Source organism: Chiloscyllium punctatum, chromosome 3, assembly GCF_047496795.1.
Source record: "Chiloscyllium punctatum isolate Juve2018m chromosome 3, sChiPun1.3, whole genome shotgun sequence".
NCBI lineage: Eukaryota > Metazoa > Chordata > Chondrichthyes > Orectolobiformes > Hemiscylliidae > Chiloscyllium > Chiloscyllium punctatum.
The window spans coordinates 63739757-63811845 of record NC_092741.1 but is presented as its reverse complement, the minus strand read 5'-3'; the positions used below and the strand labels follow the sequence as shown (position 1 = coordinate 63811845).

The following is a 72089-nucleotide window of genomic DNA, read 5'->3' as shown; positions in this document are numbered from 1 at the left end:
TATTACACTGTCATCTGCTGACCTCATTGTGGGCCTACTTCAGAAATCAAAGGATCGACACTAAACAAGATGTCAAAAATAAAAGCACGAGACTGAAATTGTTCCCTCTTGTCCACTTAGGATTCGGGCCTCTTTTAAGAAGGTTTGTGTACAATAGGTTAGGGATCTGGTATTTGCTGAAAACTTCAGATTCCATTTTTTAAAGAACTCTGCGATCCAACTTTAGGCTGATTAACCAGCGTGCATTCGGGCTCAAAATAATTCGATTATAAATGCAATAAAGAGATGGAAAGGCAGAGAGAGAGAGAGGAAATCCTTGGCAAAAACGACTGTACAACTCGAAGTAAATTAACAAATAGTTGGGGTCGAGTTAATGACAGAGACGTCAATTTGCGCGTTTCTCCTCGTTGAGCTCCTCGTTAAAATCAATGTCTAAGGGACAGGGACATTCCAATAAACGAGCTTCTTGGCTTCGGGATCGACAGTGAACGGTTCATCACCTTAAAAGCCACAAGTGCCTTCAGAAGGGACTGGCCTGAATGTACGAGCTGCCCCCCCTGGTATCTCTTACAGAGGTAAAACATTTCGTTCGAAACGACGGTCGGAAAACGGATAAATAAATACCTAAGACGATTATTGTACTTGTACAGGGAATATATATATATAAAATGAGTATGTGATCAAATGTAAGCCGATGGGCTGAGAACAAGGGGAACAGAACTTCAGTCTCTGTGTTCTGGGCCAGAGAAGCGGGTGGGGGAAAAGGGACGTACGGGGGCCAGCGGGGATAAAGTGTTTAGTGTTGTTATTGGGTCAAATTTATTTCGATTTCTCACTTCAAACTGGATGGGTTTTTTTTCCCCTCCAAATTTATAAGATTTTACATGCAGCGTGCGGCTGGTACGTGGAACAAATGTGAACGTGTTCAAAGTGCATCGAATATCTTTGATCTTGAAACGAATCGGTTGGAATTGCCCTTTTGGATGAACATTTTGGCCGCATTTCTATTGTTCAGTACAAGGAGAAGTCCTGGACAAGAGTCACTGGACCCGGAACGTTATCTCTGCCTTCTGTCTACAGATGCTGCCAGACCTGCTGAGTTTCTCCAGCAATTTCCGGGGCGTTTTTTTAAAAAAAAGTTGAGACCAATTTCACGGCTGCTTTAAAAGGCAGTAAATAGTGGAGATGGGGAAGTGAGTGGGGGGACCTGATCTCAGTGGTTTGAAAGTGCCGAGGTGCTGGGGCGGTCCAGTGCACAAAGTGAGCCTGATGATGAGCTGCTGATTGAGCTGGCCCCTGGAATTGTAATTAGAGATTTTCTCTGATCGATTTCAATGCCACTTCGGTGTGTGTGCTTTTTTTTCTTTCTAAACGCCTCATTCTTACCGCCACAAAGCTAAAGTTAAAATTAACAGTCGCTCATTCGTTCCGCCCTCCCCCGCATAAAAGCGAAATATTTTCAGGTTGACTGAAAGTTTAACTTTGTGAAACAATTTCTTTTGCAGAAAATTCACCGTGACGTGGCACGCGCTGCAAGAAAGAAATCCTCTCCCCATTTAACAAATTACTTGTTTTTTTCCTTCGGAGGGGAAAATGCTCCAATCCTCCCTTTTTTGTTGGGTTTCTTCATTTGTGTGAAATTAGTAGCGTCTGTAAAGTCGGCTGAAAAGGATGGGATTAGTTTGTCCTTTGTGCAGCGCGGACGGTCTTTGTAAAAACTTCACCCAGTCCATTGAACAGCACTCGGCGCCGAGAGGATTAAAAACCCACCTAGCGCCATTTATTCAAACTAAGAATAACCGCACCAGCCGCAGTAAACAAAAAAAAAGTACCCGGTGGACTTGCTTACAGCAGCGTAAAACGTTAGAAGGGCCAGAGATCCACATTTTAGGTTCACAATCCAAATTTATTTTAGGAATCGGCAGCGGTGTTTTATTTCTAACATGAGTTGTGAACTGCACTTTTATTACATGAAGAATAACGGTGAGATCAGTCCAGTGCATCGGAAGTAAAGCCAGTGTTGAAAGTTAAGTGTGGTTTAAACAATTGGAAACTGAAAACTGTTTGCCCCCTTCAGTTATTTTGTAAATTTAAGGGGATTGACAGTGAGTGGCAGTTGATGCACCAAACGCGCTGGTTTGGTCAGTTTGACGAGTTGCTGGCTTTCTGGGTTAACACATTGAAAGTTATAGACATGTATTTAACCGGGCAGGTCGGGTCACGGAGCAGTAAGAAATGTTTGAGGCTGATATGAAGCTGAAGGGTTTCCACCATCACTCCTCACACCCCATCACCCCATAAAAGTGGCGATTTATGGCGGGACTATCGTCCCCAACAATGCGGTTATTTATAGCCCACCCCCGCCACCCCCCTTCTCTCGGCCATGTCAATGTTTTCCAGTTGGCCTGAGCTCCCGGGTTCCCTCGCCCAGTTCCCTGTTCTCCTCCAGCAAGCTTTCAATCATCGGACAAGTCCACTCGCTGTTCATCACACATCCAGGGATGTCAAGGGAGATTTTAAAGGAGAAAACAAATCCAATCTGTGTAAATCACCAAAAAGAAAACACACAGCGAAACCTTTCAAGTCTGGAACCGTGCGCCAGTCGCCTTTATAATCTTCAACGGCGGGCAGGGTTAGATTGAACTTCCACATTTTTACGGTCAGGTCCTAAATTAGAATAAACAGCGGAATGTGAGCGCAAGCTGGATACAGTTAAAACTTCATTGCTTAGAGAAGCGAAGAGAGAGTAAACCCCGTGCGTTTGCAGTAGAGCGTTCGCCTGATGAATTTAGTCTGTGTTTCTCCCTTAGCTGTCAAATTTCTTCTCATACTCAGCCCTGCCCAGATAACTCTCTCTCTCAGAGGGGGCCTCAGTGTGAGAAGATACGTGACCCCTGGATGTATATTTGTCGATAAATCGCCAAGTGTTTTCTGTTGTTTTTGTTTTAAACAGGGGTCAGTGACTCCCTTCCCCATTCCCAGACACACCAGGCTCAGCTCAGCTCAGCCACTTGCCCGGAAGAGGCCGGGAGAGGGCTGCGTTTCACACCCTCCGGACGCGAAAGGTAATGTTTTGTGCCTGGGGTCTTTTCTCTTGGACCTTGCTGAGGTGACAGCCACTTCGGGTAATGGATGGCTGTCCCGAGACTGAACCCACTGGCCATTCGTACATCAGCCCCTCCCGAGCCCCAGCAAACACCTCCCCATATCCCACACTCCCAAAAAGAGACAACAACAACAACAAAACATTGCATGTCCCCTTTTTACTCACTCTGAGGTAAACGCGTCTGAATGTTGCAATCGGAATGAATTCTACTTGATCAAGTAACTTTTCTCCAAATACATATCTAACTCTGTGTCTGTGTGTGTGTGTGTGCAGTACGTGTCAGATACCCCTTAATTATACCTACTTTAACTCATTTTGAACTGCCTGGAGTGTTGGGAAATTAATTTTGTATTACGTTGATAACAGCCCAGTCGAACGGGGATTGGAAATGTCGGGCTGAATTCTCGAGTTTTCGAACTCTCAAGAATTGAGTCAAAGTCATACAAGTCAAATATTTCATCTGTTGTTAGTGCGGGCACTTTGAACTGATTAAGCAGGCGATTGTATTGGTCCGGTCTCCGATTCTGCTGTTGGGAGTGGACCGTTTTTGGTGCTTTTTCAGTCAGTTTAATGTTTAAAGAAATCAGCACGTTATGTTAGAATAGTGACTGTTAGTCGCTTCTCAAACCGCTGTCAGAGTCATTCAACAATTCATAAATATTTAGCTGTTATTCATTTGCCAAAATCGCTCTGACTTGGTCTTTATCACAAGTTACTTTCGGACTCTGAACATTAATTAGTTTGTTTCCACGATTGAATTAATTTTGGCAAAGGGCCGGTGTTCTATTTATGTGAACAAATGCCGCAACTTAACTGCATACCGTTCAAAAGTCACAGCAGGTACAGAACTCCATTCATTTTGGATAAACCATAGCCCCAAGTTTAGGAAACCAGTCCGCTAACCTATTATAAGGACGTAGAAATAAATAAATCACATCGTTGGAATTTGGACATAAAGATTCTAGGAAATATCCCTACACTTCCCATCATATGAAAGTTATGCTTAGCCCTGATCTGATCAGTCGCAGTAGGATCTGAAAACAACTTTAAATAACGTGATTTCAGGATGAAGTGATTCGGTGTCGAGGGAACCCAGTCCGCGGAAACATTTCCCACTACCTGGATTGGATGCATTATTAAATGGGTAGAAACCTGCAGAAATTCTCCAAATTCCACTGTCGAGTCTCTTTGCTTGGTGTGGTCAGGCAACGCTCAAACTGCTCACCCTCTGTAAGTGGAGCGCAAACTCCCCGTCAAAATCCACCGTTCTCTCCAGCCGTTACTCGGGAACTGTTAAGGTGATTGTGTACAGCTGCTAGTGCACCTCTTGTGTTTTGCCTGTTCTTTTTTTGACATTTCAGATTTCTAGCATTAGTAATGTTCCTTCTGTCACCTCTGCAAAAGAATAAAAGGCAATCAGTTTATGTTACGTTGCACTTGATGCTAAATTGATCTGATTTGTATCGCACATGGAGTGATAATTCACAAAATGCTGCTGGACATGAAGTGACTATCTAGTACACATAACTTGGAGGTGCCGGTGTTGGACTGGGGTGGACAAATTTAAAAATCACGCAATACCAGGTTAGAGTCCAGCAGGTTTATAGCTTCCGAGGCGCCGCAGGCAACCACCTGATGAAGGAGCAGCGCTCCGAAAGCTAGTGCTTCCAAATGAACTTGTCGGAGTATAACCTGGTGTTGTGTGATTTTTAACTTTGTACACCCCAGTCCAACACCGGCATCTCCAAATAATCTGTTGTGTATTCTAGTGCACAAACAGCCCTCCTTACGTGTGCCACTGCTACAGAGGTGTTAAGCACAGTGTGAAGGAACTGCTCGAGATGTTGGCGGCAAGACGTTGATGTGGTATTGATTCCACCTCCAAAAAGAGGGGTGTAGGTTCACAAGCAGCATTCAGCAAAATGGGTCAAGATCCCTCAATGGCCTTCAAGGCCCTGTTCATAGAACCGTAAAGAGGCCCTTTGGCACCAACAGAAAGCTACTCTAAATCTACACTAGTCTCACGTTCCAGCACTTGGCCCATGGCCTTGAATGTTATGGCATTTCAAATGCTCGTCCAAGTAGTTTCTTTAAAAAAAGGGATTATGAGGTTTACCGGTTGTTTATACGTTTTGATGTTGGAGAAAAAGAAATGTGTAATTTTACTTTTTTTCCCTCTCAGGCAAAAGAAACAACAGATAGTGAATCGGTAAGCTGTCTCAACGTCTGTCCCTGTTGTCTGTCCAAAAGGTAAACGCAATATCCAGGTTCACACCCTGGTGCTGATGGAGCTGCTGTATTTAGGAGGTGATCTTAAACTGAGGCTTCGTCTCATATAAGTCACATTTGGAAGCGCCTGAGAAAGACAATATCTCGTGCGACACTTCTCCCTCAACTCACTTCGCCAGAAATCAGACTCATTGGTGATTCTCTTCATCTGCTACCTGTCAGGTTTTGCTGTGTGTAGATTGCGAACCATAGTTACCTATATTACAGCAGCCACTTCAAGAGGGAAACAGCTCCCGTTTAGCTCCAAATTTAATTAATTAATTGCGAATGAGCTTTGGGGTACCTTATGATAGCGAACGTTGCTATATAAATCCAAGTTCCCGTTTTCTTTCTACTTGTAAGAGTTCTGTTTGAAATTAATTTGTAACATGTTAGCATATTGGTTCCAATCTGAAAATAAATCATTAGGATGCCACTGCACTAATTCAAACACTATGCAAGGACGGTGTGAAGAAATGTCACTGCTGAGATAAGATATATTGGGGAAAATGTTGAGGATGCTTTACATTGCAACTGCTTGTACTGAACTTGACCTAAGAGTACTTGGCACTGACACTGGATAACAGCGGAAAAGTGTTCAGTCCCCTACCACTGAGGTTCTTCATATCATGAAAATGTTTAAGCAACAGAAAATAAAAATAAATGCACCAAGTGGCAAAAATATTGTTGTCCATTTTATTTCATTATCTGATAACCACTAGTTTATGTAGGTACGGTCTGAGGAGGACAGCAAATCATTTAATTCTCAGAAATCTGACCCCAAGTGATTTTAAATCATTTGTGTGTACTGTACCTTAATTGTGTGCTGCTTGCACATCATATGAAGCAGTAGCTAGCTGGTGAGCAGAAGTTAGATTGCAGGCAACAGGCAGCTACTGCCAAGGAACTGAATAAATAAACTTCAATGCTCAGGAAAGTTATTTAAATAAAATCAATTGGAACAGAGATCATTCCTCCACCACCTGGTTCACAAGCATGCTGATTTAAAAAAAAATGCATTCCTAGTCTAATTGAACACCCCACACCTACAATGTCCTCTGGGGAAAGAAAAGCACAATACTTTCTTTACCAATCCAGCTAAAATTCCAGTCATAGGATCAGTACAGAAGAGGCCTTTCATCTCATTGGGTCCGTCCCACCAAAAAGTGCACTATTAGCTACATAAGTCCCTCTTTGCCCCTCAATGGGCCCATAGCCCAGTTGGTTCCCATGGTGTAAGCAGAGCACAATCTGCTAATGGAATGAAGGGTCCCACTAACTCTGCCAGCTGTCTTCTCAGCTTTTTAAAGGACAGGCTAAGACCCCAATCAGTAGGATAATGTGGGTCATCAACCATTTTAACTGCTTATCTGCCACATTTCTGCTAGTCCAGCAAAATTAATATCATCATGGATTCAGACTTTATTGACATTGAGCGAATGTGTGTTGACAAACTAAAGAATATTCAATGCATGACCCATAGTTAAGCTGAACTGACCCAAGTAATAACAGTTCTGAGGAAGGGTCATTGGACCCAAAATATTAACTCTGATTTCTCTTTACACGTTGCCAGTCCTGCTGAGCTTTTCCAGCAAGTTCTGTGTTTGTTGTTGTTACTATTAGATCAGTTCAAAATCTGTGGTGGGCAAACATTCAAAATCTTAATAAAGATGAAACTGTGAAATATCTACACATGGAGAAAAAAAACTAAACACTATCAACATTTCACAAAGGAAGATAGCACTAGCAGAGTTTCTTGGGAGGTAGCCAGTTGAAAAACGAAATGTGGAAAATATATGAATTGACATTCAGAAAGCTTTTGTCAAAGTATTAATTTGCTGATCATCCACCTTTACTCCTGGCATCCAAATTAGTTAATGTTTGCAGATGGTCTGTCTCTGTTTCCTGCTCCAATTGTATAGGAACTGGAATAGACTGCGCCTGGAGTACTATGTGCAGTTTTGATCTTCTTGTCTCAGGAAAAGGATTATTGCTATAGGCAGTGCAATAAAAGTCCAGTTTTGACAAATGGTCACTGAATTCAAAACATTAACTCTGTTTTTCTCTCAATATATGCTGCCAAATCTGATGAGTTTCTTCACCACTTCCTGTTTTGGTTTGTTGCAGGAGACTTTTTCACAGGATGGTGGGACTGTCCAGTGAAGACAGATTACACAAACTGGGCCTGTATTCTCGAGCGTTTTGACAAATGATTGATCTCATTGAAACTGTAATAGAAAATTAACAAAATTAACATTTACTGTGAAATCTGAAAGAGAATGCTTTGCTAAATTTAATACATTTCTGAACTTTGCAAACACTTTGCTGAATTCTGCAGTCGAGGAGACAGCTTGTCTTTGCTGAACTTTGTAAACATTCAACCTGGCCTTGTGAACAATTGAATTCAGCAAAAAAGCTAAGGAAAACATAAAGACAGTTATGTCCACGGCAAGGGAATGAGAAAATAAGAGCTCAAGTGTTTCCCAGCCCTTGTCCTTGAGCGTGTGAGAAGAATGGTATAAAAAGAATATGTGAATTTTGTTCATGGCCCTTACACAAGACGTTTTTGCCAAGTGTATCGGTCCTGCATGCAGAAGTTTAAAATTAAAGTTTTTTCTTTGCTCTTGCTAGCAGTTGAGTCGAGTAAATTTAATTTCCATGGCAGAAACTTACAAAATACCTAAAAGGTATTTTAGGTAGGGTAGATGCAGTTAAGATGTTTCCCTTAGTTGGGAATTCTAGAACCAGGGGACACAAATTAAAAATAAAGGTGATACTACTTTGGTCTGAGATGAAGAAAATGTTTTTTACTGAGAGAGCTGTGAACTTCTGTGACTCTCTATCACAGAGAGCTGTGGAAGCTCATTCTTTGAGAATGGTTAAAGTAGAGATTTCTGATTGCCAATAGCATGGGGGGGAGGAGGACTTCATATTCTTACAAATTACTGTCTCACCTCCAAACTCCTTTTCCTCTCCAAAATTCTTCATTATGTTCTCACTGCTGAAATGCTTTTGCATTTTCCTCATTTTAATCTATGTTTGTATCTCTCCAATCAGGTTTCTGCCCCGTCACCATAAGGCTGTTGTCAAAGTCACAAGTTGCATTCAACTAAATGTGACTCAGGTAAACATCCCTTCCTTATCCTTCTTAAATCATCTGGAACATTTGACACAGGTCAACATTTCCTCCTCCTCCAATGCCTCTCCAGCTGGGTGGGCCGCTCTCACTTGATTCCATTTTTATTTATCTCATCTCAACCAGACAATCACATCTAATGTTTTCTCTCCATGCATGACACCATTATCTCTGGTCTTCCTCAAGGATCTAACCATGGACACATTTCATGCTGCTCCTTGGCAGCATCATTCAAAGTTACAGCATTTGTTATCCTGTCTATGCGGATGTCACCACTGCTCTCTCAGGTCCTCCATTGTTGGTACATTACCAGTCTCCTTTTCCAACAGCCAATTGAATGGAAATCTCAAATTAAACCTTGAGAAGACAGAAGCCGTTGTTTTTGTTCCCAGCTCCAACCTCCAATCCCTAGCTACTGACTCCATCATTTTTCTTAATCTGAGATTAACCTCATCTGTTTTCAATCTTGGCATCTCAGTTAATCCTGAGAAGAGTTTCTGGCCATTTTCTTGTCATTCTTAAGACTACATACTTCCATCTCAGAAATGTCATTTGACTTTACCCGCCTGAGTTCATCTGATGCTGAAAACCTCACCCATGTCTTTGATACTCTCTTGCCTATTCCAATATGCTCCTGATTATCTTCCACATTCAACTTTCTGCAAGCTTATGGTCATCTGCAACACAGCCACTTGGGTCTTAAATCACAGCTTCTCACCAGCCTGCTCTTGCTCATCTACACTGGCATCTGCTGAAGTAACATATTGATTTTAAAATTCTTATCCTTGGATTTTGAAATCTCTCCATAGCTCTGCCGCTACCTATCTCTGTAATCTACCCCACCACATAACCCTCTGAGATACCTGTGGTCCTCTAATTCTGGTTTCCTGTGCATTCCATGTTATAATTCCTCCACTGTTGGTGGGTGGGCCTTCAGTTTCCTCAGTCCCAGGCTCTGGAATTTCTGCCTTTAGCTGTCAACCTTGCTTCCCTCCTTTAGTTCACCTCTGAAAACCTACCCATTTGACCAAGCTTTTGCTCATTTTTCCTAACCTTTTCTTAAGTGGCTGGTTGTTTGACCTTAGTTTATAATGCTCATGTGAAGCATTTTAGGATATTTCACTGTGTTAATAAACTATATAAGTACATGTGGTCATTGTTGTACTACAAAGGTGAACTTTGGAGAAACTGAATATGGGGTGGCATGGTGGCTTAGTGGTGAGCACTGCTGTCTTACAGTATCAGGGACCCAGGTTTGATTCCACCCGTGGGAGTTTGCCCGTTCTCTCTGCGTCTGAATGCATTTCCTTCCACAGTCCAAAGATGTCCACGTGAAGGGGATTGGCTATGCTACATTCCCCATAGCGTTCAGGCATGCGTAGGCTAGGTGAGTTAGCCATAGGAAATGCAGGGAAAGGGTAATGGGATTGGTCTGGGTGGCATACTCTTTGGAGGGTAAGTGTGGACTTGATGGACTGAATGGTGGCTTAGTGGTGCTGGAAGAGCACAGCAGTTCAGGCAGCATCCAACGAGCCTGCTTCCATGCTGCAGGGGTTCTCATGCTTCATTTTGCAATTTCTAAGTAAGTCTATATAATATATTTCATTTTATTAATTTATTAATTATTTATTGAGCCCCATATCGCTATGTCGGGTTTAAAAGTTGAGTTCCAGAAGATAAAAAATATTCATGCATCACAACATTCTAAAAGGTGAAGTGGATTAATAACTATTCAAAACTCATTCTAAAATAATAAGATTAAAATCTGAAAAAATTCAAAGTGTAAAACTCCATTTGTAACTTAAAGAACTCCTTCTTCTGCACTGTTTCTTTTTCAGGAAAGTTGCTTCTGAAAAGTATTCATTCCCACAATATTTTCCCTTGGGGGCTGTCATCCTTAGGAATTTTCCAGTAATGCTCAGCAGTGAAGCAAAGCTAGTTTACAAAGAGCAAGTCTTGGCAGGCTTTGTGTATGACTGTTGTTGCTATGAATTATATAAATATTTTAAAGCAGTAAGTCCAATGCTTGATGGAAATTTCAACCCTCTAGCTTGTTGAATCTCTTCAACTGTTGGAATGGGTCTCAGGAAACCTCTTAAACCCAATCATCAGTCTTCTCAGAGATAAGCTGACTTTCAGATAGCATGCTGTGTTAGACATAGTTTCACTGAAAATGGCACTGCATAACTAGCTTTAGTAATGTTTTTATTGGTAAGTTTCTTAATTGTTCATCTGTGTGTGTGATTTGCCATTAATTTATAAATACAAAATGTAAGTTAATAAAATTCAAGTGTGACAAAATAATATTTGAGTTAATGATGCCAAAGCATGACAAATAAGTATCATAGAATTGCTACAGTGTGGAAACAGGCCCGCTGCCCAACAAGTCCACACCAACACTTCAAAGAGTAACCCACCCAGACCCTTACATTTACCCCTGACTAATGCACCTTACCTGCACATCCCTGAACTCTTTGGCACAGCTCATTCACCTAACCTGCACATCTTTGGATAGTGGAAGCAAACCAAACTACCCGGATGAAACTCACGCAGGCATGGGGAGAATCTGCAAACTCCACACAGACAGTTGCCCGAGGCTGAAATCAAACCCAGGTCCCTGGCACTGTAAGGCAGCGGTGCTAACCACTGAGCCACCATGCTGCTCCTACTAACCACTGAGCAAAATAATCAAATTAGAAACTCATATCAGGAGGATCAAAATTGATATACAGTTTTAAACTTCATACAGTAGACTGCCTGCAATGTATTTATATTAATTTGTTCTTATGATTTTATAAATTGGCAGAGTATGCTAAGGAACTCCAAAGCCATATGATCTACTTGTATTTCTCAGGCCTTTAGGTTAAGTCAGGGTCTGTGGTGGAAAATTTCACCCTCAGAGCAAGTGGTGTATTCATCACCTTATCATTGAAGGATAAGATTCTAGCATAGCATCTGTATCCTTCACAGGGAAGGATGAATAGTTTGTTATCAGCACAATCAGATATTTGCCTACATGAACAACTAACTTACCTGTTGTTACATAGGTTAAGTGTATGAGATGCTGCGACTCATAATAATGAGTCTCTCAGGCAGATTGCCAATTTGTGCAGTGGACACTGTTTCACTGAAATCTTTCATATGAAGATTGTAATTATTTCAAACTGGGGAAGAACCATCTTATTTCAGGTAGACACTTCAGGAATGATCAGAATGAGACAAAAACAGAAATTGTTGGAAGAACTCAGCAGGTCTAGCAACACCTGTGGTGAGAAAACAGAGGTAATGTTTGGGTGCAGTGGCCCTTCTTCAGAACATGAACTTTAACTCTAATTTCTCTCTGTAGGTGGTGCCAGATCTGCTGAGCTTTTCCAGCAGTTTCTGCTTTTGTTTCTGATTTCCAGCATATGCTTTTTTTTTGCTTTTTTGATCAGCATGACAGCCCTGAACCAACTTAAATATAGGGTTGGTCAGAGAAGAGTTTCTCAGAGCTTTTCCCTCTATGTTTAGCTGGGCATTTATCAGTTTTACTGCCTCTTTCAGGAGATTGCCTGGCTTTTGGTCATGTTAAACTGCTTATTTGATGTACAAGGTATCACGATTGTATGGGACAGGCTGCACCAAGCAGGATATCTTTTCTTGGCCATCTTTGTTTGCATATTTATAACCCACCATCATCTATTGTTGTAAAACAGATTACAAATCAAACGCTCAATTTAAGTAACAGTTCAAAATGTAGTGCCTTTTATAAACACAACATCCCAAGCACACTTACAAGAAAAATCAGAGAACACCTAGTAAAAAGAAAGAGTTTAAAAAATCGGAAAAGTTATAAAAATTGTGCTGAGAAACAAAGTTTAAAACAGGTATTTTTCACATTACACAGTCATGGTGACTCCAGCTATCATCAACGGGAACTAAGGAGCATTTGCACTCACTTTGATCTTGCATTTTAAACTTTATCTTTCTTTTTTATGTTGAGAAATGAGATGCTTAGCTACTTTTTTGCACTCAGCAATAAAAGCTTCCAAGATCAGGTAAATAACTGTTCGATTTAGAACAGTTTTGTTTCAGGAACAAAACAAGGATTGGCAGGACTGAGGTATGAAGAGTGTCTGGGTCAGTTAAGATTATGTTCACTGGAGTTTGGAAGAAAGAGGGGAGATCTCACAGAAACCTACAATATTCTAACAGGACTGAGACAGGGCAAATGCAAAAAGAGAAACAGAAGTTGCTGGAAAAGCTCAGCAGATCTGGCAGCATCGGTGAAGAGAAATCAGAGTTAATGTTTCGGGTCTGGTAACTCTTCCTCAGAACTGACTGATGGTAAGGGGAGCTTAGAACTGGAGGATTCCTAATTTAATGATGCAGGGCAGGCCATTGGGAACTGAGATGAGGGGAAATTTCTTCTCTGTCTGTGAATTTTCTGCCACAGACAGTGCTCAAAGTGAAAACATTGAATGCTTTCAAGAAGGAGTTAGACATACTACTTAGGGTGAAAGGGATCAAAGGGTGTGTGCAAAATTGGGAACAGGGCATTGAGTTGGAGGAACAGCCATGATTGTATTGTCTTGTGGAACAGGATCGAAGGGCCGAAAGGCCTATTACTAGTCCTATTTCCTATGTTTCTGTGATTGCATTAAGAGGACACTTCCACTTCCCACATCATCGATCCTTGATATCACTGATATTTACTTAATGCCTATTGTCAATAATTTTCTTGCTGTGGACATAACAAACTAAGTTTAGACAGCTCACATATGAAACTCATTGTTGATAGGGAAAACTTGGCCGAGGTTTGAATATGAATCCTACAGTTGATAGGACAGTTTTCTGACCCACTGCATCAGTTTGTTTTTTCTAATCAACACTTTGCAACGTGCTTGAAGCCTATGATATATTGAACGGTGCATGCCATACTAATGAGATTGAGTGAGTGGCAATCATTTTTTAAGGAATTGCTGCTTATGGTAAACTAACAGATGTAAATATGTTCTACTTCACTCACTCAACGCCTCCACTAATTTCTGGCTACATTTCAGATGAAAATACAATGTCCCCATAAATGTAAGGACTTAAGCATTGGAACTTAACAGAATTGCAGTTGGAGCAACTGCCTGTCGAACTTTGTGGGATTACTATGATATCACCTATATATTAAGCATTAGCTTTCTTCTCCATATAGAAATACGCACACAATATTTCTCACTGAAATGCAATTCTTCTAACACTTGCTGAAGAAGGTGGGTACATGCATCCATAGATATTTGAGTGATTCCTCTTCTGTTTTAAAAAGTTAAAGATGTTCCCTTTCCTTCCATTTCTTTGAAAGTTTTCATTTTTCTCACCCTCCAATGACAAATCAGTTTCTGAGTATGCATCAGTTCAGCTTTCTAACACTGTGCAGTGTGCAAAAAATAGCCAGGTCTGATTTTAGAAGATGTTTCACTCCCCACAGCAGCACAGCCATGATTATAAAGTCAGTAAATAGTCATCCATGGGTTTGAAACATGGGGTTGAGAGAGATGAGCACACAGTGCTATCCATAACTAGATATATTAACAAAGGTTAACTGAGTATAATAAAAGCTGTCAGTGGAGGAAACTGATGAAAGAACTCAAACAGGAAGAAAAGATATTAAAAACTGGTCATTCACAGTCATATCATTATTTCTTTAGATAAACCTTTGTTTTAGCTTAAATTCTTTATTACCCCTACTGTAATTGTTAAGTGAAATAATTGCTATTAATATTCTCAAGGTTCTCAATTCTGTTGAATCAGAAGCAACTATAGGTTGCTAGTTGTATTCATTGCCCTAAGCAATTATGTAGTATTGTGTTTTCAAGATTTGCTTTTGTTCAAACAAACTTCCCTTTCCTTTAAGACTCAGTCTGAATATTGATTTGAGAGTAAAGATTTGTTACGTTTAAGTTGCTTACACAGTTGGTGTACCTAATCGGTCATGCTTTTCGAAATGTCAAAGAAGCAAAATGTCAATTGTAGACTACTTTGTTGTCAGTGCACTGACACCAACAGTCCTTTAATCTTTATTAAAGTTAAAGTTAATCTTATTTTGGCTACTGTGTCTTATACGAAGCCATGTCTGACTCACAATCATGATGATTTAAAAACATTAAATCATTAGGGTGAGATCAAAACAATATTCAATTTGGATGAATTTATTTTGCCAAGTTAGAAATATTTGGAAATAATATGACAGTTTTAAAATAAGGAATAAATGAATTGAATTGAATTGAATTGAATTGAATTAAATTGAATTTATTGTCCCATGTACCAAGGCACAGTGAAAAGCTTTGGCTTGCGAGCAATACAGACAGATCACAGAGTTAAGTAGCATAGATAAGTAAATAATAGGTAAACAGTGGCAAAAACAAAAACACAGGTATAGGCAAATGTTAAGAGTTTGTGAGTCCATTCAGTATTCTAACAACAGTAGGATAGAAACTGTTTCGAAACCGGCTGGTGCATGTGTTCAGGCTTCTGTACCTTCTCCCCAGTGGTAGAGGTTGTAGAAAAACATTGCCAGGGTGGGATGGATCTTTGAGAATGCTGGCGGCCTTTCCTTGACAGTGGGCCTGGTAGATGGATTCTATAGATGGGAGGTTGGCCTTTGGGATTGTCCAGGCTGAGTTCACCACTCTCTGTAACCGTCTCTGATCTAGAATGGTACAGTTGCCATACCAGGTAGTGATATATCCAGACAGAATGCTCTTGATGGCGCACCTATAAAAGTTGGCAAGGGTATTCGCCATCATGCCAAATTTCCTCAGCTGCCTGAGGAAGAAGAGACATTGTTGGGCCTTTGTAACCAGTGCATCCACATGAAGAGTCCAAGAAAGCTTGTTGTGGATAACCACTCTCAGGAGCTTGACACTGTCCACTAGTTTCATCCCTGTGCTGTTAATGTGTAGGGGGGCATGAGTAACATCCCACCAAAAGTCAATAATGAGCTCCTTGGTTTTGCTGGCATCGAGAGCTAGGTTGTTGTCAGTGCACCATTTTTCTGGTCTTCCACCTCTCATCTGAGATTCGACTGACTATGGTGGTGTCATCAGCGAACTTGTAAATAGCATTAGTTTGGTATTTGGCGACGCGGTCATGGGTATACGGTAAGTACAGTAGGGGGCTGAGTACGCACCCCTGGGGGGCTCCAGTGTTGAGTGGTAGTGAGGATGAAATATTGTCCCCAATCTTCACTGATTGTGGCCTGTGGGTCAGGAAACTAAGGATCCAGTTGCAGAAAGTGGGGCTTAGAAATAACAGGAATCAGTTGACGGAAGTAACCACTCAATTCATGACATTCTGAAAATCAAAGTTTCACCAGTTACACAGATTTCATTCACAAAAATACAAGGACACCAAAATATTCAATTCTCACCCACTGACTACGAAGAGAATTTCAGTTTATATTATGTGTTGCATGTATCATGTTGTTTTCTTTAGCCTTACTCTACGCTAGGCCAGAGAATAATCAATGCAAGCATTTTTGGCTATGAAATATCAGTAATAACAGTCTTGTCTCTGGCACAGATGTGGGTTTAAGCCTAATTGATACATGAGGGAGTGCTCCACTGTCAGAGTGTTGCCTTTTCAATACGATACTAAACCAATCTCTGGGACAACACATCCATCCTAGGACTAGCCAAACAGAGAATTCCTAGAAGCGTGGCATTCCAACTGGAACTCTATCAATAAACACATCAAGTTAGACCCCATCTACCACCCTCTGAGAAAAAGAACAGGAAGTGACTTCACCACAGGAAATAACATCACCACAGGAAATGACATCACAAACCCAAAAAAACCCAAACATGTAAATAGAAAGCAGGAACTTTCAGCAGTGCTTTGCCTAAGGCCCACTGAAGATGTTACCTAGTAGGGTGACAAAACATTTGGGAATGTACCTTCCAACTCAGTGAGCAAACCTGCATCCAAAACCTCAACCTGAGCTACAAATCTTCTCAACACTTGCTCTCTCTTCTCTCAGGTAAATGGAAAAAATTTCATGGCCCTATTTGAAGATCAGGGCATTACTCTCAGTGATCCTGATTAATATTTTTTGCTCAATCAACACAACTAAAACAAAACATGTGGATATTTATTGTATTTCTGTTTTGGAACTGGCTACATTTTTTACCTTGTTTCTTCAGTGACAGCATATCAAAAAAAGAGTCACTGACTTTGCAGTGTATCAGACTGTCCCAAGGAGTTCCTTGTTTCTTTAAGGCATGGAAAAGGACCTCAGTGTAGTACCAGATTGGAGACAATAAGGAAGGAATTAATGCTGAATTAATGCAATGTAACTAAGTACAGCCAAAAGACTAAAGCACATAGGCAGCTCTGAGGCCTTAGAATCATAGGGTCATAAAGACGTACAGCACGGAAACAGATCCTTCGGTCCAACCCGTCCATGCTGACCAGATATCTCAACTCAATCAAGACCAACCTGCCAGCATCCGGCCCATATCCCTCCAAACCCTTCCTATTCATACACCCATCCAAATGCCTTTTAAATGTTGCAATTGTACCAGTCTCCACCACTTCCTCTGGCAGCTCATTCCATACACGTATCGCCCTCTGCGTGAAAAAGTTGCCCCTTAGATCTCTTTTATATCTTTCCCCTCTCACCCTAAACCTATTCCCTCTTGTTCTGGACTCCCCCAGGGAAAATACCTTGTCTATTTACCCTATCCATGCCCCTCATGACTTTATAAACCGCCATAAGATCACCCCTCAGCCTCTGATGCTCCAGGGAAAACAGCCCCAACCTGTTCAGCCTCTCCCTAAAGCTCAAATCCTCCAACCCTGGCAACATACTTGTAGATTTTTCCTGAACCTTTTGAAGTTTCACAACATCTGTTCTCTCATGCTTTTTCATCTCAAAGGCCAAGGCCTACTAAGAGTCGCTTCCCTAGATGCAGGTTCACCTTCCTCGGATTGAACTGCTGCAGGCCTCTGAGAAGCCTCTAGCTCTCTATAGGTGCCCGGTTGACACCACCCGAAAAGGAGGCTCCTGGAATGAGGTCAAAGTCCCTCATCCTATCGTCTTACCACTGATGTTGATATTTATGGCTAATCCTGCTGCCCCTCAGCATTTGGCTGGTCTGGAGTCTTTAAGGTGGCTGCCATCTTTTCCCAGAGATAGGCAAATGCTCACATGCCAAGTCATCGCAGCAGTCAAAATATTGATGAATTCCTCCATCCTTTGTTGCAAACTACCAAGTGCCTGATGTCCTTATGCTTGCCTCTGTAGATTCAGACAGTTAATCCCTTATGGCTGAGGCTGAGCAGGTACCTGGGTCTATAACACTCCTCTGTTTATTCCTCCAGGGGCACTCTGACCAGGCTGTTTTGAAGTCTAATCTGGAGAGAGTACCCACTGGAGAGGAAAGCCTCTGAGTTGGTGGAATTTGTCTATGCATTTTTTGAGGGTTCCCAAAGTTCATCCTTAGAGATAGCACTGTCATTGAAGAGTTTAAGTTGTGTCTTTTTACTGATTGAGATTCCTCAAGTGCTGCTGTTGCTTGCCTAAGAGAGAGGATGGATAAAAGTTATGCGGAATAAAAAAGATTTTATGCTGATGGCAATCAGAGAGGACCATGGAGCTAACTGGGTTAGTTGCACATTGCTATCTCCCAGTCAGTTCACAAGCAGTCTTGGTCTGCACAGGTCAATTTCACTACCGACGGATCTATTGTCCGCCACCAACCATCCCACTCATCTTCGATATTGTGGCCTGGTCATTGGGTCAGTTAATCTTGCAATGAGACAAAGGGAAGGATTGAATATGATGACAGTGGATACAAGAGTGATTCATTATCATGCATTTTGGAGACATAGTAAGGGTGAGTAGGAAGCACAGAGGGCAAGAGGGTTAGTAGTTGATCAGAATGAGTTGGTTATGAGCCCTTTAGTGGTCACAATGTCGTGATGCTTTGAGACCGAAAAACAAAGTGACCACAAGAAATGCTACAATAAATCCTGCTTTGATCTCATAGGAATAGAAGAGAGAGGAAGACAGTCAGAGATGTAAAGTGATCAAAGCATATCACTGAACCATAGGGTGATGTAGCATTGAAGGAGGTAGTTTGGTCTGTTGTGGCTCTGCCAACACTTAGAAAGTAGTTATGAATTTGTTCCATGTCTCAACATTAGCATCCATAAGAATATATCCAATTCCCTTTGCAAGTTAGTATTGAATTTACTTCTCTTTTATGCTGCACATTTCCAAATTACTATAATTTGCTACATAAAAGAAAATCCTAGTTTCACTCTGGCTCTTTTGTAAGCACCATAAATCTGTGATTTCTGAATATTCAAAATATCTCAAGTTAGCTAACCTCTCAAAAAGAAACAGGCTGGCTGTGGTTTAATAAATCTGTAGTCATCCATTTTGGTAAGAGTAATAGTAAAAAACTTTACTACTTGAATGGTGAAAAGTTGCAGCATGCTGCAATGCAGAAGGACCTGGGTGTATGAATCACAGAAGGTTGGTCTGCAGGTACAACAGGTAATTAGGAAGGCAAATAGAATTTTGTCCTTCATTGCTAAAGGGATTGAGTTTTAAAGCAGGGAGGTTATGTTGCAGCTAAAGTACTATCTAAAGTACTTGTGCAGTTTTGGTCTCCTTACTTGAGAAAGGATGTATTGGCACAAGAGGGAGTGCAGAGAAGGCTCACTCGGTAGATTCCAGATTTGAGGAGGTTGGTCATGAGGAGAGACTGAATAGACTGGGATTATATTGATTGGAATTTAGAAGAATGAGGTGGCTCTTACAGAAATATATATTATGAATGGCATAGATAAGATAGAAGTAGAGAGGATGTTTCCACTGGCAGGCGAAACTAGGACAAGAGACTGAATTGAGAAGGAATTTCTTCATAGGTTGTTAATCTATGGAATTCCCTGCCTAGTGAAGGTGTTGGCGCTACTTCAGTAAACACTTTTAAAGCTAAGATAGCTTTTTTTTAACAATGAAGGAATTAAAGGTTATGGTGAGAGGGCAGGTAAATGGAGTTGAGTCTACGAAAAGATCAGCCATGGTCTTATTGAATGGCAGAGCAGGCTGGAAGGGCCAGACGGCCTACTCCTGTTTCAAATTCTTACACTTCTTGAGCAAATGCTGACAGTCAAGAACCTTGCTTGTTGGAAAGAAAGAGTTTGCATTTATATAGCGTAATTCATTACATCAGTATGTCACAAAATATTTTAGAATCAATGAAGTGCTTTTGAATGGTTGTTGTTGTAATGGTAACATATATCTGAAAATTGCATATGGCGTTCCCATTTTTCTGACCCTCAGAGGAACCCGGTGTGCCATAGGTTGTACCAAGGAGGCAGACGTAGCATTCTAAGGGTACCGATTGAGTATTTTCTTTGGTTCCCCAAAAATATGAGAACCCAATTAAATAAGCAAACTGTTAAATTATAAAGGAGTCAAGGCAGAAAACACTTCTTCCAAAGGAGCCATGCATGCCTCTAGTTGGTTACTCTTCAGTGACAATTTGGCTTCTTTGAAAGTCATTTGACCAATATTTGAAGAGAAATAAGGAAATGTTCTACAGAGTCAATCCTTGAAGTTCATGTCTTTATGTCATAACACACTCCCACTGAACATTTTTGTTCACATATTATGTATCCAGTGTTGCTGAGCAGATTTAAGGTGATCTCACCTCTGTTTCAAATTAATGCAAGCATTCTCAGCCTCATAACCGGTGTACTGAAGTATGTGCCTCAACACTCTGTATTCTTTGGTGCAAATTGGGGCAAAGTTAATAATCTATTTCAGAAATACCATGCTGATCAGACATATGCTCCTGAAGCTGAGCTTAAAGCTGTAACTGAAGATATTATTTTTGAGTTTGAAACACTCATTGCCTACAGTTAGAAAGTTTCATCCTTCAACATAAAAACATACAAGCATTACAAATAGGAGCGGGAATAGGTCATTTAGCCCTTTGAACCTGATCTGCTATTCCATGAGATCATGGTTGGTTTTCTACTTTAGCTCAATTTTCCTGCTGTATCCTTTCTTATTTAATATGTAGAACTTCAGTTGAATATGCTGAACAACTGAGCCCACTGGGCAGAGTATTTTTTTAGATCCATCACTGCCTGAGTGAAGAAATTCCTCATCTCAGCCACTTATTCTGACACGTGCTAATTTCTCCTATTGAGCCTGCAAGAGATTTGTGTGTTTGAAAGGGATCAGCTCACATTGTTCTAAACTCGAGAGAAGAAAGGCCCAATGTATTTAATCTTTTCTCATAGGATAATCCCAGCATTCCAGAAATTGTCAGGCAAACTTTTGATATACTTCCATTATGACAAATCTGTCATTCCGTACGCAAGGGGACCAAGCTGCAGTCAACATTTCAGGTGTGCGCACACCAAGTGTTTACAGAATTGCAGTAAGACTTTTTACTCCTACATCCAAATTCTATTGTAATAAAGGTCAATATTGTCAATAATTGACTTATTAATTTTCTACTATACTGCATATTAAATTTCAGTGATTTTGGTACGAGGCCACCCTTTAAAGTTCAACACTTCCCAACCTTTTACCATTGAAGTCATATTGTATATTCATTTTTTATTCCTAAAGTTAAGAACCTTTCATTTCTCCAATCTGTATTCCATCTGCCAAATTTCTGTCAACTCATTAGCCTCTCCAAATCCCATTGAAACATCTTTGTGCCCTCCCCATAACTCAGACTTCCAAACACCACTTAGGCTGGAAAAACACATGCATCATAGGACAGGTGAAACAAAGACATACATGAGAATTCTTAGAGGCATGGAATTCTAACCAGAACTCCATCAATAAACACATTGACTTAGATCCCATCTACCTTCCCTTTTAAAAAAAGAAATCACATCACCCACCTTAAGAAACCAAGACCTATAAATAGAGAGGCAGGGCATATCACCAGCATTTCACCAGAGAGTCTCACTGATGATGTTACCTAGTCATGGAAGAAACATCTGAAAACAAACCTTTTAGCTTAGCGAGCTAACTTACAGACTTATCATCAACCTGAGGTACAAATCTTCTCAAAAATCGTTAAGTTTAGTGTCATTTTCAAACTTGCAACAATTACATGTAATCCTCAATTTCTAAATAATTGACATAGTTTGCAAATATGTGAGGCACAAGCACTGATCTAGTCATCACCTGCTAGTCTGAAATTATTGTTTTTCTTCCAACTTTTTTTTAATGTCTGTTAACCAGCTCTCAATCCATAAGACCATAGACTATAAGATATAGGAGCAGAATTTTACCATTTGGCCCACTGAGTCTCCTCCATTATTTGACCAGGGTTGATAAGGTTCTCAACTCCATTTTCTTGCCTACTCTCCATAAGCCTTGCTGCACTTACAAATCTAGAATCCACCTATGCACTCAATGACTTGGCCCCCACAGCTTTCTGTGGCAATGAGTTCCACAGATTCACCATTGAATCTGGCTGAAGAAATTCCCTCTCATCTCAGTTCTAAAGGGTTGTTCCTTCACTCTTAGGCTGTGCCCTAGTCTCTCCCAAAAGTGGAAACATCTTCATGTCCACTTGACCTAGGCCTGTCAGTATTCTATAAGTTTCAATCAGATCCTCCCTCATCCTTCTAACCTCCATCAAGTACAGACAGAGTCATCAACTGCACCTCATATGTTGAGTCCTTCACTCCCATGGTCATTCTTATAAGCCTCCTCTAGATCCCCTCCTAGGCCAGCACATCCTTCTTTAAATACAGGGCCTAAAACTGCTTGCGATATTCCAAATGCGGTGTGACCAGAACCTTACACATGCTCAACAGAATATCTCAGCTCTTCTAGCCATCTTGAAATAAATGCAAATGTTACATATGGCTTCCTAACTACCAACTGAACCTGCATGTTAATCTTAAGAGAATCCTGAACTAGGACTCTTAAGTCCCTCTGTGCTTCAGATTTCCAACCCTTTCCCCATTTATAAAATAGAGTATGCCTCTATTCTTTCTACTAAAGTACATAACCTCACTTTCCCATATTGTATTCCATCTGCCTCTACTTCGGCCACTCTTCGAGCCTGTCCAAGTCCTTCTGCAGTCTTCCCACTTCCTTAACACTACCTGCCCTTTCACCTATCTTTGTATCATCTGCAAACTGAACAACAATGCCCTCAGTTCTTTTGTCCAGATCCATAACATATATAGCTATGATCCCAAAACTGATCCCTGTGGAACTCCACTAGTCACTGGCTGCCATCCTGAAAAAACACCCTTTATTCACATTGTCTGCCTTCTATCAGTCAGTTAATCATCTAGCCATGGCAATATCTTGCCGTTAACACCATTGGCTCTTATTTCAATTTCCTTTGTGGCACCTTGTTAGAAGCTTTCTGGAAATCCAAATAGATCATGTCCATTGGCTCTCCTTTGTCTAACGTATTCATTACATCATCAAAGAATTTCAACAGATTTGTAAGGCGTGACCTCCCCTTGATGAATCCATGTTGAACTCAGCCTTATTTTACCGTGCACTTCCAAGTGCTCCACGATCTCATCCTTTGTAATGGACTCTAAAATCTTCCCGATAGCTGAGGTCAGGCTAACTATAATTTCCTGTCTTCTGCCTCCCTCCCTTCTTACACAGGGGTGTTACAATCTTCGCCACATTGTATCCTTTCTCTTTCACTTTTATGTTGCCCCGACCTCTGGTAGTTGAGGGTAAAGCAATTGATGTGGTGTATATGGATTTCAGTAAGGTGTTTGATAAGTTACCCCACGGTAGGTTATTGCACAAAATACGGAGGCATGGATTGAGGGTGATATAGCAGTTTGGATCAGAAATTGCCTGTCCGAAAGAAGACGGGGGTGGTGGTTGATGGGAAATATTCATCCTGGAGTTCAATTACTAGCGGGGTACTGCAAGGATCTGCTGTTTGTCATTTTTATAAAAGACCTAGATGATTGTGTAGAAGGGTGGGTTAGTAAATTTGTGGATGACATTAAGGTCAGTGGAGTTGTGGATAGTGCTGGAGGATGTTGCAGAGGGACATACATATGCTGCAGAGCTAGGTTGAGAGATGGCAAATGGAGTTTAATGTGGAAATGTGTGAGGTGATTTACTTTGGAAGGAGCAACAGGAAGAAAGAACACTGGGGTAGTAGTAAGATTCTTGGTAGTGTAGGTGAGCAGAGAGATCCCTGAAAGTTGCCACCCAGGTTGATAGGGTTGTTAAGAAGGTGTACAGTGTGTTACCTTTTATTGGTAGAGGGATTGATAGAGCCACAAAGTCATGCTCTGGTGCGGCTGCCATTGGAGTATTGCGTACAGTTCTGTTCACCACATTACAGGAAGGATGTGGAAGCTTTGGAAAGAGTTCACAAGAGATTTACCAGGATATTGCCTGATATGGAGGGAAGGTCTTATGAGGAAAGACTGACGGACTTGAGGCTGTTTTTGTTAGAGAGAAGAAGGGTAAGAGGTGACTTAATTGAGACATACAAGACAATCAGAGGGTTTGATAGGGTGGACAGTGAGAGCCTTTTTCCTCAAATAGTGATGGTTAGCGTGAGGGAACATAGCTTTAAATTGAGGAATGATAGATATAGGTCAGAGATAGTTTCTTTACTCAGAGAGTAGTAGGGTCACGGAATGCACTGCTTGCAACAGTAAGTAGACTCGCCAACTTTAAGGGCACTTAAATGGTCATTGGATAAACATATGGATGAAAATGGAATAGTGTAGGATAGATGGGCTTCAGATTGGTTCCACAGGTCGGTGCAATATTGAGGGCCAAAGGACCTGTACTGTGCTCTAATGCTCTATGTTCTATGTTCCATTGTAGCCATGGTTCCCTTGTCCAGCCCTTATTATGTTTCTTCATCTTTAGGATGAATTTCTGCTGTGACTCCCGAATCACTTGTAGAAACTCCTGCCATTGCTGCTCCACTGTCTCCCTGCTAGGACTCCCTTCTATTCAACTCTGGCCAGCTCCTCCCTCATGTCTTTGTATTTGCCTTTACTGTCACATCTAATTCCAGCTTCTCCCTCTCAAACTGTAGGGTGAATTTTATTATATCATGGTCACTGCTCCTGAGGAATGCCTTTACCTTAAGTTCCCTAATCAAGTCTGCCTCATTACACATCACCAAATCCAGAATTATCTGTTCTCTAGTGGGTTCTACAACAAGCTGCTCCAAAGAACATGTTATAGACATTCCACAAATTCCTTTTCTTGAGCTCTGCTCCCAACCTGGTTTTTCCGAGTCCCCCTGCAAATTGAACTCCCCCCCTTGATCATTGTAGTAGTGTCTTTCTTACACACCTTTTCTATCTCATGGTTTATTTCTGCCCCATGTCCTGACTTTCTAAGAGACCTGCACACAACTTCCAATAGGGCCCTTTTTTTCTTTGCAGTTCCTCAGCAACCACGTCTTTGTGATACCTGTAACATCCTACCTGCCCATTTCAGTCTCACTATAAGCTCATTTATCTTTTTTCATATACTGCATGCAATAAAATACTACACCCTGAGTCCAGTGTTGACTGCTTCCCGTATCATAGTTGTCCCTTATCTGCTGTGCCTGAAATTGGATTCCTCGCCCTTTACATACTCTCTGTCCTTGTACTTGTTCTGGAAACGTTAATTCTGCTCAGCCCTCTCCTCTTTAACTTATTCCATAATTTTCTGTGCAACTGAACCTACACCCCAACCCTCCTCCCAATATTCAGGTTAAAACCCTATCCACAATTCTAATTGTGCAATTCACCAGGACTTTGGTCCCAGCACAATTCAGGTGAAGTCCATGCTATCGGAACAGTTCCTTCCTTCCCCACTTCTGGTGCCAATGTCTCCCCAATATATATCCATTTCTCCCACATCAGTCTTTGAGACATATGTTTGCTTTTTTAATCTTGTTGACCCAAATGCTAGAGACCAATTAGATTAACTAAAGGGACTGTAAGAGTGCCTCAAAATGTGTGAGTCGTGGTAGTTGGCACACATCTCTAAGTGGCAGCAAGTAATCAGAGGGCATTGGATGATCTTTCGCAGAGAAATAGTGTGCAAGGATGTGGGAATGATGCAGAGGAACTTTGCCACTAGGTGATGCTACTTGGTTGAAGAGCCTGTACAGCAACAATGGGCTGAATGACCTTTTTCTACATTGTAAGAGTTATTTGATTCTGAGAGATCACATGAACGTTAATTGAATGAACTCCTTCCTATTGCTAAGTTTTACAACGCTATGATGTGCCCTCTCAGTGTCACCAGTATTCAGTTAATGGGACTCCATATCATGGGAACACAGGTATGTTTCCAAATCTTCTGTCCAGACTGCAGCATTGACCATGTCTTGGGGCATCCAATTGAACCAGGGTTACTTTGCACAGATGGCAACAGTAACTGTCCTGATGCACTTGTAGGTGCATGACTGAGAGATCCTATTCAGGTCACCCATCGCTCCCTGGAAAGAGCTTTTAGCACAGAAGCTCAGCACAGCAGTGAGCTTCACAGGTAATGTGAAAGGATGGCCTCCCACTCCTGCAGCCCTCAGGTCCTGCTCCAGCATCTAACACTGCTACTTCACAGTGTCCCAGGACATATGGAGTATGCGTAAACACTGTCTCTTTCTTGTGCCATAAACCCATGACATCCTGAGGGCAGCTGCCTCTCCTTGAACTGTCTGCCCTCATCCTCCACCTGTGCTAACAGGCATAGCATGGCAAGGCGTGGGTGGTGCAAGCATGTAGGTAGGTGCTAATTGTATGACCATGAAGAGAAAAACTGTGTAGCCCTGAGGTAGAGTCTGGTCCAGTCCTTGGACTGGGTACCTATTTGTGTGTACAATGTATCCTTCCTGGAGCCTTTCAATGTTATTTGCTGATGTGCCCTTCAATGCAAGTCTGTTCTTCCCAAATGGCGTGTTAGTGTATTGGAGAGTGCTATGATGGTCATAATGGTTTGGCAGGTACCAGACAGATGACATAAACGATGGGCATGTACGCTAGTGCCTTGGGCTTGTGCCCCTGAGCTTCAGTTTGATCACACACAACATGAAGGTTGTTTTGAGCAAGTGGCGAGCTGAATCTGCTAGGTAAACCTTTTGGTTTCCATGGCGGGTTTACTCAAAGTTAAGCTTGTTTGGAGAGTTTGGTAAGATTAATAGCAGCATATCAATTCAGTGAGTTGATTGGTTAAAGAGGCCTTTAATAAGTACCTTTATCAGCCTTAACTGGCAACTTGTCATTACCTAGACAGAAACTCATCACACTGCTTGTGAAAAGCATAAAGTATAGTGCATAATGCACCTGCTATCAAACCTACCAGACTTCCTGTCTGATTACAATATATAGCACACCTCAGAAAGACCCCTGTAAGATTTCACCCAAGCAATTTGTTTAGTTTCTCTGCCATTTCTTTATTATCAATTATCAATTCTTTTGACTCTCCTTGCAATGGATGCAAATACTTTTTATTAATCTTTTCCCTTTGACATACATCTAGAATCTTTCACAACTTACTTTTATGCTTTTTGCTAGCTTAATCTTATATTCTATTTTCCTTTTTAAAACATTTTTCCTTGCCCTTCTTTGCAGAATTCTAAAATTTTCCAGTCTTCAGGCTTAACATTTCAGTTGGCAAATTTATGCACCATTTCCTTTCATCTAATACCATCTTTGATTTATTTTCTAAGACACAGTTGGAATGCTTCCCTGTTGTGAGTTTGGGCACTAAAGGAATATGTTTCTGTATCATTGTATATATTACCAATCTTACTTAAATTGTAGCATAAATTCATAAGTGAACATTTGATATGTGACACAACATTATTCACAAGATACATTGATGTTTCCCTCAATTTCGAGCTGTTATATTTACAAAGTACAGGTGTTGGGACTTTTAAATGATGATTAAAAATATGTATTGAAAGATGGCAGCTTTGAGCTGCCATTAATGTTTCAAGTTAGAGGCTGGCATCAACAATAAAAATTGAATATCAAGATGAAATTTGTGCTTAGCAGTAAGAGAAAGCTTTCCTAGATGTTTTTCCTAAAAATACAAAAAAGGATATTTGCCAGTAGAACATTTTACGCCATACATTGGGTGAATACAAGTTTCTCTAACATTTGTATTAACTCCCCTGCCCTGCTCCTATAGACCATATTGTTAAATTACTGTGCCACAGTAATGAAAACTGACTTAGAATCTGGGTTGCTACTGATGAAAACAAAACAGCATTTCCAAAGATTGGGGGCAAAACAGCTATACCCAGCAATATTTGTTTTCTCAGCTAGCTTGTAGGAGTAGGTTGAGATGAATTGCAAAACTTAGAAATTCAAAAAGTACTTGAAAATCAAACAGGTACTATATAAACACTGATAGGTAATGAACGCTTCTTCAGAACTATAAATGAATACAGAAACATGAGGAAGATTGAAGCAAGTTGAAACACATTTAATGATGTAATGGAATACTTTGTATGGTCTGGATAAGTGCAGTTCCAACAATACACTCAAGAAGCTTGACATCATCCAGGACAAAGCAGGTCACTTGATTGATACCCATCACTACCTTCAACTTTCACTCCCCTCACCACTGACGCATGGTGGCAACAGTGTGTATCAGCTACAAGTGTTCACCATTGCAAAGCAATAGTTTACCAAAATTTCTCCCGTGCACCTTCCATTTCGATGACACATGGATCCTATGAACGGAAAAAAAACCTTACATCTTACATTAATAATCTATACTGATAATGCCTTTAAGGTAGAAAAACGTTTACAACCTGGTTGTTGGAGAATTAAAGATCATAATCTAAAGTAGAAGAAAATATGTAGGGTGGAGAAAAGTTAAGCAAAAGAGGATGAAATTATAATTCATTTAACACTGGATGGTTAATGAACTATAGCCTTAGTGGAGGGATCAAAAGACAGAGTTCGGCATTATCAGTGTACATGTAGTAATTGGTGTGCTTCCAGAGTAAAAAAATACAAAAGAGGAATAATGATAGATTCATGGGGCACACCTTGTAATTTCTGACCCTGATGTCAGGTATAATACTGCCAATGCATAATATCAAGACCGAACATGCTACTGAAATAATGTCCTTTTTCTTCTGCACGCAAAACATTACTTTAAATGGGTTTTGAGAAGATTTATAGCTCAGGTTGATGTTCTGGATGTAGATTTGCTCGCTGAGCTGGAAGGTTCATTTTCAGATGTTTCATCACCATACAAGGTAACATCTTCAGTGAGCCTCCGGACGAAGCATTGTTGATGATTCCTGCTTTCTATTTATATGTTTGGGTTTCTTTGGGGTGGTGATGTCATTTCCTATCACACCCCAACCCAAAGGAACCCAAACATATAAATAGAAAGCAGGAATCATCAGCAGTGCTTTGTCTGGAGGCTCACAGGAGATATTACCTAGAATGGTGATGAAACATCTAAAAATGAACCTTCCAGCTCAGTGAGCAAACCTGCATCCATTACTTTAAACAGTTCTGTGAGATTTCACCGACACACTGTTGCATATGAGTATGCTCTGATGCTGCTATCTTCTATTTACTCATTGGGAGGGCAAGCATTAATTGACTGTCCCTAGTTGTCCTTGTGAAGGTGGTGGTGAATTGCCTTCATGAGATGCTGGTGTTGGGTTGGGGTGGATAAAGTTAAAAATCACACAATGTCAAGTTATAGTGCAAAAAGTTTATTTGGAAGTACAACCATTTGGAGTGCTGCTCCTACATCAGGTACAGGTTCACAGGACACAGAATGTATAGTAAAAGAATCAAAGTGTCACACAACAGATGCGATGTATTGCACAAAAAGCCTGTGTCCTATGATCCTGCCCCAGTAGCTTCCTGACAAAAAAGCAGTGCTCTGAAAGCTTGTACTTCCAAATAATACCGTTGGACCATAACTTGGTGTTGTGTGATTCTTAACTTCTAGAAATACTGCAGTCCATTTACTGTAAGTAGACCCATAATGCTCTTTGACAGGGAATTCCAGGATGTTGACCCAGCAATGCTGAAATAACAGTGATGTATTTCCAATACAGAATGGTGAGTGGCTTGGACAAGGCCTTACAAGTGATCATATTCCCATGTAACTTCTTGTCCTAGAAAACAGCGGGTGGGGATTTGGAAGGTGCTGTCTTAGGAGCCTTGGTAAAGTTCTGCAATGTGTTCTGTACACATTGATGACACTGGCCTCAGTAGTGGAGGAAGTGAATGGTTGTGGATGTAGTGCCAATCAGGCAAGCTGCTTCTTTCTGGATGTCATCAAGCTTCTTCAGTGTTGTTGGAGCTGCACTTATCCAAGTAAATGCCTAGTATTCTATCACACACCTATGAGTTGCCACAATATATAAGACTTGATTCTTATAGTGATCATCAAACACAGCTGTCACATTGTTGTCCTTGAGAGATCAGATATATATTGTATGGTACCTTTAGTTAATATAATGTCCCAAGAGCTCCTTAATGAGATAGTTAGGTAAGTGATTCAAAGTTTAGTTAAAGAAATAAGCATTAAGGGAATTTTAAATGAACAGAGGTGGGGAGGTTTCAGGCTGAATTCATTAGTGGGATCTAATACTAAGTGTGCATAACTGCAAGCTGGCACACAGTCCAGGAGAAGGGAGTGAGGACTGTAGGTGCTTTAGATCAGAGTTTAAAAGTGTGGTGCTGGGATAGCACAGCCGGTCAGGCAGCATCTGAGGAGAAGGAGAATTGACATTTTGAGCATAAGGTCTTCATCAGGACTGTTAGAGGATGGCAAGGGGGCTGAGAGATAAATGGGAGGGGGTAGGTGTACCTGAACTTCCACACATGATTGTATCCGTTGCTCCCGATGCAGTCACCTCTACAGTGGGGAGACTGGACGCCTTCTCGCAGAGCGCTTCAGAGAACATCTCTGGGACACCCGCACCAATCAACCCCACCTGCCCGTGGCTGAACATTTCAACTCCCCCTCCCACTCTGCTGAGGACATGCAGATCCTGAGGACATGCCTCCTCCATCGCCATCCCTCACCACCCAACACCAGGAGGAAGAATGCCTCATCTTCCGCTTCGGGACCCTTCAACACCAGGGCATCAATGTGGAATTCACCGGTTTCCTCATTTCCCTTCCCCCAATCTTCCCACCATTTCCAACCTTCCAGCTCAGCACCATCCCCATGGTCTGTCTCACCTGAAAATCTTCCTTCCCACCTATCCGCTCCACCCTCCTCTCTGACCTATTACCTTCACCCCTACCTCCATCCACCTAATTCACTCTCAGTTACCTTCTCCCCAGCCCCACCCCCTCCAATTTAACTCTACAACCCCGAGACTCCCAGCCTCCTGATGAAGGGTCCTGCCTGAAATGTTGATTCTTCTGCTCTTCAGATGCTGCATAAGCTGCTGTGCTTTTCTAGCTCCACACAGTCTCGACATAGAATTCATTTGTCAAACATGAGGATGATGATCGAAAAACTGCACACATCTTTTGTGATACACCCTGCAAGTGTTAGTCACAGATAATGGCCCATTGTTTACCACCAGGGAATTTGAGTATTTCCTAAAGTCAAATGGTATTCCTCATACAAGAACACCTCCATACCATCCATCATTCAATGGTCTGGCAGAAAGAGTAGTCCAAACTTTGAAAACAGACGTAAAGAAACAGCCTACAGCTTCACTAGATACCAAACTGCCCTGGTTCCTATTTTATTATCGGACGTTCCCTCATCCAACTACAGGGTACAGCTTCAAATGAGTTGCTAATGGGGAGAAGATGCCGCATCAGGTTAAATCTGATCTTTCCGGATCTGGGGGGGAGGGCAGGGTGAAACAGCATCAGGATTGTCATGTCGGACACAAAGACTCTGCTAAGCGAGAGAGACAGTTTACTTCAGGGGATGAAGTTTGATTTTGGAATAATGGGAATAGCCCTGCATGGGTAAGAGGCATGGTTGACATGATGCCAGGTCCAGTGATGTATGTGCGATGGTCCTTAACAAGTACTTTAAACGTATGAATGCTGCAAACTTGCAAATGGTGCCCAGCTCCTTGACTGCCTTTCTGACTGCTCTGAAGCCCATGGGTTCTCGCTCTCATTCCAGCATTGAAGTTGCTTCAGAATTTGAAATGGTCCAAGTGGATGTTGCTGCTGAAGAAGAGAGGCTCTGGTCACAAGAGGTGAGTTAGTGTGCATTACATGCTGCCTATTTCAGAGATAGAGTTAGAGGAGCCTGACCCAGTGCTAAAATGCCCCAGGAGGAGCTACAAGAGAAAGAACTGGTCTATGTCCTCAGGTAAAAACAATGACTGCAGATGCTGAAAACCAGAGTCTAGATTAGTGTGGTGCTGGAAAAGCACAGCAGTTCTGGCAGCATCCAAGGAGCAGTAAAATCAATGTTTCGGGCAAAAGCCCTTCATCAGGAACTCTATGTCCTCAGGCTCAGAAGGGGAAGGATGTAGTGATTGCAATGAGGTCAGCTAGCTGGACCTCAAAGATCATGAATTCCTTGATTGGGGCTGTTAATCTGGTATAATCAGGGAGCCCTGGCTGACTGTTACAAACAGGAGTGTCAGACATCCTGTTCACTCTGACACCTGTCTCTGCGGTCACTGGAACAGTGTCAAAGTCTCTGCAACTGTAAATAAAGGGTAAGTTGGTGATGGGATAGTGGCCTCTGTGGAGTTATTTCAGGTGACATTGTTGAAATTTACTTGAGAATCCAAACTAGTGTCATAATATTTTACTGATTTCGAGCTCAGTTTTCTTCCTTTCCAAGTTTACATTTATTAGCAATAAATCACAAATATTTTGCAGAATTCAACCATATAATCTTTGAATAAGCATAATAAAGCATTTTTAACATATAAATATCACTCTTTTGGTGCACATGAGGTATCCCTTAAGCTATCAAAATATTCCATGGGGTGTTTGAGGGAGCTTTTACATTTTAGCTGAATAGTATAAATGCATAGGTTTGATCCAAAGTATTAAATGGCAAATGCTTCAAAAGGCAGTGTAATTGTCTATTAGTAACAGTATTTGGCAGATGGAGTGAAACCAGAACAGCATTGTGCCAGTTTTCTTGAAATGAATCATTAGCAATTGCTGAAATGATGCATTTTTAACATGATTCACCTCATTATGTCTTGTATATACAAAGCAGTGAAACAGAAGTTTGCCAAATATTACATTTTTTATGAAGTTTAATGTAATGGATACTCCAGAGCACTTCAGCTCAATGAACTTTGCAAAATCACCTCAGTGCAATTACATAAAATTAGTTGGCTCTGAAATGCTGATTCTTAAACTTTTCACCTCTTTGTAATTGTAATCAAAACTCATTTTCCAACCACTTTTCCTGAGGTCAGTTCAAGAGGATCCTAAGTCTGATTGATTCAGACATGAACACCCTTGAAGTATCTCTAATGGGACTCTTTTACGTCTTATTCTTTTGAACCCACTGCAGCATGTTTACTGGTATTTACATTTCGTGGCCTAAAGATGAACCGTGGAAATTAGAAAACAAACTCCTATTCACCATTTCATGTCAAAGGTGATGCCTATGCCTGTGTGTTGTCTGTGGGACAAACCTTTTCTGTGATCTCCAGGCCTCTGTTCTGCAGTGTTGCACTCTCCACAGTTACGTACCTGTCTGGAGGGAGAGCTGCAGTTTATCTTGTCAATGTGGGAAGTCCTAGACGATGCCATCAAACTGATCGATGGCAGAGATGCTCCTTTGACACACGCACAATGGCGCTGGCAGAGAAGAAAGAAAATGAGCCATTCTCTAAACAATGTTGCTTTTGAGTTGTACAAAATTCACACTCACTGAATGAAACAGTTGCCATGTTATGCAATTTACTTTGTACCTTGGTCTTAAAGCAAAGTTCCCTAAGAATGTACTCTGCAGTTCCCGAAGTTCTTCAACTTTATTTTAGCTAATTTATTTTCACCAAACAGCTATTCTGAACTCACAAAAACAGCAGTAGAGTGCACCTGTTAGACACGTCAGTGTTGCGTCGCTGACTGTTATCTTTTGTTTCCAGCCACAATTATGGACTGTTAGTTCAGTTGCTGACTATCGCAGTTATCATATAAAACAGTCATTAAGGGCTAATGTGCACCTGCTATAGGAAATGCATGAATTAAGGCTGCTCTCATTTCATTGCTGGCTGTACATAATCACAAATTTCTCTCAAAGAGAGCTCATTGCAAATGGGCCAACAAAAGCACATAAACAAACCATCCACTCCCTCCACCACCACCTTTAGAGTGTCAAATATAGACCCAGATTTCAAGCTGTTAAAAGTAGCACTGAGTGTTACAATATTTTCCAATAATTAAGAAACTCTTTCTAAACGCTGTGACCACATTCTAAAATGTCACATTTGAACGCTGGCCACCGGTTAACCCAAGCAGCAGTACATTGATCACTACTGTTAATTTTGGAATGGCTGAGATTCATTGAAAATGTGTGTTACGAAAAGGCTGAGATTCATTGAAAATGTGTGTTGCGAAAAGGTAACAAGAGAAAAAGAGCTTTGAAGAAAGGTCCACTAAAATTGTTGTCAGGGACTTGACTTTGTATGAATGGAATGCTGTTTCATTTATGTGCTCCTCTTCAGAACTAGAGATTTCCGACAAGATAGTGCATGAGCTTTCTGAAAGGGGAAAGCTTTTTGTTTTTTCACACAAACATGCTCAGACATAGCTTTCCTTTCAGCTAATTAAGCTGTTTTGAAGGAAACTGGTCAAACAGTGACATCTTTGTGGGGAGCCTTGGAATAAATAGGACGATATAGAAGAGGGGACATTTAAAGGGTGACTTCTGCCATTGTCTGTGCTGGATGAATCTTTTCTACTTGGTCAGTGCTGCCGGAGTGACCTTATACAATAGAGAGAATTTGAAGGCAATAACCTCGAGAGATGCCATTAAGAGGACAATCCCAGAATAACATTTCGTGGTAGGGAGCCAAGCTTGCTTTCTCTCGGCCCATGATGCTTTCAACATTTCGTATGCATGGTTTTATGCTGTTAGCATGGTGTTGGTGACAAACCGGTTTCAGTTCATTTCTCATAGCCTTTTTTTTATGACTCACATCTTTGCGCTTGAACTATGGTAATTTTTTGCTACAATTCAACATATTCTTTCATGCTTTCAACTACTTTAAAAAATTGTTTAAAATCTGCAGAACATTCTGTAATCATCTAAAAGGAGCAAGTTCGACTTGATACAATTTATGACATGAAGCTTTTAAGATGAACAATACTCAAGCATTGCAAAGCTTTACAATATTGTAGATGTGCGAACATTTGGCAAATTAAAACATTTTATTTGGATTTATTTAAGAATTATTTGTTTCACGTGGTATTTGGATCTTTTTAGTTCTTTCTAAATCTTAGCACATTTCTCAGTTCACAGGTTATGTTGTTAACAAAAGCGCAACATGTGTTTTAATATCAGTATGAAAAAGGCACAACTGTTCCAAGGGGTTCAAACAATCTTGCAACTCTCCAATTCAAATCTGCTCAAAATCAGCAGAACAATTTAAAACAATACTCAGCTCTTTGTAATTGAAGGAAGTTTACTGGTTCAAATGCCAATATAGAATGCTAATCCCATCCAAATACCAGAGAATTCTTATAAAATTTGTTGCTCTTCATTACTTTCCTTAACCCTTGCAATGACCAGTACCCACCCTGAAAAGCACTTGTGTAACATTGAATGCTGACACCTGCGTTTGTGTTGGAAGTTCAATTATTTTTGATACTAGACTCTATTTTGTTGGGTCTGTGGTTCAATCACATAATAGTGACTTACATTTGTTTGACAACAAGTAAAATAAAAACAAATCAGAAGGAGTATTACTTTGCCATGGTATTTGCTTCAAAGATACAACTTTATATCATAATGTAATTATTAAACTCAAGGAACTATGTGATACAGAACAGTGACATTAAAGATAAATGCAAAAAAACAATTTTAAATACAAAGCAGTTAAAACAGAACACGTTGGAGGTAGCTAAGGGCATGTTCAGTTACCTGAGTTGAACACAAAACCCATTCAGCGGTGGTTTGCTTAGGCCTTAGAATGTGAATGTAGAACATAGGCTCAGCACACTTTACAATGAGTCCTCAATTGGCAGAGGCAAGATAACTACAAATATTTAATGCCACACTATGTGTGGGCATTGGCCTTATTGCATACTACAAATTTATGTAAATGAATGCAAATTGGTACTGCTCCAGATTTCCCATGAAGTTTTGCTTGATTCATTGAATGCCTATATAACCTGATTGCTGCTTGGCCTGTAAACTAATAAAGTCGACTATGTAAGGGTATCCATTACTTTTGTGAGGCTTACATTCTGATTGCTGCCTTTGACTTGACTGTCAAAACACTGTGCGTTGCTGCTGCCTGCTATTTCCTTCAATTAAAGAACCTTTTGGTGCACACCTCTCAGAGAGTGGCATTCCTGCCTCTACCAATTCATTACTGCAGCTGCAAGCAGCATCGACCCCAGTTATTCTGTGGCCTACAAGGTACTGGGGGAGGAAAGGAAATTATGAGCAATGCAAAAGAGCTGGGGCCACTAATAGAGGGTGACTAGCCATTGTCTGCAGATTAGCCCAGATGTCCATTAGTTGACCCAAACATAGACATGTTGAAGAGTAGTACAGCATGGGTTGTACCATCTATTTAAGTTTGAACTTCAGAATATTTCTAGCATTGGGACCACTGAATGACAGACAAGGTGGCCATTCAGCTCATCATGTGTGTCCTATCTCTAAGTGAGCATTATAACTCAGTACCATTCTCCTGCCTTTTCCTCATAAACTTGAAATTGTTGCTGTTTAGATTTCTGTCTAGTGCTAACTTAAATGCCTCAGTTCCTCCATCACACTACCAGACCCTAACTACACACGGCATGAAAATGTTTTTTCTCACATCACATTTGATTTATTTTTGTCATATGTATCAAGATACAGTGAAAAGTATTGTTTTGTATGCCATCCAGGCAAATAATATTGGAAGTTGAAAAATGTGGTGCTGGAAAAACACAGCCGGCCAGGCAGCATCTGAGGAGCAGGAGAATCGACGTTTCGGGCATAAGCCCTTCTTCAGCAAGTACATCAGGGTAGTAGAACAGAATGCAGAATATAGTGTTACAGCTACAGAGAAGGTGCAGAGGAAGATCAACAAAAGTCTGATAATGCCGAGGAAGAGGCTATTCTTGAATCTGTTAGTGTGTTTTCAAAGGTTTTCAAGATTTTGTCTTCTGCCCAACGGAAGAGGGTGGAAGAGAGTAGAACCAGAATGGGAGGGGTCTTTGATTATGTTGGCTGCTTTCCAGAGGCAGTGGCAAGTATAGATGGAGTCAATAGTTGGAAAGCTGGTTTGCATGATGGACTGGGCTGTGTTCACAACGCTCTGCAATTTCTTGTGGTCTTGAACAGAGCAGTTGCCATATCATGCTGTAACACATCCAGATAGGGTGCCTTCTGTGGTGTATTCATAAAAATTGGTAAGACTCATTATGGACTTGCCAAATTTCCTTAACCTTTTGATGAGGTGGAGGCATTGGTGTGCTTTCTTGATCATTGCATTGAAGTTGATGGACCAGGATAGATTGTTGGTGATAATTACTCCTAGCAACTTGAACTCTGGACCACCTCCACCTCAGCGCCATTGATATATACAGGGACTTTGTACCATATATCTGTGCTCTCTAATTCTTCATCCTTTTATGAGAGGAACAATTTCTTCTTATCTACATTGTTCAGCCTCCAATGACCTTAGAAATGTCTATCAGATTTTTTCTTAGCCTTCTTCTCTCCAAGAAAAATATTTCCAACTCCTCCAGTCTATACTAATAATGGAAATGTTTCATCCCTGGAACCATTCTCGTAGATCTCTTCTTCATTCCCTACAATACTCTAACTGACATGTAACTTGTATCCTACAAAAGCCCCTATGTGTAAAGTTTAGGATTCTATATACATTATAAACTACTTGCTGCACCTGTCCTGTCACCTTTTGTGACTTAAGGGCATGTAAGCAAGAGCTCTTTGTTCCTGTGCACCCTTTATTTTATTTTACATTCTCATGTTCCTTCAACCAAAATATATCGGCTCACACTTCTCTGTATCAAATTTCATCTGCTACCTAAAAACCTATTTCATCAGCTTGTCATCTTTCTAAAGTTCTACTCACAGTATAAAATGCTTCCAAAGTTTTTTATCATCCGCAAACATGGAAATTGCCCATTCCACGGCAAAAAGCTAGATCATTAAGAAAAGTAAGGAAAAGCAAGGGTTCAGGTTAGAAAACCGACCCCCAGGGAAATCCTCAGCAAACTTTCCACCAGCCCATAACATGTCCATTAACCATTACTCTCGGTTTCCTATTCCTCAGCCAATTATATATCCACATTGCTATTGTTCTCTTTATTCCATGAGTTATAACTTTTCTCACAAGTCTACTATATGACAGTGTATCAATCACTTTTTGGAACACTATCACACTACATCCAAGAGAGATTTAGACAGGAGTACCGGCAATATATATATATAATAACACTGTGTCGTTTAACAAATAACTTGCTAGTTTACCTGGTGCATGCTGCAGTCCTCCTTACCAGCATGATCAAATGTTGTACTCACTGTAAAGACCAATAACCTTTAATGAGGAAACAAAGCTCCCAGAGACTAGCTGAAAGCTATTAACTTTTCATGTTTTAAGATTGTTACTGTCCCAAGCAATTTAAAAGCATCAGCAACTAAATAATACCTGTGGCAATATCATAAATTTTAACCTATCACAATCAAATGCATGTAACTGAGAGTTTTTATTTCTGCAGCTATCAATAAGTCCCACCTGGAATCCCTAAACTGCTTGCACTTAACCTGCAGAACTCACCGTGGCCCATTGTCTGAACTGCAGTGATACAAGAGGTGACAAGTAGGTTAGACCAGGGAAACCCAGTGGATGTGGTCTATCTAGACTTCCAAAAGGCCTTTGATAAGGTGCCACACGGGAGGCTGCTGAGCAAGGTGAGGGCCCATGGTGTTCGAGGTGAGCTACTGGGATGGATTGAGGATTGGCTGTCTGACAGAAGGCAGAGAGTTGGGATAAAAGGTTTTTTTTCAGAATGGCAGCCGGTGATGAGCAGTGTCCCGCAGGGTTCAGTGTTGGGGCCACAGCTGTTCGCATTATATATTAATGATCTGGATGAAGGGACTGGGGGCATTCTAGTGAAGTTTGCCGATGATACGAAGATAGGTGGACAGGCAGGTAGTACTGAGGAAGTGGGGAGGCTGCAGAAGGATCCAGACAGTTTGGGAGAGTGGTCCAGGAAATGGCTGATGGAATTCAACGTGAACAAATGCGAAGTCTTGCACTTTGGCAAAAAGAATAAAAGCACAGACTACTTTCTAAACGGTGAGAAAATTCGTAAAGCCAAAGTACAAAGGGATCTGGGAGTGCTAATCGAGGATTCTCTAAAGGTCAACATGCAGGTTGAGTCTGTGATTAAGAAAGCGAATGCAATGTTGTCACTTATCTCAAGAGGGTTGGAATATAAAAACACCATTGTGCTACTGAGACTTTATAAAGCTCTGGTTAGGCCCCATTTGGAGTACTGTGTCCAGTTTTGGTCCCCACACCTCAGGAAGGATATACTGGCACTGGAACGTGTCCAGCGGAGATTCACACGGATGATCCCTGGAATGGTAGGTCTAACATATGAGGAACGGCTGAGGATCCTGGGATTGTATTCATTCGAGTTTAGAAGATTAAGGGGAGACTTAATTGAGATGTACAAGATAATACATGGCTTGGAAAGAGTGGATGCTAGGAAATTGTTTCCGTTAGGTGAGGAGACTAGGACCCGTGGACACAGCCTTAGAATTAGAGGAGGTAAATTCAGAACAGAAATGCGGAGACATTTCTTCAGCCAGAGAGTGGTGGGCCTGTGGAATTCATTGCCGCAGAGTGCAGTGGAGGCCGGGACGCTAAATGTCTTCAAGGCAGAGATTGATAGATTCTTGTTGTCTTGGGGAATTAAGGGCTACGGGGGGAATGCGGGTAAGTGGAGTTGAAGTGCCCATCATTCATGATTGAATGGCAGAGTGGACTCGATGGGCCAAATGGCCTTACTTCCACTCCTATGTCTTATGGTCTTAAATCCTCTGATTGTGGTGGGACTAAGTGCCTAATTGTTGTTTAATGAGATGGCAGAGGATAACCAAAAAGAGCAATATGGGAGAAGTAAATTAAATATGACAGCAAGCAAACTAATAATAGAAAAGAAAATTGCAAGAATTTTTTTTAGATATTGAGAAAGGTAAGAGTGAGGCAAGAGAGGACATTGGACCACTGGGAAATGAATTTGGAGAAATAGCAATAGTAAAGAAAGAAACGGCAGAGGAACTGAATAGATACTTTGCATCAATTTTCACAGTGGGAGACACCATAGCATACCAGAACTTCAAGAGATTCAGGGTGTAGAGGTGAATATATTGGCCATCACTAAGGAGAAATGTGTTGAGGAAGCTGAAAGGGTAATCACCTGGACCAGATGGACTACACCCCAGGGCTCTGAAGGTGTTAGCTGACGAGATTGTAGAGGTAGTGACCTTTCAGAAGTCACAGGAGTCAGGGAGGATCCTGGATAGTGTAACACTCCTATTTAAGAAGGGAGGGAGGCAGAAGACAGAAAGCTCCAGGCCAGGTCATTGGTAAGATTTCAGAGTCTCTTATTAAGGATGAGATCATGGAGCACTTGAAAGGTAGGAGTGAATCAGCACAATTCATCAAGAAGAAGTCATGCCTGACAAATCTGTTAAAATTCTTTGAGGAGATAATAAGCAAGTTAGACAAAGAAGAGCCAGTGGACACGGTCTATTTGGATTTCCAGACGGCCTTTGACAAGGTGCTGGACAGGAGGCCGCTAAATAAAATAAAAGTCCATGGTGTCAGGCACAAGGTCCTGACATGGAGGAGGATTGTCTGACTGGCAAAAAGCAGAGAGTGGGGATAAAGGAGTCTTTTTCAGTGACTGGTAGAGTTCAGGAAAGATCCATGTTGTGACAAAAGCTATTCACATTATATATTAACGATCTGGACAAAGGAGCTAAGGGCATTGTTGATAAGTTTGTAGATAAAGCAAAGATAGATGGAAGAATTGGTAGTATTGAGGAAATAGGGTGGACTGCAGAAGGATTTAGACAGGATAGGACAGTGGGCAAAGAAGTGGCAGATGTAACACAATGTGGGAAAATGTGAAGTAATGCATTTTGGTAGGAAGAATGGAGGCATATTTTCTAAATGGGGAAATATCTGAAGCAAATCTGAAGTCCTCGGTCAGGATTCTCTTAATATTAACATGCAGGTTCATTTGGCCATTAGGATGGCAAATGCAATGTTAGCATTCATTTCATAAGGACTAGAATCCAAGAGCAGAGATTATGTAAGGTTCTGGTCAGACTACGCTTGGAATATGTCAGCATTTTTGGGCCCTATATCTAAGGAATCATGGGCTTGCCTTGGAGGGAGTGCAGAGGAGGTTCACAAGATTGATCCTAGGGATGATGGGCTTATCATATGAGGAGCAATTGAGGACTCTCGGTCTGTATTCAATGGAGTTTAGAAAGGATAAGAAGGGATCTGATTGAAACACCACTTGGTATCCTTCATATGTGCTCTCACTTACTGCTCCTGGAAAAACCTCACCTGGATAGTTGTCTCATTTTGGTCTCCGAATCTAACAAAGGATATACTTGTCATAAGGGACTGCAACAAAGTTTCATCTGGACAGTTTTATGAGGATAGATTGAGGATCTGTACTGGCTAGAGTTTCAAAGAATGAGAGGTAATCTCATTGAAACTTAAAATTTTCACAGGGGGTGATCAGGTGGGATGTTAGTGAGTCTTAAAATGATTTGTAGCTCAGGTCGAGGTTCTGAATGTAGGTTTGTTCCCGAAGGTTCATTTTCAGATGTTTCATCACCATACTAGGTAACATCATCAGTGAGCGTCCGGATGAAGCACTGGTGGCATGGCCCGCTTTCCATTTATGTGTTTAGGTTTCCTTGGGTTGGTGATGTTATTTCTGTGGTGATGCCATTTCCTGTTCTTTTTCTCAGGGGATGGTAAGTGGGATCCAAGTCAACGTGTTTGTTGACAGAGTTCCGGTTGGAAGGCCATGCTTCTAGGAATTCTCATGCGTGTCTCTGTTTGGCTTGTCCTTGGATTGATGTGTTGACCCAGTCGAAGTGGTGTCCTTCCTCATCTGTATGTAAGGATACTAGTGAGAGTGGGTCATGTCTTTTTGTGGCTAGTTGATGTTCGTGTATCCTGGTGGCTAGTATTCTGCCTATTAGTCCAATGTAGTGTTTGTTACAGTTCTTGCAAGGTATTTTGTAAATGACTTTAGTTTTGCTTGTTATCTGTATAGGGTCTTTCAAGTTCATTCGCTGCTATTTTAGTGTGTTGGTGGGTTTGTGGGCTACCATGATGCCAAGAGGTCTAAGTAGTCAGGCAGTCATTTCTGAGATGTCTTTGATGTAGGGGAGAGTGGCTAGGGTTTGTGGAAGTGTTTTGCCTGCTTGTTTGGGTTTGTTGCTGAGAAATCTATGGACTGTATTCAATGGGTACCCATTCATTTTGAAAACACTATATACGTGGTTTTCCTCTGCTGTGCATAGTTCCTCTGTGCTGCAGTGTGCGATGGCTCATTGAAAAGGTGGAATGTTTCCATAGCTGGTCAATCGAGAATGAGGTAACATAATCTCAGAATTATGGGTAGGCCATTTGAAACTGAAATTAGAGTGGCGCTGGAAAAGCACAGCTGGTCAGGCAGCATCCGAGGAGCAGGAAAAGCGATGTTACGGGCAAAAGCCCTTCATCAGGGCATCTGCAGTACCCACTTCTGCCCATTTAAAACTGAGCTGAAGGGAAATTTCTTCACTCAGAAGGTGGTGAATCTTTCGAATTCTCGACCACAAAAGGCTATGGAAGCATAGAGATATGGTCACAGAAATTTGAGGGTGCATACGTAAGGATCAGTGTTCGGCACAACATCGTGGGCTCCAGGGGCTGTTCTGTGCTGTACTGTTCTATGTTCTATGTTCTATATGGGGATAACACGGGAAAGTGGCTTTAAGTTTGATAATCAGCTATGACTCTATTGAATTGTGCACATTGCTGACACTGCCTCTGCCAGAGATCCCCAGAGCCACAGATATCAAACCAATTCAATTCAAGCCACATGATATCAAAAAATGGTTGGATGAACTGGATACTACAAAGGCTCTAAGCCTTGACAATATTCCAGAAAGTGTACTGAGGACTTGTGCTCCAGAACGTGTCGCACCCCTAGTTGAGATGTTCCAGAATCGATACAATACTACCATGTGGAACATTGCACAGGTATGTCCTCTACACAAAGCACAGGACAAATCCAATCCAGCCAATTTTATCTTGATCATCAGTGAAGTGGTGGAAGGTGTCATCAGCATTTTTAACAAACAGCACCTGCTCAGTAATAATCTACTCACAGATGCCTAGTTTGAGTTCCATTAGAACCAGTCAGTGCTTGATCTCAATACAGCCTTTGTCCAAGAATGAACGAAAGAGCTGAATCCCAGAGGTGAGGTGAGAGTGACTGTGTTTGATATTGAGCTCACGCTTGACTGAATGCAGCATCAAGGAGCCCTAGCAAAACTGGAACCAATGGGTATCCAGGGAGCAAACCCTCTGCTGGTTGGCACACCTGTCAAAAAGAAAGATTGTGGTTGATTTCAGCACGAGGACACTGCTGTAGGAGTTTCTCAGAGTAATGACCTTGGCCCAAAAATCTTCAACTGCTTCAATTATGACTTTTCCTGCATCATAAAGTCTGAGTATGGATGATTACTGATGATTGTACAATGTTTAGTATCATTTCTCAGACACTGAAGCAGTCCATGTTCAAATGCAGAGCCACCTGGACAATATCTTGGTTTGGGTTGACAACTGGCAAATAACATTCGCACTGAGTGGCAGGCAATGACCATCTCCAACAAGATAGAATCAAACAATCATTCCTTGAAATTCCATTCGAATAAACGTTGGGGGTTAAAATGATCCTGGGCCATACTCAGGTGGGATAATATCAAGCAATTCACTGCTCACATCAGCCCCCACATCCGTGGTTTCTGCTCTGAGCTAAACCATCACTTAGAATTGAGAAACTCTCAAAGTTTTAAAAATATTTACATGTATCACATAAATTTTATTAACTGTTTTATTTATAGTGAGTTATTTGTTTTTTTTTAAATGTGCATTATGGAATTGCAAGTCTTTATTAGTAAAAAGAAAGTCATATTCTGAACTATCTGTGTATTTACCTACACCCGGTCTCCAATTTGAAAGCATTATCTAAACAGAATTTTCCCAGTTCCAGTTACAACATGCTTCTACCAGCAAGTTAAACTATCCACTTGCTTGATTATTTTGGTGCTAATTTCCTTGGTGTTAACTTGCACTTGACCCGATGTAAATTTTGGCATAGTTCGTTGTAAAATGAGTGTTAGCAACAATTTCCAAAGAAACTTGAATACAACAATGGTGTAATTGTTTGACAGCTTAGTAGAGATTTCTGTCTTCATTATGACCAAAGTGAACTGATAGATAAATTTACAGCGAATGTTTCCTTTTTCAGTTCTGCCATACCTTTTCACAGCATCTCTAGCTCAACCCATAGCATCAGCATTCCAATGCAGGTGGCACCTATGTGGGTATTGCAACTGGGTTCTGGATACTTTAGACTGGAAACTAGTGCAAACTAATTGCCATTTATTCAATAGTTGCACTATGTGTAATAGAGTCTTAAGCAGGACATCATTAGAACCTTCCCATTCAAGTTGTAATTCCATCTGATCTGACATCATCTGTTATTACTGGTGATACAGTCTAGTTATTAACATATTGCTATTTACCCCAAAAATACTGCAGCACCTACACTCACTCTGTATCAATGGAGATGTGTAGGAGAAATAACAATGAATCTCTGTGAAAAGACTTTGGTGCTTGTTGCAAGAGATGGATGATAGGAGACAAGGCTATTTGACCTACACTCATTCAACACTGACAGGCAGCAAGCTGTGTGGGAAAGGAATATAAAGACATGAATAGGCCTGGCATGGTACTTAACAATCTCCCTTTCTTCCTTGTCCACCTTGGCCCCACCACACTCTTCCAAAGCTACACTCACAATGCTAACAGAAGTAGGCCAGTCAGCCCATCAAGCTTGCCCATTATTCACTCTGATCTTGGCTGATTGGATACTTCAATGCCTTTTGCTCACTACATCCCCACAATCCTGTATGCCGCTGGTAATCAGAAATCTATTAACCTCTATCTTAAATATATTCTGTGGAAAACAATTTCAAAGATTCACAATTCACCGAATAAAATAATGTCTCATCTCAGACTTAAGAGACGTCTACCTTATTTTTAAGTTTTGCCCCGAACTCCCCAACCAAGGGAAACTTCATGCTGCTCCCTGTTAATGGTCCTTCCTGCTCTATGACACGAGTTCCAACAGTGCAATGCACAAGCCACAAAGCACTATCCTCCACTTAAACAGTGTCATGTTCCATATCTCTCATCTTGTACATTCCTTCTCAGAAAAACTTAACCTTACTCACTTATCCAATTACAAGAAAAACTACTGAGCAGTTAGTTTGTTAGTTAGTACAAGTTAGTTTGGCTAGTTAGATATAATTACTAAGACCATCAAGAACCAGGAATGACACATCTGATGTCATCAGGATCTCGAGTTGGATTGTTTTCCCAACCCAAGACTGTGTGATGTCATCAGATTAAGTGCAGCTTCATGCAATCTCCACTGTTAATTCTTTCTGAACATTATACAACATTTCACTTTAAACCTTTTCCTCATAGTGGCTTTAGTATTGTTAGATGGTTACAGACTCGATTAGCCAAGGAAATTTTAGGTAGATCTTACTATTAATTGTATGAGTCCTACTCTTGTTTATTGTACCAAAATTTAATACCTCACCTTTATCCAGATTGGACTCCATCTACCACTTTTCAGCCCATTGGCACACTTGATCAAGATTCCTTTGTAATCTTAGAAAACCTTCTCCACTATGTCTACTATGCCATCAATTTTGGTATCGGCCACAAACTTACTAATCATGCCTTCTACTTTCTCATCCAAATCATTTATATAAATGACACAAAACTGTTTTCCATTCCTATGATCACTGAAGTCAGATCATAAGGCAAAAAACCAGCAATGCTTACCAAAAGAAAACACTGCATGCAAGAATGAGCAGTGCCACCTATTTGAGCTCATTGGTGAATCTTTAACTGAAGCTGTTCTACAAACTGATATAGTAGATTTGACTTTGATGTCTGTTGATGAGCAGAGGGACCTGGGGTAAGGTACATATTTCTTTGAAGTTTGCATCACATATAGACAGTGTGGTAAAAAAGGCATTTAGCACATTTGACTTCATTGCTAGTCCATTGAGTAAAGGAGTTGAGAAGTTTTGTTGAGGATGTACAGGACATTGGTGAGGCCTATTCTAGAATATTGTATTCAGTTCTGGTTGCCCAGTTATCGAAAGGATATGATTAAGCTTTTGGGTGGCATGGTGAGTTGGTAATTAGCACTGCTGTCTCATAGCACCAGGGAACTGGGTTGGATTCCAGCTTCGGGTGACTGATTGTGTGGAGTTTGCACATTCTCCCCGTGCCTACATGGGTTTCCTTTGGGTGCTCCACTTTCCTCCCATAGTCCAAAGATGTGCAGGTTAGGTGAATTGGCTATGCTAAATTGCCCAAAAGGTTCTGGGATGTGTAGATTATGTGCATAAGTCAGGAGCAAATATAGGGTAGGGAGAATGGGTCTGGGTGGGTTACTCTTCAGAGAGTCAGTGTGGACCTGTTGGGCCAAATAGCCTGTTTCCACACTGTAGGGATTCTATGATATGGTGGAGGAGGTTCAGAAGACGTTTACCAGGATATTGCCCAGTATGGAAGGTTTGAGTTATAAGGATAGGCGGGGAGCTTAGAGGTTGAGAGACGGCCTTATAGATGTTTACAAAATAATGAGGGGTATATTTAACACTAATGGTGTTTGTCTTTTCTCTTGGATGAGGGATTTCAAAACAAAGAGGTACATTTTTAAGGTGAGAGGAGAAAGATTTAAAAAAAAGGGGCAAATGTTTTACACAGAGGGTGGTTTGCGTGTGGAATGAATTTCCTGAGGAAGTGGTGGATGTGAGTACAATTACTCTATGACTCTATAACTCCTGTAAACTTTTTAATTCCTTCCTTTGACTGCATGAAATAGTTCTCTTAAGTTAAAATCGCTAACCTCAATGGATGATGTCTTCCTTGAGGACTGGAAGGTGGAGCAAATGGGCAATCACATGCACCTTCACCCTCAAGATCTCTGATGAAAAAAAGTGAGACTAACAAGATTAGCTTAGGAAATGTTGATGTGCAGAGGGATCCGAGTTTCCATGTGGAACAGTTACTGCAAACAAGCATCCAGATGCAGGAAGCTGTTAGGAAGACAAATGGTATGTTGACCTTCGTTGTAAAGGTGTTTGAGTACAGGAGCAGAGGTGTCTCGATGCAGCAGTATGGAGCATAATAACATAAGAAGTAACAGCAGGAGTAGGACTTCCATCCTCTTGAGCCTGTCCTGCCATTTGATAAGGTGATAGTTGATCTGCCCTTAGCCTCAACTCCTCCTTTGTGCCAGATCCTCAAAACCCTCAACTCCTTGATGTTCTTAGAATCTTCTCAGGACACTTCTGTACTTCAGTGCTGTACCTTGGGCTCAGTTGGCAACTCTCACTATAATGCTACAGCAAGGATACTGCACTTGGAGGCAGACATCCAGCTCATGGGCTGGACCAGGCTGCATATCTGGGCTTTTTGCTTGCTATTAAAGCGGTCACTCACTTCAAGTCTATGTGAATGCTCACAGAATCCGTGCTTCGCCTCACCTTTTAATACCTCACCCCTCAGCCAGAGATACCAGTCTCTCAGTACTGCAGAATTATCATGTCGTTTAGAGAAGACACAAAGCCAGAAAGTTTGTTATTGTCGTCAGCAGTCCCCAGTCTAGTCAAGAGAGACAGCCTTGGGTTAGGGAGTGTTGGCTCAGTAGGTCAAGGACAATCAGGGGTTTGGTCCCAGACAGTCAGCCACCCAGAGTCAGCATCTTCTCCTTATAAAGGCTGAGGAGCCACAGGTCATGACGCCCTTCACCCACCTCAAGGTTTTCTGTCCTATTGTGGGTATGCTTCCTGGAATGAGAGAGAGAGAGATAGGTATGAAAGGAGGTGAAAGTGGATGGCCCAGCTGCCACTTTGTGAGGTGAGGTGGTGTGCCAAGCAAGTGAGTAGGGCATGAAGAGTTAGTGGTGTGGTCAGGTGATGCATGATCTCCAGAAATAATGACATTTCTTTCATGAGCATGGATAAAATTTCAAAATGTGGAAGCCACGTTTAAACCTAGCCAGATTCTGTAATTTGCAGACTGCAGAGCTGGGCCAGACTGTTCATGTAGCCAGGCCTTGGACAGTCAACTTCCTGTTGAAACCAGACAGGCCTGGTACTGCCTGGGCAGGTGCGAACAGCCACAATATTTCAGAACAAACCAGTGAAGCTGCTTTGTTAGGAAATGTTACACAGGCTCAGAGGAACCCAGCTCAGTGAGAGGCCAGAGGCACAGCATGACAAGGCCAGCACTTGACTGTTGAAGGTTCAAAACCATGTTCAACAATCCCTGAATATGGGAAGTAATCACTTCATTGGATCTTCCTGCCCCTACCCAGTGCTAGTATTGGACACAAATCAACAAATCTTTGAGAAGGTTGTGAAGAGGGAGATAAAAGGGGTAACCTGCAGTCCTTGGTGCTCTGTTTTTGCACCTGCTTCAATAGCATTTCCAGAAAGCACCTTTGGCTGGAAGCTTTCCTGGTACCTCATGGTGAGCATCACCAGACTGACCTGACCCAAAGATTCCACCTCAGTGAGACAACCCAAAGACCAGAACCAGCCCTCGTCAAGAGAAGAAACCCGAATCAACAATTGCAGATGCTGAAACATCAGCCAACCCTCAAAGACTGAATAACAGCGTGCCCCAGCTTTATAGAATGGGATGGCCATTTCTGATGAAGAGCTTATGCTCGAAACATCGAGTCTCCTGCTCCTCGGATGCTGCCTGACCAGCTGTGCTTTTCCAGTGCCACCCATTTTGACTTTGATCTCCAGCATCTGCAGTCCTCACTTTCTCCTATTACCAGCTCTTTCAGACAAACAAGCAGCAGGGTCCCATGGAAAGGGTATAGTGAATGTTTGAAACCATATGTTAGAAATAGATAACTAACATAGATTTGTGACAGTTCACATAGAGATTTAAGACTGTTTACTGAAGAATCTTGTGAAGAGATTAAAGCAGTTTGGTAGAATTTAATTAAAATAAATAGTACAGCTTGATTAATGTTGTTTTTCCTTGATAAAGTCTTCAATAATGTTGTGTTGGACATTCCCCTCACTCTTGTCCCCTTTGTCTATCTCACTGCATAACACACCTGAACTAAAAGGGTTACTGAAATCTGGTCAACGTTAGTCTGGGTACATTTACCCACTTTTCACTTTACAACAGCTTGAACATAGAACACAGAACATAGAACAGTACAGTACAGGCCCTTCGGACCTCGACGTTGTGCTGGCCTTTTATCCTACTATTGTGTTGGGAGGTTGGAGTGGATGATAGTGACTGAGCAAAAATGTCGCAGCAATAGTGAGAATTGTAGAGTGTGAGCTTTGGTGGAAGGCAGATACAACAGCAGGGATCGAGTGAGTGAGAGATGTAGGAGAGAAATGGTGGCACTTACCCTGGCAGAGTGGAGAAGGTCTTGCTAGGCTGAGACTGCTCTGATTCAGATGGCAGGTTAATTAACTTGGCTGCAGGTTTTTTCTCTAAATGTTTTTCTACCTTCATTTGGGATAGTCAACATGGCTTTGTGTGTGGGAAATCATTTCTCACAAACTTGACTGAGTTTTTTAAAGAAGTAACAAAGAAGATTGATGAGGGCAGAGTGGTAGACGTGATCTATATGGACTTCAGTACGGCGTTCGACAAGGTTCCCCATGGGAGACTGATTAGCATGGTTAGATATCATGGAATACAGGGAGAACTAGCCATTTGGATACAGAACTGGCTCAAAGGTAGAAGACAGAGGGTAGTGGTGGGGGTTTGTTTTTCAGACTGGAGACCTGTGACCAGTGGAGTGCCACAAGGATTGGTGCTGGGCCTTCTACCTTTTGTCATTTACATAAATGATTTGGATGCGAGCATAAGAGGTACAGTTAGTATGTTTGCAGATGACACCAAAATTGGAGGTGTAGTGGACAGCGAAGAGGGTTACCTCAGATTACAACAGGATCTGGACCAGATGGGCTAATGGGCTGAGAAGTGGCAGATGGAGTTTAATTCAGATAAATGCGAAGTGCTGCACTTTGGGAAAGCAAATCTTAGCAGGACTTATACACTTAATGGTAAGGTCCTAGGGAGTGTTGCTGAACAAAGAGACCTTGGAGTGCAGGTTCATAGCTCCTTGAAAGTGGAGTTGCAGGTAGATAGGATAGTGAAGAAGGCGTTTGGTATGCTTTCCTTTATTGGTCAGAGCATTGAGTACAGGAGTTGGGAGGTCATGTTGTGGCTGTAGAGGACATTAGTTAGTCCACTGTTGGAATATTGCATGCAATTCTGGTCTCCTTCCTATCGGAAAGATGTTGTGAAACTTGAAGTTGTTCAGAAAAGATTTACAAGGATGTTGCCAGAGTTGGAGGATCTGAGCTGCAGGGAGAGGCTGAACAGGCTGGGGCTGTTTTCCCTGGAGCGTCGGAGGCTGAGGGGTGACCTTATAGAGGTTTACAAAATTATGAGGGGCATGGATAGGATAAATAGACAAAGCCTTTTCCCTAGGGTCAAGGAGTCCAGAACTGGAGGGCATAGGTTTAGGGTGGGAGGGGAAAGATATAAAAGAGACATGGGTCAACCTTTTCATGCAGAGGGTGGTACATGTATGGAATGCGCTTCCAGAGGATGTGGTGGAGGCTGGTACAATTGCAACATTTAAGAGGCATTTAGATGGGTATATGAATAGGAAGGGTTTGGAGGGATATGGGCAGGGTGCTGGTAGGTGGGACTAGATTGGGTTGGGATATCTGGTTGGCATGGACAGGTTGGACTGAAGGGTCTGTTTCCATGCTGTACATCTCTATCACTCTAATAGACACTATCTCAATTACTGCATGATCTAATTTATTACTGTATATTATAAATGCCTGATGCTCAACCCCACTCCACTAGTTAAAATCTGCCATACTAAAAATGGTCAATTTATTCCGATATCTTTTTTTTGTCTGTAGGCTTATTAATCCTCATGTTATGTTAAAATAAATGCTTTATGCAAAATCAAATGCATTATATTCATTGAATCCCCTTACCTGCTCTGCTAGTTGCTTTTTAGAAGTATTTAACAGATATGCCTAACATTTAATAAAGTATTTTTAGAAAGTTTTGTTATAGTTTTCTTTCCAGTTACAGGGGCACCATTGAGTGTGAACTGCCAACATTTATTCCTGTGTTTTTGAAACAATAGCTTTGAAAGAAAGAACTCGTAGAAATGTAATATTGTGTAAAGCCAAAATGCATGCTAGGAGACTTTTACAAACAATTGGAACTAGGTGAGAGTCTTACCCTCTGGCAGCACATGGCATAAAATTGGATCTATGCAGCACTTCAGTTTTTTATCCAATAAAGTTAATTTTAATGGTTGAAAGACAGCAAGGGCAACACTGAATTTCCAGTCTGTGCTGCAAGCGGATAAGGCTTATAGTTGGCAGAACAAAGTCATAAGTAGATCTATGCTGTCAACCATTCACTGAAATGATACAGAACCAGTCCAACTGTCCTCTGAATCCAATATTGAAGACAATAAATCTAACTGTTTGCTAGATTTAACTTTGTAATATGACCAGAAAAACAACACTGCCAGCTGTCTGCAAACTAAAATAGCTGGGTGGTATCTATCTGTAAGTATTGTGCTTTACCCCAGCAGACAGCTTTGAGATTCTTAATTATTCTAGTGATTTAATACCCTCTAATGCATGTATTCATTCCAGCGCATTTATTGATTTACACAAGACTAAAGCCATGATGTGAGAATGAAATAAAAGTCACCACATTTTACTCCTGAATCAATATGAACTTTGCTCGAAGGAGCAATGTTTTCTGTTCAATCCTAATAATTGAAATATACAGATTTAAACAGGTATAAATGTAAATAGTTTTAAAAATATTCATCTATCTGTTCAATTTCTTCCATGGTCTTGGTCCACCTTATGTCTGCTATCTCCTCCATTACAACAACTTTCTAAGGTATCTGTGCTTCTCTAATTCTGGTACGTTGCATCCCCCTTAATTTCCTTGCTCCATTATTGGAGCCATGACTCAGCCACCAATGTCTTAGCTCTGGAATTTCCTACTAACCCATTTTGGGATGTTTTATGACATTGAAGATGCTGTATGAATGCAAGTTACTGCTGTATATAGGCATATCTGGAACAATGAGATTAACACAACAAAACAGAGTCACAAATTGTTTTACTCAGAAGGGCTAATAAATATAAAAACAATATTTAGAACAAAGTTTCCTGAGTAGAAACTAACCATTTCTATGACTAATTAAACAATACAATACCATGGGTGCTGGAAATCTTAAATTAAAACAAAAAATTCAGTTCTGATGAATATCATTGACTTGAAATGTTAATTGCATTTCTCTTTCAAGATGCTGCTGAATTGCTAAATTGTTCCAGCATTTTCCATTTCTATGATTGCATGGTCCTAAATGGAAATGTTGAAAACAAGCATGGAATAATATCGCTTCCATTGTGAAAATAACTTTCTTACAGTTGGTTCAGGGAATGAGGCTCTGCAGTGAGAAAGCCAGTAAAGTGTGGGGAACAGGACAGCAGTCTGATTGACTACCTAGGTATTTTAAGCAATTTTGGATTTTGAACAGGTTTTTGGTAACTAACTGTAACTTCTCTGCTGATTAGTGAACAGTCAAAGGGTTCCCAGGAGCTGAGTGGTGCATGTGTTCACCTCTGCTCCTCTCAATGATCCCATTTTTTGGTATCTGATGAGATCCAGTATAATTTGAAGTTATAAAAATGTCTATCTGTAAAGATGTTCTCTGACCACCTGCCACTATTGCTACATATTTGCATATTAACTACAATGCTTTACTCTACAGAAGCCATGTGTTATCATAATGAAACATCATTTAACTAAAGTGTTTTGTGCAGTTTCACCGGAGACAGAACATGAATAATAATATAGAACAATTAAAGGGCTACTTTTTGCATTTGTTTGGCATTTAAAACATGGACAACTTTTCGTTTAATGTCACATTCAATAAGACCATACTGAAGTAATAAAATGGGATGTTCAGTTCTATCTTCTCTTAATAGAAAGAAAATAATCTCTTTTTTTTGCCATTTTGGCAGCGAAATGTCCACACACATTGCTGCAGCGTCTGTAGCAGCATGTGTTTCTAGGATTGTTCTGGAAGAGAAAATGCCAAAACAGCAGGGAGCAGGAGATAAACAGGCAATTCGTGACTCATTAAAACAGCCAACAGTGGCCAACATTGTGGAGCATGCAAGGACCCAGATCCAGCTCAGCCATAAACTTTCTTTCCACCAGCTGGACTTAGCATCTGTCAGAGTTTGGAGAGAAGATAATCTGGTACAAACGATTTCAGTGTATTGCATTTAGAAACCTGCCGGCTTACATAACAGTGTTGATTGGGAACCCAGGGAACTCTTTAAATTATGACACAGCTTCTTGATGCAATGTTATAATTATACCTCTTCAAATATTTTACCATCATTTCAGTTGGTAATTTAAAATGTTATTTTGGAAACAGAATTCACAGTGGCACATTCTGAGAATATGATTACAGAAGGTTCTGGATAGAATATTCGTTCTTCTCCTCCTCTAAATATGACATAGTTCAGACCGCAATGCACTAAAGACATCTCCAAATGTAGCAATATCTCGGCTTCATTTATTCCCTCAGGGAACATACTCAGCCTCAGCACTGTTTGAGACAGTCATGAAAATTCTCCAAAGAAACTGCTCTGAAGGCAATAACAAATGTTACATTATGAACTGAGGATTAAAACATGCATACTGCTGCCAAAGGTTGGGCCCCAGATGCTTCTGTGAGTAACATTAAAAATCTGCTACATCACGTCCGTGAATTTCAATATTTATAGTGTTCAATAAAATGTTTCACTGTCAAAGGGAGATATGGCAGTGCACTCCCTCGCAGCAGATGGGATGCAATATGGCACATTTACATGGACCAGCTGTGCTGGGCAGAATTGAATGCCGGTCAGAGGCAGAGCACAGACAGCACATCTGGATTGCTGACAGACTGGCTGCTACATTCATTGAAAAGTTTCTTTCACCACAGCAAACAGCAGTTTAAATCCCCTCCTCCCTTTACCTTCCCTGTTTACAAGAGCACACTATTAATGTGAACAACAATAGACGTTGTTTTCCATGGTTGTGCTGCCCCTTCAGACCATCAGCCAGTGCATGTGATCGTGGTTGGCTAGTCACTTGGGATGGATTGATGCTGGTTGGTTTAAAACAGCCGTGTTCCAAAGCAGCCCTGCCCATCTATCCTTCGCGGTTAGATGTCAGAAGTGAGCCTCAGTTTCACAGAATCTTTAAACAATGAAGCTTTATTCAAGATGGGTAGTTTCATGGCTTGCCATAATCCCATTGATTTAGTGAACAGTTTCCTAGGTTAAATTCATTATCGTCTATAAATAAAAAAAGGTAGAAATGAGGTTAACTGTCTATAAAGAAAAAACCCAACAATTAAATCTATGATTTAAAATAAAAATTCATGTCTAAAATTGTTATTGCCTTCTTTCAATATTTATTTTCACATCAAGCACAAATATTTCAAATAGATAAGTCTTCGCATCAGAGTAACGGTTCAAAGTAAGGGGTATATCTCTCAAAACCTGAGTTTAGAACAGCATGCGCTATTGAACAGTGAAAATAAATAGCATCAACAGTAGAAACAAAGTGACAATAAAATTCAACAAACTCAGTAACAGTGACAATTCAAAAAAATTGTCAGGGATACAGAAAATGCTGGTAAAAGCTGTATCTGAATGTGGTATAAGCAGCTTTTCCCCTAAAGATGTTAGCATATTTGTTGCGTAATCCCAGTATATTTTGTTAGAGTTTCAGCGTTTCTATATTTTTTACAACCAATTGAAATACTGACCTTGATTTTAACTCTCCCCATTTACCCGATCGGTGGAACAGCTGAAAATGGAGTGAGTGACCTTCACAGGGCTTTTCTATCTTGATTCGACCAAATCAATTTTTAAACTGTAGATGCCAACAGCACCTGCCTCGAGCTGGTAGGGGCCTCTTTAAACAACAATAGCAGCTTGTATTCATACACAGCCTTCATGTAATAAAATATCTCAAGGCAGTTCACAGGGCTGTTTTAAACCAACCAAAATGATAATATTTCCATGTTCAATCTGTCCCCCAGGAGCAGGAAGGCGACCCTCCATTAAACATGGAAATCGATGAATTGGAGTAGGACAGGGTCAGTGTTGCAATTTTCAAAATGTTTACATTTCACCAATTGGGTTAAAATTACTCTTGAAATTGTTCAACATAGGTACAGTTGTAAGATACATCATGAAATTTACAAGAACAATGTTAATGAGCAAAAACAAACCATTTACTTCTGAGTAAAATTTTACCTTCTGAGGAAGGTAAACACTGAGGAATAATTGTACAGGAGGCCATTTGATCCTTTCAGCATGTTCCACCATTCAGTAATATCATAGCTGATCTGGATTGTGATCTCGGCTTGACTTTCCTGTTTGCACCCATAATGCTTGACTCTCTTGTCTAAGTGATCAAAATCAGCCTTGAATAAATTGAAGGTTTCACCTTGAATAAATTGAAAGACCCAGTCTATGCTACCTTGTGAAGAAGAGAGTTCCATTCCTTCACAATCTTGAGAGAAAGAAAAAGTCTACTCATCTCTGAATTATTATTATTGTCAGTAAAAGGGAGACAACCTTGTTGTCTACTCTTAGTCTCCCCAACAAGAGGAAGCATCCTCTTGGTATCTGCTCCATCCTGCCTCACCAAGATCTTATGTTTCAATAAGATCATCTTCCATTCCTCTAAATCCCAATGGGTATATGCTAACCTGTTCAATGTTTTTCATTAAGCAAACTCTCATCAGAGGAATGAATCAAGTGAACTGCTTCTAAAGCAATCACGTCTTTTTTCAAATAATTTTATCAAAACTATACATAAGGGTGGCACATATGTGGCTCAGTGGTTAGCACTGCTGCCTCACAGTGCCAGGGACCTGGGTTGGATTCCAGCCTTGGCTGACTGTCTGTGTGGAGTTTGCATACTCTCCCCAGGGGGGAGAGTGATTCTGCCGGGTGCTCCGGTTTCCGCCCACAGTCCAAAGATGTACAGGTTAGGTGGATTGGCCATGCTGAATTGTTCATAGTGTCTAGGGATGTGCAGGCTACGTGGATCAGCCATAGGAAATGTGGGGTGACAGGGATAGGGTGGGGGATGGGTCTGGATGGAATGCTGTTCGGAATGTTGGTGCAGGACTCAATGGGCTAAATGGCCTCTTTCCACACTGTGAGGGTTCTATTATTCTGTGGTTCTATGATGCTCTCAATGTGGTTTCACCAATATCCCATACAGCTGTAGTTAAACTTCCTGACTCTTAACATTTCATTCCCCTTGTGATAAATGAAAATATTCTATTTGTAACCTTCATCAGTTGCTGTACCTGCATACTAACTTGCTGTGATCCATATATCAGAACATTTAAATCCCTTTGTATCACCAAGTTTCTACTGTCAAAATTATCAAGTTCACAATTCCCTTCTGATTTTCTATCTGCCAATGTTTGCCTATTTACTTGACCTATTTATATCTCTTTGCAGATTCCCTACCTCCTCTTTACAACTTCCTTTTTTTAACCAACTATGCTGTCATTAGCAAAGTTAACTCCCATATATTCTAACCCCTCATCCAAATCATTGATATAGATTATAAATAATTATGGACTGAGCACTGATACTTCTGAAAGTCCACTATTTCTAGCTTGCAAACATGAAATAACCCCATTATCATTAATCTCTTGTTAGATAATCAAGTCTTTATCCAGGCTAATATGCTACAGTAAGAAGTTTAAGATAGAATCTGAGCCAGTTATATCGCTACAGTAAGCTTTAGTTAAATGTTGGGATGTATGGTGGAACAAGGTGCACGCATAGACACATTGCCCGCTAAAACATCTAAAATCTCTGTCTTATTAATCTTAACGTGTTCTGGAACCACACCCTCCCACCTGATATCCCTGGCTAAAATATCTTTCTCTTCTGTGAATACAGATGAGAAATATTCATTTAAGACCTCACTCATGTCGACTGGCTCCTAACACAGGTTGCCCTTGTGGCCTCTAATAAGTCCCATGCCTTCCCTGGTAATTCTCTTACACTTAATATACATATAAAAAGCCTTTGGATTGTTCTTGATCCCATCTGCCAAAGGCATTTGATGGCTCCTTTTTACCATCCTAATTTCTTGTTTAGGCAGCCTCCTACACTCTATATTTTTGTAGAACCTCCACTGTTTTTAATGACAAATGCTTCTTTCTTTTTCTTTATCAAACACTCCGTGTCTCATGACATCCAGGATTCTCTGGACTTGCTGCCTTTGCCAGTTACTCTTAGTGGAACACATTGGCCCTGAATGCTCACTGTACAATGTTTAAAGGTCTCCCACTTTCCAAATGTAGGTGTACCTGCTAGGAGTTGTTCCCAGTCTATGTTTGTCAGATCCTATCTAATGATATTGAAACTGAGCTTCCTCCTATTTAGTGGATTAGTGGTGCTGGAAGAGCACAGCAGTTCAGGCAGCATCCAACGAGCAGCGAAATCGACGTTGCGGGCAAAAGCCCTTCATCAGGAATAAAGCTGGAATTTATTCCTTTTATTCCTGATGAAGGGCTTTTGCCCGAAACGTCGATTTCGTTGCTCGTTGGATGCTGCCTGAACTGCTGTGCTCTTCCAGCACCACTAATCCAGTATTTGGTTTTCAGCATCTGCAGTCATTGTTTTTACTTTCCTCCTATTTAGACTTAACTTCTTCAGTTACAATGCTGCTTATGCAATCTCTCAATTTTGTTTTGAGAAATTTTTTGACTTAAACATCACCATCTCCAAGTCGAATGTTACTATTTTCTTGCACATAATCTGTAGTTATAAATTGCATTTCTTTTGTACAAGTACTCTTCTCAATAAACAAACATCCCAGTTCTGAAAGAGTTAAATTGTTTTGTACAGGTTGTCATTGAAAAGCTCATTGATCTGTTGTAAGATTCACTTATTCAAAGATTTATCAGGTCAAATCATTAACATGATATTTGAATATTAATTTATTCAAAGTGCTTTATTTATACCAAAGAACTGACAGAATGCCATCTGTTAAAATACAACAGGACCAAAGCTTACTTAAAACATGGCAATATTCCACAGTCACAGCACATTCTCTGCCTAAAGTGTCAACTTGACATGGGTAAAGCTGTTGCTTCTAAATCTGAAGATAGTGGGTTCAAGCCCTAGTCTAAGGCACATAATCTAGGCTGATGTTCAATGCAGTGTTCAGGGAGTATTGCATTCTCCAAAGTGCTGTCATATCTCACGAGGGATAATGTATTCCATATGATCTTTCACTCTACCAATGTTAAGTTGTAATAAATCCATCCCCTTTTATTTTTAATATTTGAAGTAAACAACTGACTCGCACGAGTCGGGTCACTGTTGAAATATTTTGAGGAGACTGCATGCTTGTGATGATATTGTGTTTCAGGTTTAATGCTGGCTAGCCAAAATTCTCTAGGCCGTGAGAAACTGACAGCCAAAGGAAGGCAAGACTGATGCATATAACAGATAAGCACTTCCCAAGCATTCCTTACAGGCTTGTAGGTAGCAAGAACACAGGCATGTAAACTTCCAAAGCTCCCCAGTATATAAATCCTGTTCCCCATTACTGACAGACTGTGATCACCAACTGTGTTCATCCCATCACCCAATCTATTCCTGAACGTGACATCTTTGTCCTAGTCTCTTTACAAGGCACTGTGATCATTGCCAGGTCCTCCTCCTTGTGAATTCCAGCATGAGGAAACTACCTCCTCCTTCAGCTTTTTCTTCACAGCATAATACAGAAGAAAAATGTGTCAGTTAAAACTACATATTAAAACTTCACTCAGAAATGCTATCATCTGTACAGCAAATACAAACTTCCACCTTTCTTAACATAAAGAAAATCTCACCCCAGTAAATATCTTCATCCTGACATTTCCCTTTGTTTTTCCAGATTTGCTGGTTAAGGTCAATAGAAATTGTAATATCCTAGACTTTGCAGAGACTTCCAATGAACTACTTGCGATATGGATACACATCGTGCTGGGGAAATTCAAACAGATCTGAAGCAGAGATAGACAGATTCTTGTTAGGAAGGGGGTAAAAGGTTATCAGGTGTAAGCAGGAATGCAGATTTGAGGTTACAATCAGATATTGAATGGTGGAGTGGGCCTGAGGGGCTGAATGGCCAACTCTTGTTTCTAATTCCTGTCAGTATGTTTGGCAGCATTTGTGGAGTGGACCAGAATTAATGTCTTGAGTGCAATGTGACTCCTTTGGTACTGAAATTGACTGAAAATTGATAATTTTATGTAGCTGCCAAAGGGGGATGAGCTGTGTGGGACAGATGGTGAGCGTGCCCTGAGCAGCAGGTAAGGAGAATGCTAGTGGTACTAGAGGAGAGATATAGATGAAGAATAGATCTTTGTGGTAGGTGTTAATAGCAGAAAAGAGGTCAACGCTGGTGACAGCAAACACATGCAAACAAGACATGGGAGGGGAATGGTAGGGGAGGGGGTGTAATTGCAATAGAGTGCACATCGTCTGAAATTGTTGAAGTCATGATTGAGTTCTGAAGGCTGTAAAGCACCCAAGCAGAAAGTGGGGTCCTGCTCCTTGAGCTTACAATGGGCTTTGCTGCATCACACTTAGAAAAGGTTAGCATTTCTTCTATGCAGATTGGTTGAACCCCTCTACTCAGTAAGAAGAATGACCTGACCTTCCAGTCACTTGTTAATTCAATGCTCTCGGGCCCTCACGCAAACATTTCTGATTTAGGCCTGCTGCTGTATTCCTGTGAAGCCCAGTGCAGCCCATTAGCTTCCATAACTTGGTATTCAGTACATGCACCACTCTGGCTAATATGGTCCTTAATCTCATTGCTCCTATTTCACCAGTGGAGCACTCTCTTGCCAAGCTCAAAATAGACTCAATTCCTTAATTCCCAGCATTGTTATGCTTCCTTTCTCACTTCCCTCAGGATAGTGACTCAATTTCCTTCGTACAAGATGCCATCTTGGGCATTTACTTCATTTCTGTGTGCTCAGTACTTTCTTATAGCAATGAGTTGGAGATGCCGGTGTTGGACTGGAGTGGACAAAGTTAAAAATCACACAACACCAGGTTATAGTCCAACAGGTTTAATTGGAAGCACTAGCTTTCGGAGTGCTGCTCCTTCATCACATGGTTGCCCTGATTAAGGAACAACCCTCCGAAAGCTAGTGCTTCCAAATAAACCTGTTAGGCTACAACCTGATGTTGTGTGATTTTTAACTTCGATGAGCAACACAGGGATCTTGATACTTTATGGCCATCCTTTTGCAAATATTTTGTGCAACATTTGGAGACTTGCAAGTTGTGTAGTTTTATTGATTGCACCAAAACTTATCTTTCAGTCTCATTTCACTTTACTCAGTTAATGATTTCCAAGACATATTAAGCTTTTATTTATTATTGAATCTGGAAGTTAGCATCTTCAAACTTTATTCTGTTACCCTTCTTCTTACTGAGTAGACGGGTTCAACCAATCTGCATAGAAGAAATGCTAACCTTTTTCTAAGTGTGCTGCAGCAAAGCCCAATGTAAGCTCAAGGAGCAGGACCCTCACTTTCTGCTTGGGTGCTTTACAGATGATTTCAGAAGTGGTTTGAAGAAGATATTTTGAAGTGGCTTCTGGTCAGATTCTTCCGTCACTTCACCTCTCCCAAATATGTATGGATTAAAATGCACACAAGACAATAGCTGGGCACACTTTTGCTACCTACCTGTCTGTAGCATCATTCAGATTGGTTTAACACCCCAGATTTAAATGCAATTGGTTGGCTTGCAGCAAAAGAATTTCACCAAGACTTGCCTAATTGCAAAGTGACTTCATCATTGGCATTATAGCATCTCATCATAAGCATTGCTGTCATTAGTTTGATAGATGTCATAACCTACCTAGAAAGGCTCTGACAGCATGGGTAGAGTCATATGATTATTGCCAGCTAGCCAGTATACTACATGTACAATTGCATTTTTCCAAACTTAGGTTAACAAATTGTATAGTGGGAGCCTGCAGCGCTGATCAGCAGGTAACATGTGAATGAAGAGTTCTCCTGGAATCCCTCTTCTTGAAGAAGGACTCTTTCATTTAGGTTATCAATCATTGCCAAAAACATTCAGTTCATTTGCGTTAAGGGCCAATAAGAGACTCAAACCTGTCCTGAATGGTCATGATATTCCTCTGCCATTGAAACACCTCGCATTAAAACCAGGAAAAGATTCTCCAGATGTTGCCTGAAAGGGTTACAGCAGTAGTACTGGGCACAAGCTGCTGACTGTTGTTCAAAATCAGCAACCCAACAGCCTCATGTCTCATTGATACACCCCACTGGATTTAGAAAAGAACAATTTCCCTGCCTCTGGGCATAGAGAAATTCCTGGTGGCCTCATTTCAGCTTCTTTGATCTGAGAAGGTTGCATGCAATCTCAAAACCCCAGGTTCAATACATACTACTCCATTTCCACTCAGCCAGGAAACTAAATTGGGTGGTTTTGGGATGGGGGCAGGTGGGGAGCAGGGGGTGTGATCCCCTTCCTGACTCAATAATAGAGGTTTCATTCAATCATAGAAATGGCCTGAAAATGTATTAATGTGCAGAAGAGACTAGGGTGTGCCATTGCATCATTCCAGCATATACATTTGGCAACTTTTGAGAAATAGACTTACATCAGTTTCACAGCAGAATCTTTGGCTAGTAAAGCAAAGACACAGGTGGACTTGATCTATCAAAAGACTTGCTACTTCCAGTTACTGTCCCATTGTGTTCCATCCCAATCAAACCTATTTCTTGCTATCACCACATTACTGCCACCATGGTTTATGATTAAATTAGATTCCCTAAAGTGTGGAACAAGTCCACACCGACCCTCTGAAGTGTTACCCACCCAGTCCCCTCTGACTAATGCACCTAACATACAGGCAATTTAGGGTGGCCAATTCACCTGACCTGCACATCTTTGAGAGGAAACGGAGCACCCAGAGAAAACCCACACAGACTTGGGCAGAACGTGCAAACTCCACACAGACAGTCACTGGAATCAAACCTGGGACCCTGGTGCTGCGAGGCAGCAGGGCTAACCACTGAGCCACCATGCCGCCCATTCTTTTTCACTCTGATCTCCAGCATAATCCAAGATGGAGGACGGGAAAATTTCTGGCTGTAAGAGCTGCTCCTTTTTTTGAGGTATTTTAGGTGTTGGAGATGATTTCCTCAAATTCCAGAAGCAGCAATTACTGTTTTATATGCTGTTACATTGTTTTGGAACTTTGGAAAAAAAAGTCAAAACAACAGCAGTTTAAAAGGGAGAAGAGCAGACAAAGGAAGCACATGGTGAGGGCAGTGGAGGAGAGAGAGAGAGAGAGAGAGAGAGAGACGGCAGGGGGGGGGGGGGGGTGGAGAGAGAGAGAGAGACAGAGAGAACCTGCACAGATACCGCCTTTGCTGTTTGAATTTGTATATAGCTGGGCATCGGAGTGCATCTGGGAAAATTAAAAAACAGTGGCATTCACAACTAATCTTGGAGGAATTGTTGGGCGAAGTTCACAGCACAGAATCAGATAAGTTAATTGTTGTTTTAAGTCTGTCCAAAAGAAAGGCTGCAGTAGTGAGTATAGTGGATTCTTTCTTGATTATATGTTTTTGGAGATAAGTCTCTTGATTAAACTTAAAATATAAGCCATAGCTATTAATTTAACCTGGGGCAGTGTTTGTAGAGGAATAAGACGGTGTTATTTTCTGGGTCTGTAGATTGTGAAGGAGCAAAAATGGCCTTTGCAGTGATATGTACTTCTTGTCAGATGAGAGAGTTAAAGGGTTACTGTGGACTATATCTGCCATAAATGCCATTGGATGCGAATCTGATCAGATCGAGAGGATCGGTTGGAGAGACAGATAGAAGCGATGAGGATTTTGCAACAGCAACAGTATGTGATGGATTGCAGTTATAGGAAGGGGGGAAGTCTCAGATGCAGTCAGGATCAAGGATGTCTCAGAGAGGGTGCAGAATGTTCTCACGGAGGAGAGGGGCCAGGAAGAGGTCATTGTCCACATTGGAACCAATGATATAGGAAGGGAAAAGGTTGAGATTCTGAAGGGAGATTACAGAGAGTTAGGCAGAAATTTAAAAAGGAGATCCTCAAGAGTAGTAATATCTGGATTACTCCCAGTGCTACGAGCTAGTGAGGGCAGGAATAGGAGGATAGAGCAGATGAATGCATGGCTGAGGAGCTGGTGTATGGGAGAAGGATTCACATTTTTGGATCATTAGAATCTCTTTTGGGGTAGAAGAGACCTGTACAAGAAGGACGGATTGCACCTAAATTGAAAGGGGACTAACATACTGGCAGGGAAATTTGCTAGGGAGGATTTAAACTAGTAAGGTGGGGGGACCCAGGAAGATAGTGAGGAAAGAGATTGATCTGAGATGGGTACAGCTGAGAACAGAAGTGAGTCAAACAGTCAGGGCAGGCAGGGACAAGGTAGGACTAATAAATTAAACTGCATTTATTTCAATGCAAGGGACCTAACAGGGAAGGCAGATGAACTCAGGGCATGGTTAGGAACATGGGACTGGGAGATTATAGCAATTATGGAAACATGGCTCAGGGATGGGCAGGACTGGCAGCTTAATGTTCCTGGATACAAATGTTACAGGAAGGATAAAAATGGAGGCAAGAGAGGAGGGGGAGTGGCATTTTTGATAAGGGATAGCATTACAGCTGTACTGAGGGAAGATATTCATGGAAATATATCCAGGGAAGTTATTTGGGTGGAACTGAGAAATAAGAAAGGGATGATCACCTTATTGGGCTTGTATTGTAGACCCCCCCAGTAGTCAGAGGGGAATTGAGAAACAAACTTGTAAGGAGATCTCAGCTATCTGTAAGAATAATAGGGTAGTTATGATAGGGGATTTTAACTTTCCAAGCATTGACTGAAACTGCAATAGTGTTAAAGGTTTAGATGGAGAGGAATTTCTTAAGTATGTACAAGATAATTTTCTGATTCAGCATGTGGATGTACCTACTAGAGACTTGATCTACTCTTGGGGAATAAGGCAGGGCTGGTGACTGAGCTGTCAATGGGGGAGCACTTTGGGGTCAGCGACCATAATTCTATTAGTTTTAAAATAGTGATGGAAAAGGATAGACCAGATCTAAAAGTTGAAGTTCTAAATTGGAGAAAGGCTAATTTTGACGGTATGAGGCAAGAACTTTCGAAAGCTGATTGGAGGCAGATGTTCGCAGGCAAAGGGATGGCTGGAAAATGGGAAGCCTTCAGAAATGAAATTACAAGAATCCAGAGAAAGTATATTCCTGTCAGGGTGAAAGGAAAGGTTGATACGTATAGGGAATGCTGGATGACTAAAGAATTGGGGGTTTGGTTAAGAAAAAGAAGGAAGCATATGTCAGGTATAGACAGGATAGATCGAGTGAATCCTCAGAAGAGTATAAAGAAAGTAGGAGTATACTTAAGAGGGAAATCAGGAGGGCAAAACAGGGACATGAAATAGCTTTGGCAAACAGAATTAAGGAGAATCCAAAGGGTTTTTACAAATACATTAAGGACAAAAGGGTAACTAGGGAGAGAATAGAGCCCCTCACAGATCATCAAGATGGCCTTTGTGTGGAGCCACAGAAAATGGGAGAGATACTAAATGAATATTTTGCATCAGTATTTACTGTGGAAAAGGATATGGAAGATATAGACTGTAGGGAAATAGATGGTGATATCTTTCAAAATGTCCAGATTAAAGAGGAGAAAGTGCTGGATGTTTTGAAAAGGGTAAAAGTGGATAAATCCCTAGGACCTGATCAGATGCACCTGAGAACTCTCTGGGAAGCTAGAGAAGTGATTGCTGGGCCTCTTGCTGAGATATTTGTATCATCGATAGTCACAGGTGAGGTGCCGGAAGACTGGAGGTTGGCAAACGTGGTGCCACTGTTTAAGAAGGGCGGTAAAGACAAGCCAGGGAACTACAGACCAGTGAGCCTGACCTCAGTGGTGGGCAAGTTGTTGGAGGGAATCCTAAGGGACAGGATGTACATGTAGTTGGAAAGGCAAGGACTGATTCGGAATAGTCAACATGGCTTTGTGCGTGGGAAATCATGCCACACAAAGTTGATTGAGCTTTTTGAAGAAGTAACAAAGAGGATTGATGAGGGCAGAGTGGTAGATGTGATCCATATGGACTTCAGTACAGCGTTCAACAAGGTTCCCCATGGGAGACTGATTAGCAAGGTTAGATCTCATGGAATTCAGGGAGAACGAGCCATTTCGATACAGAACTGGCTCAAAGGTAGAAGACAGAGGGTGGTGATGGAGGGTTGTTTGTCAGACTGGAGGCCTGTGACCAGTGGAGTGCGACAAAGATCAGTGCTGGGCCCTCTACTTTTTGTCATTTACATAAATGATTTGGATGTGAGCTTAAGAGGTACAGTTAGTAAGTTTGCAGATGACACCAGAAATTGGAGGTGTAGTGGACAGCGAAGAGGGTTACCTCAGATACAACAGGATCTGGACCAGATGGGCCAATGGTCTGAGAAGTGGCAGATGGAGTTTAATTCAGATACATATGAGGTGCTGCATTTTGGGAAAGCAAATCTTAGCAGGACTTATACACTTAATGATAAAGTCCTAGAGAGTGTTGCTGAACAAAGAGACCTTGGAGTGCAGATTCATAGCTCCTTGAAAGTGGAGTCGCAGGTAGATCGGATAGTGAAGAAGGCATTTGGTATGCTTTCCTTTATTGGTCAGAGTATTGAGTACAGGAGTTGGGAGATCATGTTGCGGCTGTACAGGACATTGGTTAGGCCACTGTTGGAATATTGCGTGCAATTCTGGTCTCCCTCCCATCAGAAAGATGTTGTGAAACTTGAAAGGGTTCAGAAAAGATTTTCAAGGATGTTGCCAGGGTTGGAGGATCTGAACTACAGGGAGAGGCTGAACAGACTGGGGCTGTTTTCCCTGGAGCGTCAGAGGCTGAGAGGTGATCTTATCGAGGTTTACAAAATTAAGAGGGGCATGGATAGGATAAATAGACAAAGTCTTTTCCCTGGGGTGGGGGAGTTCAGAACTAGAGGGCATAGGTTTAGGGTGAGAGGAGCAAGATATAAAAGAGAGCTAAGGGTCAACTTTTTCATGCAGAGGGTGGTACGTGTATGGAATGAGCTGCCAGAGGATGTGGTGGAGGCTGGTACAAGTGCAACATTTAAGAGGCATTTGGATGGGTATATGAATAGGAAGGGTTTGGAGGGATATGGGCCGGGTGCTGGTGGGTGGGACTAGATTGGGTTGGGATATCCAGTTGGCATGGACGGTATGGACCGAAGGGTCTGTTTCCATACTGTACATCTCTATGACTCTATGACTCTATCTGCAGTTCTCAATTACTCCTACCATTCTTTTGTCAAAAATTTCCATTTGATTTATTTATCTTATGTCCTGCATTACTCAGTCTCCAAGGTAGATGTCACTGTTGCCTACTTATCTTTGAGCTATGTCTTTTTTTTAGGCAAAGCAATACTACTTCAGACATTTCAAGTATTTCAGGGGAAAAAATAATAAATTACAATAGTTTTCTACCCTACCACTGTTCCCATTCCCATTTTGACACTGTTCTTAGCTGTTCAACATCCCACCAGCAATCTGACTCACTGGCGCTCACTCATCTGTCCGTCATCATTGGTTTCGTTCCTATTCACAATTGCATCCAAATTCTTTTAGCCCACTCCCTGCCGTCACGAGGTTTAAATCTTGGAGTTCGGATTCCATTTCCTTTTATACCAAACTCTACTTCTCGTCCCAGATTGAGAACTCCCTCTTTGTTTTGGATTAAGGAAAAGAGAGATGGAAACGGTAGATCCTGGGAGCAAGCTGTAGGAACAGGTGGGTAGAGATGGATGAAAACAGAGCATTGGGAATATACATGAGACAGGAATATTGGAGCCTCAACTTCCAAACAGCAAATCTTGGCAGGACTTAGACACTTAATGGTAAGGTCTTTGGGAGTGTTGCTGAACAAAGAGACCTTGGAGTGCAGATTCATAGCTCCTTGAAACTAGAGTCACAGGTAGATAGGATAGTGAAGAAGGCATTTGGTATACTTTCCTTTATTGGTCAGAGTATTGAGTACAGGAATTGGGAGGTCATGTTACGGCTGTACAGGACATTAGTTAGGCCACTGTTAGAATATTGCGTGCAATTCTGGTCTCCTTCCTATCGGAAAGATGTTGTGAAACTTGAAAGGGTTCAGAAAAGATTTTCAAGGATGTTGCCAGGGTTGGAGGATCTGAACTACAGGGAGACGCTGAACAGACTGGGGCTGTTTTCCCTGGAGCCTCAGAGGCTGAGAGGTGACCTTAGAGAGGTTTATAAAATCATGAGGGGCATGGATAGGATAAATAGACAAAGTCTTTTCCCTGGGGTGGGGGTGTCCAGAACTAGAGGGCATGGGTTTAGGGTGAGAGGGGCAAGATATAAAAGAGACCTAAGGGGCAACCTTTTCACACAGAAGGTAGTATGTGTATGGAATGAGCTGCCAGAGGAAGTGGTGGAGCCTGGTACAATCGCAACATTTAAAAGACATCTGGATGGGTATATGAATAGTAAAGGTTTGGAGGGAAATGGGCCAGTTGCTGGCAGGTGGGACTAGATTGGGTTGGGATATCTGATTGGCATGGACGAGTTGGGCCGAAGGGTCTGTTTCTATGCTGTACATCTCTATAACTCTATAAGAGTAACAGCTGCATGGAAATACCACTACTTACAAGTTCCCCTCCAAGCTACACACCATCCAGACTTACAACTTGTGTCAGGGACAACCACCTGATGATGGAGCAGCACTCTGAAAGCTAGCGGTTCCAAATAAATCTGTTGGACTATAACCTGCTGTTGTGTGATTTTTATCTTTGTACACCCCAGTCCAACACTGGACCTCCACATCATGTGTCAGCATTCAAGAAGGAAATAGGGATAGTGCAGGGCCAACATGTTGCAATAAAGACCAAAAGGGGCACCATAAAATTCAAGGTTCACTGGATTTGAAGGCATATACAGCATTGCGTTAAGTGAAAAGGAAAAGTTTACGACAAATACCAAGGGCAGAAATCCTAGAGGAATACAGAATGCACAAGGAAAGACTTATGAAAGGAAGTTAGGAAAGCTAAAGGAGGCATGAAAAAATAATGGCAGGGAGAATGAAGGACATTCATTAGTTACTTTACAAGTACTTTGGGGTGAATGGACAGCTAGGGAAATATTAGATCCCATTCAAGATCACAATGGAATTTTATCTGTTGAGTCAGAGGATGTCGGTAGGGTTCTAAGTGAATTCTTTGTCTTGGTATTCACTAGTGAGAGGGACAATATTAGTATAGAAATCAGGGAGAAGGTCTGTGATATACATAAAGAAATTAACATCGACAGAGGAAGTTCTGAGTGGTCTGGCAGGATTAAAATTAGATAAATCTCCAGGGCTGGATGAATTGTATCCCAGGTTGTTGAGTGAGGAAAGGGATGAAATAGCCCGGACACTTGCAAAAATGTTCAATTCCTCCCTGAACACAGCTGAGGTCTCAGAGGACTGGATGACAGCCAATGTACTGCCGTTATTCAAGAAGGGGGCAAGGGATAAACTAGGAAACTACAGGCCAGTCAGTCTAATGTCAATGATGGGAAACCATCGGGAGCCATTTTGAGGGACAGACTTAATTTGCACTTGGAGAGGCAGGGATTAATCAAGAACAGTCAGCATGATTTTGTTAAGGGAAGGTCATATCTGACCAACTTGTTTGAATGTTTTGAAGCAGTGACTAGATGTGTACATGAGGGTAATGCTTTTGATGTAGTCTACTTGGACTTCAGCAAAGCTTTTGATAAGGTCACACGTGGGAAACTGATAGTGAAGGTAAGAGTTCATGGGATCGAAGGAAATTGGCCTAATTAGATCCAAATTGGCTGAGAAGCAGGAGCAGAGGGTAATGGTTGGGGGGTGTTTTTGTAACTGGAATCTTGTGTCCAGTGAGTTTCTGTAGGTGTCAGTGTTGGAGTCCTTTTGTTTGTGGTATATATAATCAACTTAAACTTAAATGTAGGAATGTTGATCAGGAAATTCATGGATGATACAAAAATCGGTGGGGTAGTAAATAGAAAGGAGGATACCTTTAAATTACAGGAGAATGTAGACAGGCTGGTAAGATGGACTGATCAGTGGCAATTTAATTCAATCTGGATAAGCTTGAGGGAATAAAAACATAGAAAGTGGAAGCAGGAGTAGGCCATTTGACCCCTCAAGGCTGTTACGCCATTTAATATGATCATTGTTAATCATCAAGTTCAATACCCTAATCCTGCCTTCGCCCATATCCCTTGATCCCTTTCACAACAAGAGTCATATCTACCTCCTCCTTGAATACACAATGCTTTGGCCTCAACCACCTTCTGTGGTAGTGAATTCCACAGGGTCATTATTCTCTGGTTGAAGAAATTTCTCCTCAACTCAATCCCAATTGGTTTATCCCTTATCCTTAATGTATAATCCATGGTTCTGGACTCCCCCAGCTCAGGAACATTCTTTCTGCATCTAATCTGTCTAACCCTGCCAGAATTTTATAGGTTTCTATGAGATCCCCTCCTTCACTCTTCTGAGCTCCAGTGAATACAATTCTAACCGACTCAGTCTCTCCTGATATGTCCATACCAGGAATCAATGTGGTAAACCTTCATTGTATTCCCTCTAAAGCAAGAACATCCCTCCTCAGATAAAGGAGACCAAAACTGCAGGCAATGTTCCAAGGTTGGCCTCACCAATGCCTTTTATAATTGTAGCAAGACATATTTGTTCTTGCACTCCAAACCTCTCGCTATGAAGGCCAAACGCAGTTTACCTTCTTTACTGCCTGTTGCGCCTGCACTCTTACTTTCAATGATTAATACACAGAACACCCAGGTCTCATTTAACATCCCCCTTTCTCAATTTACCGCCATTCAAATAATAGTTGGCCACCTTACTTTTGCTAACAAAGTGGATAACCTCACATTTATCCACATTATACTGCAATTGCCATGCATTTGCCCACTCACTCAGCCTATCTAAATAACACTGCAACATCTCTGCATCCTCCTCACAATTCACCCTTTCATCCAGCTTCATGTCGTGTGTGAATTTTAAAACATTACATTTAGTTCCCCTATCTAAAATCATTAACATAGATTGTGAATAACTGGGGCCTTTTGCACTTCTCCACTAGTCACTGCCTGCCATTCAGAAAAAGACCCATTTATTCCGACTTGTTTCCTGTCTGCTAACCATCCTGAGACATTCTCATGCACTTTAATTTTATACATTAATCTCTTAGATAGAACTTTGTCAAAAACCTTCTGAAAGTCCAAATAAACCATATCCACTGGCTCTCCCCAGTCGTCTCCACAAGTTACATCCTTGAAGAATTTCAGTAGGTTTGTCAAGTATGATTTCCCTTTTGTAAACCCATGCTGACTGTGTCTGATGCTACTACTGTTTTCTAAGTGTTCTGCTACAAAATTCTTAATAATGGACTCCAGCTTATTCCCCATTACCAATGTTAGATTCACTGGTTTATAATTACCTGCTTTTTCTCTAACTCTGTTCTCAAATAGTGGGTTTATATTAGCTACCCTTCAATTACTAGGAGTTGTTCCACAGTTGAAAGGAGTCTGGGCAGCACCGAGGATCAGAGGGACATTAATGTTCACCTAAAGCATTGATGATCATCAGTGCCCTAGGTAGCAGGACAGGCAGGTAAAGTGGTTAAGAAGGAATATGGGATACTTGCCTTTATTAGCTAAGGCATAGAGCTTAAAAGCAGATTGTGATGCTGTAACTGTATAAAGTGCTGGCTCAGCCACAGCTGGAGTATTGTGCGCATTTCTGGAATTCACATTGTTGGAGGGATGTGATAGAACCAGAGAGGGTGCAAAGGGCTGGAAAATTTTAGTTAAGAGAGATTGGAGAGTCTGGAGTTGTTTCCCTGGGGCAGAGGAGACTGAGAAGAGACATGATTGAGATGTAGAAAACTAAGAGGCGCATAGGCAGGATAGACAGGAAGAAATGTTTCCCCTTGTAGAGGGACCAATGACTCAGGGGCCTAGATTTAAATGCAAGAGACAGAAAGTTGGAGGTGGGCAGTGGCGATCTTCAAGAACACTCGTCAGCAAGTGAAAGTACAGAAAAGGAACCAGAAAAGGAATGCCAATGATCTCCAGGCCAAGGACCTAGTCCAACTCCCAGAAACATCTGCCAAATGTGTGGTCAGAGATACGGTTCTCGGACTGGGGCTTATCGGTCACAAAGGGAGTCAGAATTTCTGAGATTGACAATCATAGTCATTAGCAAGTAGTGGCTGATGATGAGGAGGGTGATCTGGAATTCACTGCCTGAAAGGTTGTAGAGCCAGCAAACCCTCATAACATTCAAGATGTGGATTTGCAATGCTAAGGCATACAAGGAAATGGGCCAGGTGCCAGAAAATTGGCTCTCTGACTCTATGGCTTTGAATCCTCACGGGGATTCAGCGATGGGATTTTCAGGAGGGTATTCATAAAGAGCTTGCCTTATGTTAACTGCCATAGCATAAGGATTAGACACAGGTACTAAAGTACTGGTACTCATACTAAATAACCCAATAGATGTTGATTATAGTTCCTGGTATCAATATATATTTCAATCACTGATACTTCCAAGTCTGAGCAATTTGCTCACAATGTATAGCGCATTCCCACATGTGTCATCCTGCAATTGGCCCCAGAAAGATGGAGACTGAGAGACTACTATACTCAGGTCACATACTATGGTGACATATCATGAGCATGGAAATTTAAAAGGTATACTGCACACTATTGGTGGGACATTACTTAACA

The 72089-nt window shown here is 41.2% G+C and overlaps 1 long non-coding RNA gene across 1 annotated transcript; it reads right to left on the bottom strand.

The window, feature by feature from the left end:
• Positions 1-14852: 14852 nt before the first annotated feature.
• LOC140459969 (uncharacterized) lies at positions 14853-55049 on the bottom strand. The gene is made up of 3 exons (XR_011953885.1): positions 54945-55049; positions 33171-33278; positions 14853-15833 (listed from the first exon to the last, which is right to left on the bottom strand). It is a non-coding gene; the product is annotated as an uncharacterized lncRNA (long non-coding RNA).
• Positions 55050-72089: the final 17040 nt, after the last annotated feature.